Below are 72089 nucleotides of genomic sequence, written 5' to 3' on the forward strand. Positions count from 1 at the left end.
CCAAAATGGGCTTGGTCCTGAAGGGGTTAAAGGGGTACTCCAGCCCTGAGACATCTTATCCCCTATCTAAATGATAGGGGATAAGATGTCTCACCACGGGGGTTCTGCTGCTGGGGACCCCCGCAATCTTGTATTTGCCACCCACCTGTTTGAGGTGCATGCCGCGGTGCCAGCTCACAAACAGCCGGGTGGCAACCACGGGGCCGGAGTAACGTGAGGTCAGACATCACCTCCCCGCTATGCAAGTCTATGGGAGGGGGCGTGACGGCCGTCACGCCCCCTCCCATAGACTTGCATAGCGGGGACGGGGGGTGACGTCACACGGGGGTGGAATCGTGACCTCACGATACTCCGGCTCCGTGGTCGCCACCCCGCTGTTTGTCACGCCCCCTCCCATAGACTTGCATAGTGAGGGTGGGGGGTGACGTCACACAGGGACGAAGTCGTGATCTCACGATACTCCAGCCCCATGGTCGCCACCCGGCTGTTTGTGAGCTGGCACCGCGGCATGCAGCTCAAATAGGTGGGTGGCGAATACAAGATTGCGGGGGTCCCCAGCGGCGGGACCCCCACGGTGAGACATCTTATCCCCTATCCTTTGGATAGGGGATAAGATGTCTCAGGGCCGGTGTACCCCTTTAAGGTCCCCACACACACAATAGAGAAAAGTTTATCTGATCTTGCCGATTTTGGCAACCCATCCAATGTGTATGGTGGGCTCCCTTCTCTCCCCTGACAGATGAAGGATCTGCCTGATCCTTTAATTCATGGGAAGATATGCTACTGCCAGAGAGCCAGCCAGCGGCTTATCCCCCATTCCTCCATTCAAAATACATAAATGGGGGATTGGGATAGATATCTGGTGGCTTAGTGAGCTTTTGGATAGCACCTATCCTTTGGGTATGGCTTTCTTCAAACTTGATATCGGGGTGTTATCAACAACCACTGTCATTTACTTACGATCCCCATGTTATGCTGCATGTTTTTTCCTCCTAAGGAATATGAATTTCTTGAATTTACTGCCCAGTACATAGCTCTATATTAAGACCACTACCCTGAGTGACTCAAACACCTGCAGTCCCTTCTCATATAAGAGATTTGTCATGTACATAGATCACTAGGAGATGCAACTGAAATGACTGCACAGTTTTATTGGCAAAATCTTAAACCATTGCATTGTAGCTGCATGCAGCCAACCACTCATATGGCATCGCCCTCAGCTTCAGAGGGTCATAAGTTATAGTCATAGAAATAAGATGTTGGAGTTTTTAAGTAATATAATTAAAGAGTACCTGTCATGATCTTGTTAAATTTTATAATCCTCCCAGTTCATTGCCCCCATCATGATAAACAACCCCGTGCCTTTATTATTATTATTTTTTAGTTTTCTACCTTGATATTGCTCTGTATTTTCTGCTCAGTCTCAGTCAGATTCACAGATAGGGAAGGGGCGTTCCCCAGCAGGCGTCATATCATCTGAAGCCATACAGGGGAAAACTTCATCATTCTGCTACACACAGCCCAGAGCAGTTCAGTGTGTGAGATGAGCTATGATTGGCTAAGGCTGCACATACCTGACCCCCCCCCCCTCCCCAATCACTCCTGGCTGCATTTCCTGATTTTGGACTTCTTCCAGGCCAGCAGGAGTCCAAAGTCTGTTCAAGAGACAGGGGGAAATGTGCTCTGGACAAGTAGGGAGACACCTAGTGGCAACTTTTTTTAAGCACCAATAAAACATAGAAAACTTTTTTTTTTAAAACAAAGTACAATAGAAAGATGCTTTATTTACCATAAGGAGTGCAATAGCAAAAATTAGTTTTGATGAGAGTGCCCATTTAAATTCCAGAAGTAAAAATCTTCTGTTGCCTGCTCATGTTTCATCAAAGATTTTTAATTTACTACCCTCACAGACATGGTTGTACTTTCCATCTGGCCTACAATACTTTATTGTACATTATGGGGTGCATTTATCAAGCCTCCCCCACAGCACAGGCTCGATGAATTTATGTAGAGACGGATGCCACTAGATAAATCCAGCAAGCCTATGCGCCCAAGCTGAAATCTCTGCTAACTCTGAGCTAGCAGATATTTTATCAGCAGTTTATGCTGGTTTGCCAATGTAAACTGCCATAAATCTGGTGAGCAGGGGCAGGCATGCTCCCTTTGTCTGAAACCATGCCCCTTGCCATGCTACTTTTTGTTACTTAAATGAATCACTGGATTTACAGCAGCAATATTTAAAGAGTACCTATCATGATCTAAACTCTCTCTAATCCCCCCCATCTGTTCCTGACTCTCACTGACACTATCCCTGTGTTTCTTTTCATTCAAAAACCCCTCTTTCTACCCGATTTATTGTCTTCTTGGCTGCTCATTCAGCCATCCTAGTGTAAGGGAGGAAGGGGGTGTGGCCCAGCATAGAGGCTGTGAACACAGCAGCCGGCAGCTCTGAATCTTCTCCTCTCTGTTTACAACTGCATGTGCAGGGAGAAGAAAGATCGGAGCTCAGATAGTAAAATGAATGAGGGCATGCAGTAGAGTCAGGAGTATGCCCTGCTGTGCTATGAGCACAGTGCTGGCTCCTGCCTTTCTGATTGACAGGCAGGGAGCAGTGCTGAGCTTGTCTGTGTCCCGGCAGCAGTCCGAGATTTAGGACTCCAGTATGAGTCTGAAATCTATAAAAAGGGCTTGTGGCCAGGACTGGTAGGGAAACCCCTAGTGGTCATTTTTTCAAAGTGGAAAATGAAATAGAAAGAAGCATATTTTTTAATAACATGCAATTGAAAGTTATTCTGCATACATTAATCTATAATATATTCATAGTCAAAGTTCATAACAGAAAGAATACTCCAATGAGATGAGAGACTATGGCACAGAACTATGAAGACTCCCAGCATTTATACAAGATCATTTATGAAAGGTGATCATTCCCATTTTTCATATACAATAACTTTTTTTCATAAATCTGACAACAAAATATGTTATTGACCACCAATGAAGATATGCAATTGCTTATGTTCTATGTGCTTACAAAATTAAATGTTTATTAAAAAGGGTATATGTAAAAGATAACAATTGTTCTCATATAATCTTTTGGGGTGTATGTGTGCGTAGATACCATTGTCATTCATGTTACATAATAAGTTAAAGGGGTTATCCAGAAAAAACTTTTTTTTATATATATATAAACTGGCTCCAGAAAGATAAACAGATTTGTAAATTACTTCTATTAAAAATCTTAATCCTTTCAGTACTTATGAGCTTCTGAAGTTAAGGTTGTTCTTTTCTGTCTAAGTGCTCTCTGATGGCACGTGTCTCAGGAACCGCCCAGTTTAGAAGAGGTTTGCTATGGGGATTTGCTTCTAAACTGGGCGGTTCCCGAGACACGTGTCATCAGAGAACAACCTTAACTTCAGAAGCTCATAAGTACTGAAAGGATTAAGATTTTTTAATAGAAGTAATTTACAAATCTGTGTAACTTTCTGGAGCCAGTTGATATATATAAAAAAAGTTTTTTCCTGGATAACCCCTTTAAATGTTCCGGTGCTCAGCACATATATTGCACTTGATCCCTTCTTTAAGTTGACAGATTATCTCATGTTTGTTCCCTGTTGATGCCACTGTCGGGCACACATATACCAGCAGACCATACGAGAGGGAAGCCATTTCTTTTCTCATGGCGAGAGTTGACTCAGGACCTAGCTGAAGAGAGTGCAGACATACAGTAGCATGTGCTCCTGGGACCCTCTTCTACACACAAAGACAAATGTATCCTAAATCGATTTGGGAGCCCCGGTAGGGATTTTGCATTGGGGCTCAGGAGTAAGGTTAGGTTCAGACTACGGAATTTCCGCCGGAATTTTCGCTTTGAAATTTCCGGCAGAAATTCCGCTTACTATAATGCATAGTGTAGTGAATGGTTTTCCGTTCACAAATTCACACTTCGGAATTTGTGAAGCGGAAAATACGGATGAAAAATCCTCTAGAAAATTTCCGCCTGAAGAAAGGGGTTGCTCTTTCTTCAGGCGGAAATCCGAGCGGTACACATAGCAGTCTATAGGAGACTGCAGTGTCCGCGCGGTCCTAGCGCCAACTAATTCAGTCGGCGCAGGCGGAACTCGGAATCTCCGGGCGGAAATTTTCTGCCCAGAGATTCCGTAGTCTGAACCTAGCCTAAGGGTCTATTCAAACGGCGGAATTTCCGCATGGGGGATTCTGCTTCAAATGAAAGCCCAATAGACTTCTATGGTATTCCGCACTCTCATTCACACTTCTGAATTTCCGCTTGTGGAAATTCAGAAGTGTGAATGGGAGTGCGGAATCCCATAGAAGTCTATTGGGCTTTCATTTGAAGCGGAATTCCACAAGAGGAAATTCTGCCGTGTGATTAGACCCTAAGACTGGGCTCACACTGCAGAATTTCTGGGCAGAATTTCTGCCGGAGATCGAGCCGGCGGCGCTAGTACCGAGCAGACTGCAGAATTTCTGGGCAGAATTTCTGCCGGAGATTGAGCCGGCAGCGCTAGGACCGAGCAGACTGCAGAATTTCTGGGCAGAATTTCTGCCGGAGATCGAGCCGGCGGCGCTAGGACCGAGCAGACTGCATTGCTGCCCCCACAGACTGCAATGCATTTCTGGGTGGATCTTTTGTGAGATCTGCTCAGAAATGCATTGCCATCTATGGGGACGGAAATGTAGTCCGCACAGTCCTAGGGCCACCGGCTTGATCTCCGGCAGAAATTCTGCCCAGAAATTCCACAGTGTTAACCCAGCCTAAGAATTGGTTTTCAGGGTAACTACTATACTGGTTTGTTTTCAGTGAGGTTTGAGTCTGTACCTCTACCATATTTTATCTGCCAGATGATCATCAAACATCACACATCTGGGTGTTGACATCAAACATGTAATTTTAAGTGCAATTTTTTTCCCGTTCCTAATATGACATTTAGAGGGGTTGTCAAGTTTAGTAAATCAATTGTCATATACCCTCATAGAGAATTCTGGCCTGGGAATGAGAATCTTGAAAAGAAGGCCCCCTTTGGTGGGTACAAGGAGTATTTTCGTATATCCCTTTGATGTGAACCCTTAGAAGTAGGGATTACAACAAACAGAGAACTCCTGGCTGACGTTTGGAGCACAAACAAATACTTTAATATATATCAGTTCCCCTAAAAACCCTGTGTAAAAGTGTTCCTTATTAATAACATCACTTTAGTGATAGAGTCACACCACCTTCAGTGTATATTATTTATGTACCGGGAAAATCAACCCTAAGGTCAAAAATCGACCCTAATTTATATTAAAAAACATAGTTAGTACAAGTGTATAAAAAAGTTGCCTATGGCATGCACCTGTATATGTTTGGCAGGATCATTTCAAATGGTACTGCTGTATGTAAACATGTAAAAAAAAAAAGGGGTCTCAAAAATGTGTAAAGGAGTACTCAACTGGAAAACTTTTTTTTTCTAAATAAACTGGTGCCAGAAAGTTAAACAGATTTATAAATTACTTCTATTAAAAAATCTTAATCCTTCCAATACATTTTATGGGCTGTATACTACAGAGGAAATGCTTTTCTTTTTGTATTTCTCTGATGTCATGACCACAGTGCTGTCTGCTGACCTCTGCTGTCCATTTTAGGAACTGCGCAGAGCAGCATATGTTTGCTATGGGGATTTTCTTCTGCTCTAGACAGTTCCAAAAATGGACAGCAGAGGTCAGCAGAGAGCACTGTGGTCGTGACATCAGAGAAACGCAAAAAGAAAAGCATTTCTTCTGTAGTATATAGCCCCTAAAAAGTACTGGAAGGATTAAGATTTTTTAATAGAAGTAATTTACAAATCTGTTTAACTTTCTGGCACCAGTTGATTTAAAAAATAAATGTGTTCCAGTGGAGTACCCCTTTAATCCTTCCAGTACTTGTCAGCTGCTGTTATGATCCACAGGAAGTTCTTTTCTTTTTGAAATTCCTTTCTGCCTGAACACAGTGCTCTCTGTTGACACCTCTGTCCATTTAAGGAACTGTCCAGAGTAGGAGCAAATCCACATAGCAAAACTATCCTGCTCTGCACAGTTCCTAAAATGGACAGAGGTGTCAGCAGAGAGCACTGTGGTCAGACAGAAAGGAAATTCAAAAAGAAAAGAACTTCCTGTGGATCATAACATCAGCTGATAAGTACTGGAAGGATTAAGATTTTTTTTATTGCAGTAATTTACAAATCTGTTTAACTTTCTGGCACCAGTTGATTTAAAAAATAAATGTGTTCCAGTGGAGTACCCCTTTAAAAATATACATATATTAGGTAAGTAAATCTAAAATCATCTGGAGTTCTGACCCGCAGACTCCAAGCCCTGTTTCAGATGTTTTTGGGTTATAAAAATGTTCTAAAAACAAATAATGACAAATTCTAAAAAATATGATATACAGAATTTGTACCAGCCCCATACTTGTGGCCATTTTCTACTCTACTTGTCCCCCCATTTTTATGTTTGCAATGTTTAGCTGACCATATGCATTTCAGGAGTTACAGACAAAACATAATGGCCAAAAAGAGGGATACTACTATTTAACAATCCCTGAGACTGTATTCCATAGGAGAGATTAATTTTAATATTGGTTTTCCATGTCCAATAAATATAAATATATATACAAAAGTTTGCTGCATTCATCCGTTATGTTCCCCTGCTTCAGGATATCCTGCATTTGTCTTGCTTTGGTTTTTCACTTTTAGTAGAGACAGGACTGATGTTACCTGTTGAGAGGAAGTCAAAAGAATGTTACCTATAAGTATGACTACATGTTCACAGTGTGAGCATAAAATATAATAATGCAATCTAATGTGATGTAATAAAACTAACATGTTAACCTCATTCCGTAGTTCATTGCAATTGCAGAAATACTGTACTAGATTTATATAGTTTTTGTTTTTTGCAGAGGGATCTGTAGTTCTATTGATTCCATTTTAGTATTGATGGTACCGTATATACTCGAGTATAAGCCGACCCGAATATAAGCCGAGGCCCCTAATTTCACCCCAAAAACCCAGGAAATGTTATTGAGTCGACTATAAGCCTAGGGTGGGAAATACATCATCCCCCCCCATGTAATCATCCAGACCCCCGTCATCATCCCCCCCCCCTTCATCATCACCACCTGTCAATCCCTTCATCAGTGGTCTTCAACCTGCGGACCTCCAGATGTTGCAAAACTACAACTCCCAGCATGCCCGGACAGCCATCGGCTGTCCAGGCATGCTGGGAGTTGTAGTTTTGAAACCTCTGGAGGTCGGCAGGTTGAAGACCACTGCGGCCTTAGTCATCATCCAGCGCCCCCCCCTTTTGTTTTGTACTCGCCTCCCCTCGGCGGGAAGTTAGGGTGAGCTGGTCCGGGCCATCTATGCTACAGGGACCATCTGGTGGGGATGGTTAGTCATTGTGGGTTGTCCATTTTCCCCGGGGGGGGGGGGCCCTCTTCTCGGCGCTTCTGGCCTGCCCCGGACTAGTGACGTTGCCTTGACGACGCACAGGGACGTTCATGCACAACATCCCTTTGCATCGTCGTCAAGGCAACGTCACTAGTCTGGGGCCGGGACTGGAGCGGAGAAGAGGGCCCCCCGGTGAAAATGGACGGCCCGCAATGACTAACCATCCCCACCAGACGGCCCCTGCAGCATAGAAGTGAGTACAAAACAAAAGGGGGGGGAGGGGCTGGATGATGACTAAGGCCGCAGTGGTCTTCAACCTGCGGCCCTCCGAGGGGAGGTGAGTACAAAACAAAAGGGGGGGGGGGCTGGATGATGAAGAAGGCCGCAGTGGTCTTCAACCTGCGGATCTCCAGAGGTTTCAAAACTACAACTCCCAGCATGCCTGGACGGCCAATGGCTGTCCGGGCATACTGGGAGTTGTAGTTCTGCAACATCTTGAGGTCTGCAGGTTGAAGACCACTGAGAAGGGATTGACAGGTGGAGAGTTCACTCGAGTATAAGCCGAGGGGGGGCGTTTTCAGCACGAAAAATCATGCTGAAAAACTCGGCTTATACTTAAGTATATACGGTACTTTTTATTGTGACTTATTTATGACTTCTGTGAAGTGCAAGATACATTTTTGTGCAAGACAATTTACATTATAGTTTAATAGTTTTGACATTTCAGCACATGGTGTTACCGATTGTGTTTTTTTTTCATCTGCAAAATAGGGTGACTTTTTAACTACTTATTTAGTCAATGCAATCATTTGTATAGTACATTGCTACACGTATGTATTGCAGTATACTGTCAGATTTCAGATCTTATGACATGGCAGTTTCTGAAGGCCTCTGTGGCTGCCACAGTACCGCTCCTATTACAGCCCGCCATAGGTGCAGAGTCCCATTGTTTCTAAAGGATTTTGCTGCACCTAAACACAGTGGAATTTCCAAGCCAGAAACATCTTGCTTGGAAATTCAAATTCTGACCTCCGCAGAAAGAAATGACATGTCAATACTTTCTGCAGAATCTGCTTGGAAATACATTGCCGCCTATGGAGACTGTGCATTTTCAAGCAGTCATAGCTAGCCTGCTCTCTGCGGAACGTCTGCTGGAAATTTAGCGGCTGGACATTCCACTGAAGATACACCGTGTGAATAGTCTAAAGATAGACAAAGTGGCCATTGAGGACACTGTAAATAAGACCTACATCACTATGCGATTTTACTGCAGATTAAATTCTAGTTAATAATAGCAAATCAAATATATTTTTTGCAGGAAAACTGATATTTACCTACATTAAAAAATGCACCAATTTACAGTAGAACTATGTCAGCAATTTTTTTTACTGCCTTTGCCAATTGGCAACTGCTATTTTTGTGGCTACTTTCAAAACTGGCTGTTTTTGGCTGAAATCTTACACAAATATGGACAACTTTAGACAAACCCAAACTGATGATACCTAAAAGTTGAAAAAAATAACCAAGTACTGGTGTCTTACCTGAGTTTCTCAGATCTTGGTGACTTCTGAAGCTTTGGCTTTGACTCAGATCGAGTTTTGGTTTATTCAGTAATACAAATCCCCCATCAACCTCTTTTTCCTGAGCATTTGCTTGTGGTTTTTTGTTGAAAAACCTAAAGCTTGATCTTTTTGGGGATTTATTTATCCGTAGATCTTCTGGTGTTTTTCCAGTCTGTTTATTTGATGTGACAGCCACCTTTGGAAGATTGTCTAAAGTCACTTTTTCTGGAACCTCCTGCTCTATAGTTATAAGATCTTCAAGAAATTTTGCCATTCTTCTATCGCCTTCACTTTCCTCATTGTCTCCAGATGCTGGTGGATTCTGTGCCCCATATCTCAGTAATTCACCTGGCGCTGGGCTTCTTCCTACTACTAATGCGTATTTGGGATTAATGAGCTTACGAGCGACAGTGGAAGAACGTGGTCTTGCTCCCAACATGGGACTAGGTCGTGTATCAGGGAAGCCCAGCTCTTTGTAGAGGTTTACTTCCTCTGACATTGCGTAGAGTTCACGGAATTCAATGTCAAAAGGTTCAGCATATTGTCCAGATAGTAGTGTCATAATACTGCGGTCTACTCTTAAAGATGACCATGTTAACCTACAATGCATAGGGAAAGATTCGAAGATGAGATATTGGAATAATGTCACAAAGTTTGTACCACAAAGAAATACTCTGGCAGGTCTATGTGAGATGTCATAAAGTTAAAATACATAGGAAAAAAGAGTGACTAGGCTGATAAAGGAGTCTTTATCATGTAGTTTAATATGCCCCCCCCCCCTCTCCAGAACACAAACTAAAGGTTATGTGCACACAGGGTGGATACACAGCAGATTTTCCATGTCAGATTTTTGCATGGAAAATCCCCAGTGTGTTACAGAAAAAGCAAAGGAAGAACTTTATTAAGTCTGCATCAAGAGCAGATTGTCCAAAAGCTGAAAATCTTAGCGCAAAACTTGCCACAGACGGATGTGGCTTCACATTCACCCAATGTGTATGGGATGTGTATAAATCTCGTCCTCAAGCTGCATGTCAATAATACCGCAAAAACCCTGTGGAATTAGTGAAAATTTTTACTGGTGATTTTAACCCCTTCCCGCAGAATGTCATATATAAACGCTGGGTTGTGCAGTGCGTTCGCGCATCCCGACGTTTATAAATGACATTCAGTTAACCCGGCGATGCGCAGCATTGCACGGGTTAACCAGCAGAAGTCCCGCTGTTTCCAGCAGGGGACAACTTCTGCTTCACCCCCCAGGACCATCCATTGATGGTCCTGGTCAGCAATCACTGTGATTGGTCCCTGTGGACCAATCACAGTGACCTGGGGGTGAAAGTTCAGATCCTCGCGGGGACCTGCGGCATAGGTGGGGAAACACGAGGGGACCGGCGGCCCTACCCGAACCAGCGGCGGGACCGAGGAGCAGCGGCAGGACTGGCCACGTGGACGAGCAGCGATGGGACCGGCAGGTAAGTATATGGTCCTCAGAGGCAGCAGTGAAGATCTTCACTGCTGCTTCTAGGAGTCTGAAAACTACAACTCCCAGCATGCCTAGATAGCCTTTGGCTGTCTGGGCATGCTGGGAGTTGTAGTTTTGCAACATCTGGAGGGCCCCAGTTTGGAGACCATTGTATAATGGTCTCCAATCTGTGCTCTTCCAGCTGTTGCAAAACTACAACTCCCAGCATGCACTGACTGTCCAGGCATGCTGGGAGTTTTAGTTCAGCAACATCTGGCCCTTCAGATGTTGCCGAACTAAAACTCCCTGCATGCCCTTCAGCTGTCTGGGCATGCTGGGAGTTGTAGTTTTGCAACAACTGGAGACACACTGGTTGGGAAACATTGTCTGTTTCTAACTCAGTGTTTCCTAAGCTGTGTGCCTCCAGCTGTTGCAAAACTATTACTCCCAGCATGCACTAACAGACCATGCATGCTGGGAGTTGTGGTTTTGCAACAGCTGGTGCACCCCCCCTGTGAATGTACAGGGTACATTCACATGGGCGAGGGTTTTACAGTGGGATTCTCGCTGCAAGTTTGAGATGCGGCAAATTTTGCGCTGGGAAACTCGCTGTAATCCCCCGCCCATGTGACTGTACCCTAAAAACACTACACTACACTACCACAAAATAAAATAAAAAGTTAAAAACACTACATATACACATACCCCTACACAGCCCCCCTCCCCCAATAAGAACGTCCGGTACACCACTGTTTCCAAAGCAGAGCCTCCAGCTGTTGAAAAACAACAACTTCCAGTATTGCCGGACAGCCATTGACTGTCCACGCATGCTGGGAGTTTTGCAACAGCTGGAGGCGTAGAATACCCCTATGTCCACCCCTATGCAAATCCCTAATTTAGGCCTCAAATGCACATGGCGCTCTCACTTTGGAGCCCTGTCGTATTTCAGGGCAACAGTTTAGGGCCACATATGGGGTATCGCCGTACTCGGGAGAAATTGCGTTACAAGGTTTGGGGGGCTTTTTCTTTAACCCTTCATGAAAAGGAAATGTTGGGGTCTACACCAGAATGTTAGTGTAAAAAATTTTTCTTTTTTACACTAACATGCTGATGTTGCCATATACTTTACATTTTCACAAGAGGTAAAAGGGAAAAAAGCCCCCCAAAATTTGTAGCGCAATTTCTCCCGACTACGGAGATACCCCATATGTGGACGTAAAGTGCTCTGGGGGCGCACAACAAGGCCCAGAAGGGAGAGTGCACCATGTACATTTGAGGTGATTTGCACAGGGGTGGCTGATTGTTACAGCGGCTTTGACAAACGCAAAAATACAAAACCCCACATGTGACCCCATTTCGGAAATGACACCCCTCACGGAATGTAATGAGGGGTGCAGTGAGAATTTACCCCCCACGGGTGTCTGACGGATCTTTGGAACAGTGGTCCGTGAAAATGAAAACTTGTACAGCCCACTGTTCCAAAGATCTGTCAGACACCAGTGGGGGGCAAATGCTCACTGTACCCCTTGTTACGTTCCTCAAGGGGTCTAGTTTCCAAAATGGTATGCCATGTGTTTTTTTTTTTTGCTGTTCTGGCACCATAGGGGCTTCCTAAATGCGACATGCCCCCCGAGCAAAATTTGCTCTCAAAAAGCCAAATATGACTCCTTCTCTTCTGAGCATTGTAGTTCGCCCGTAGTGTACTTCAGGTCAACTTATGGGGTACCTCCATACTCAGAAGAGAAGGGGTTACAAATATTGGGGGGTATTTACTGCTATTAACCCTTGGAAAAATGTGAAATTTGGGGGGAAACACACATTTTAGTGACATTTTTTTTTTTTTTTTTTTTACATATGCAAAAGTCGTGAAACACCTGTGGGGTATTAAGGCTCACTTTATCCCTTGTTACGTTCCTCAAGGGGTCTAGTTTCCAAAATGGTATGCCATGTGAGGGTTTTTTGCTGTTCTGGCACCATAGGGGCTTCCTAAATGCAACATGCCCCCCAAAAACCATTTCAGAAAAACGTACTCTCCAAAATCCCCTTGTCGCTCTTTCCCTTCTGAGCCCTCTACTGCGCCCGCCGAACACTTTACATAGACATATGAGGTATGTGCTTACTCGAGAGAAATTGGGCTACAAATATAAGTATACATTTTCTCCTTTTACCCCTTGTAAAAATTCAAAAATTGGGTCTACAAGAAGATGCGAGTGTAAAAAATGAAGATTGTGAATTTTCTCCTTCACTTTGCTTCTATTCCTGTGAAACACCTAAAGGGTTAAAATACTGACTGAATGTCATTTTGAATACTTTGGGGGGTGCAGTTTTTATAATGGGGTCTTTTGTGGGGTATTTCTAATATGAAGACCCTTCAAATCCACTTCAAACCTGAACTGGTCCCTGAAAAATAGTGAGTTTGAAAATTTTGTTAAAAATTGGAAAATTGCTGCTGAACTTTGAAGCCCTCTGGTGTCTTCCAAAAGTAAAAACTCGTCAATTTTATGATGCAAACATAAAGTGGACATATTGTATATGTGAATAAAAAAATTTTTTATTTGTAATATACATTTTCCTTACAAGCAGAGAGCTTCAAAGTTAGAAAAATGCAAAATTTTAAAATTTGTCATCACATTTTAGGATTTTTCACAAGGAAAGGATGCAAGTTACCACAAAAATTTACCACCATGTTAAAGTAGAATATGTCACGAAAAAACAATCTCGGAATCAGAATGATAACTAAAAGCATTCCAGAGTTATTAATGTTTAAAGTGACAGTGGTCAGATGTGCAAAAAACGCTCTGGTCCTTAAGGCCAAAATGGGCTTGGTCCTGAAGGGGTTAAAGGGGTATTTTACAGGGCCTGTAAAGTTGTAAAGTGCATGCAGTAATTTTTCCGCCACGATGTCCCGTCACTGTATAGCGCCCGTAATGAATTCCGGGCATATACGGGTGCAAACGGGCAGTTACAAAACCCCATAGGCTGCAATGCAATTTATTCACGGCCATCGGGGGGTTTTGTAACGGCCGGGTTTCGCAGCTGTAGTTCCAATAAAGGAGCACGGTCTTGGCAGGGAAGGACTGTGGCTTAAATGTCCTAGAATTCTGGCACATTTAAAGGGGTTATCCAACACAAAGTGACTTTAGTAGTTACCTGCCAGACGGTAATGGACATTCTTAGGAAGCATTCATGCTTGTCTTGAGTCCACCATAATGCTGCTGCTTTTTTTTGTGAAATGGCTATTTCCTGGTAGAGTTCCCTCCCTCTAACTACAAGCCCCCGGATCCCTTGTTTGTAAGTGTGAGGTCACTTTTCTTCCTCCCACACATCAATCACCCCACCCATTGCAGCACAGCTAGGCTCCATTCAATGTGTGCTGTGCTGGAAACTACAATTTCCTGCAGCCCTATGAAGAATGATCACCCTCCCACCCAGCGGTCGCTCCACCCATTGAAGCAGACAAGTTCCCTTTTACCTGACTAGTAATGTAATGTCTCGGGCCGCACGGCAACCTGGGAAAAGACAATACTAATTTTGCTTATAAGGAGAGACATGTCCCTGAAGGCTGGTGGGGTGGAGAGCAGCTGCAGGAACCACCTCCTGCGACTACTTGCCCCATCCCTGGTGGCTTTTTACAACTGGGATTTCATTTGGAATAAAGCATAGTGTCTGAGTTTCTTGGTGACGCCGTTGCCAGACAGGTTCCCTCTAAATCAACCAATAGATGGTCTAAACTTAGACTAGACAGTCTAAGGGTATGTTCACACAGTGTTTTTTTGTTAGGGGTAAATGTCATTAGTAAAAATGCGATTTTGTCTAAGTCTATGTAAAGGTGTTTGTCTGTGCACACAGTGGGGGGAGATTCATCAAAACCTGTGCTGAAAAAAAGTTGACCAGTGGGATTGTTTCTTTCATTTTTCAGAGGCCCTTTCAAAAATGAAAGAAGCAATCTGATTGGTTGCTATGGGCAATTGGACAATGTTTCCTCTGCACAGGTTTTGATTAATCTTGCCCAATACAGTGGTCCCTCAACATACGATGGTAATCCGTTCCAAATGGACCATCCTTTGTTGACACCATCGTATGTTGAGGGATCCGTGCAATGTAAAGTACAGGACAGTGGTCTACAACCTGCGGACCTCCAGATGTTGCAAAACTACAACACCCAGCATGCCCAGACAGCCAACGGCTGTCCGGGCATGCTGGGAGTTGTAGTTTTGCAACATCTGGAGGTCCGCAGGTTGAAGACCACTGGTATTGGAGGTTATACTCACGTGTCCCCGCCGCTACTCTGGATGTCGCCCTCCATCGTTGTCGCCGTGTCCCCGGGGTGTCCCCAAGGCCTCTGCTTCCCCGGCATCCTCGCTCTCCGTCGCCGCCATCACGTCATTATGCACACCGCTCCTATTGGATGACGGGACGGCGTGCGCAGCGATGTGATGACGACGATGGAGAGCGCCAACAATGCAGGGGATGCCGAAGAGGACGCGCCTGAGCCCCGAGGACAGGTAAGTGATCATCAGCGGACCACACATGGCACCGTAAACGGCTATCCGGCGACAGCTGAAGCAGTCGGATAGCCGGATAGCCGTTTATGCGAGGCCCCGACATACAAAAGCATTGTATGTTGATGCTGCCTTCAACATGCGATTGCCTCTGAGAGGCCATCGCATGTTGAAATTATCGTATGTCGGGGCCATCGTAGGTCGGGGGGTAACTGTATGTATAAAATGCGTCCGTATGTATACATACTGAGGTAAAGTTGACCAGTTGCCTATAGCAACCAATGAGATCGCTTCTTTTATTTTTCAGACGCCTTTTCAGAAATGAAAGAAGCGATCCGATTGGTTGCTATGGGAAACTCAGGAACTTTTCCTTTGCGCAGATTTTGATAAATCTCTCTCACTGTGTGCACAGACAACCACTTTCCTATAGACTTCTATAGAGCACATGAAAGGAGTACTTTGGTGCTGGAAAGGGGATTAGTGTCTTATCCCAGGCGGTCTGACCGTTGGGACCCCCTGCGATCTCCTGCATGGCACCCCATCTCATCCCAGGAATGGAGCGTGTCGACCCCTGCACAAAGAGGTTGTTGACACACACCCTCCATCTATCTCTGTGGGAGAGCCAAAGATACAAGAACGGTATATCTCCATCTCTCTTATAGAAATGCATGGAGGGGGCGAGTCAGCCGTGGAGGGGGTGTAATGTTAAAAATGCGGACACAATTTTTTGGACACGATTTAAAAAAAAGAAATACTCCTGAAAAAACACTGTGTGAACATGGCCTAAGAATGCAACATATTTACCAAACAGTCTTTGATAAAACTTTGATAAGACTGGTGTATTCTCTAGTTCAAGTTTACACTAAGAGTTAGACCATTTTTGACCCTAAATTAAAATAATTTGCACGAAAATCTAAAGAGGCAAATCTGCACCAAAATCCACACGATTTGGTGCAAATGTTCTGCTGCAGATTCTGGTGCAGAAACAAACACTGCAGATTTTCTGCTGCAGAAAATCCTCTGGTAATATCTGCCCTGTACTAACATACTCTATAAAAAATGTAGCAAGGACTAGATTGGGAATATTTGTCAAAACCCGTCCAGAGGAAAAGTTGCCCAGTTGCCCACAGTAATTAATCAGATCACTTCTTTCATTTTGTAGAGGCCTTGTTAAAAATGAAAGAAGCGAGCTGATTGGTTGCTATGGGAAACTTTTCCTCTGGACAGGTTTTGATAAATCTCCCCAATATCTAGACATAAGACTGCAGTAGCCACACTGGGGTCAGAGTCATAAGGGGGGATTTATCAATACCTGTGCAGAGGAAAAGTTTCCCATAGCAACCAATCAGCTCGCTTCTTTCATTTTTAACAAGGCCTCTGCAAAATATAAGAAGTGATCTGATTGGTTGCTATGGGCATCTGGGCAACTTTTCCTCTGCACAGGTTTTGATAAATCTCCCCCATAATGTCACCACTGCAGCAAGTATTGAGGCGACTTTAGTAATTTGATTGTCCTATAATCTGCCATCATTGTCCTCAGAAATAACAAATAGCTACAGTGAGTATACAACATAAGAACATATGATAAAATTACCTGAAAGAACCAAACGCTACTTTGTCGCCGTCCACCATTATGTATTTATGTGAGATGGAGCCTCTGACCTTCCCTGGGGTCAGGTAGAATCCTACTCCTGTAACATATCTCACTCGTATATTCTACACAGAGAAGGAAAATAGAATTATGGTTAATTATTCTTATTCTGTCATTTCATTATAATTTTATGTATTCTCTGTATGATACCAGCGTGCAGATGTGTCTATATAGCAGTTTTATACGGACACTGTATTGCGGTGTCATTTAGGCCAGTGTTTTGCGGAGATTTATCTAAACCTGTCCAGAGGAAAAGTTGACCAGTTGCCCATAGCAACCAATCAGATCGCTTCTTTCATTTTTCAGAGGCCTTTTTGAAAATGAAAGAAGCGATCTGATTGGTTGCTATGGGCCACTGGTCTACTTTTCCTCTGGACACGTTTAGATAAATCTCCCCAAGTCTCTAGCTGTTGCCAAACTACAACTCCCAGCAGGAATTTTCCAGGGAGGACATTCCATAAAAATTATTTTTTCATTTTCGTCATCCCATTTTCAGCCACAAGGGGCTATAAAAAAAATGGACCAAAAGCAATAAACAGCAGTTTTTTTCATAGAAAATAGTGTTTTACTACCACTTCTACCTATATTTTTAGGGTTTTCTATCCCAGTATTACCCGGAGCATAAATCCAGACAGTTGCATGAATTCACACATCTCCAAGAAATGCTTGACTCCCCCCTCTCCTAGAATGATATAGACGGGGACTCTCCGCTTGTCTGATGCATCCAGCACATCTCTGAACACTTCTCTGTCGGTAAAATAATCCATTACGATAGCGATTACCTGTGAAAGAGAGAAGATAGACTTGAATGAGGTAAATGTTCATTTATTGAGAATAAGATATATTTTCACTTAGCCGCACAACCACCTCCAAGGAAACCTCGGGATCAATCAAGGGGCGTGGATCTCGTTCAGGGATAAGATAGTTTATTACCCACAATGCAACGCGTTTCGCGGAAGACCGCTTCATCAGGCATGCCTGATGAAGCGGTCTTCCACGAAACACGTTGCATTGTGGGTAATAAACTATCTTATCCCTGAACAAGATCCACGTGACTTGCTTGATCCTGAGATTTCCTTGGAGGAGTTTGTGTGGTTGCTGAATTTGCCTTAGGAGCGGCTGCGGGATCCTGGGTAATACTGCCCTAGAAGCTTTTACCATTGTTGTACGTGGCTCAGTACAACCACCGCTGGTGAGAACTTGAACTTCTGTTCATTTACATATTCTTCCTGACGCTATCACACTATGGAGCGCTTTTCTTTGTCTTAGTTGATATTTTCACTTAGGCTGCATTCACATCTCGTTTTGTACATACGGGCGCTGGATCCGGCTGGGGGAGGGGCAAACCGGGCGCTCCCGTACCCCAGCCGGATCAGCTCGTGACTCCATTTACTTCAATGAGCCGACCGGAGTCAAACGGTGACTCCGGTCAGCTCAGTTTTGACCCGTATGCGGTTTCCTGACCGGACCTAAAACGGTTTTAGGTCCGGTCCAAAACCGCATACGGGTAAAACTGAGCTGACTGGAGTCACTGTTTGACTCCGGTCGGCTCATTAAAGTAAATGGAGTCACGGGCTGATCCGGCTGGGGTACGGGAGCGCCCAGTTTGCCCCTCCCCCAGCCGGATCCGGCGCCCGTATGTACAAAACGAGATGTGAATGCAGCCTTAGAGCCCATACACCTCTACACCTTCTTCTTCTTACAGTACTTCTTACCTGAATTTTTGAATGTCTATTGCAGTTTTACTGGCATAGATTGTGGCACACAAATTGACAAAAGTGCACCAAATGTATTAAAGCAGAATTAGTGTGTACAAAATTTTATCCCCCATCCAAAGGAGATTGTGGTAGGTGCCAGCAATATCCTGCACAGGATCCCGGAGAGAGCCGGCATCCCGCGCAGGAGAACGCGGGGGGTCCCAGCGCTCAGACGCCCTATGATATAAAATTTATCCCCTATCCTTTGGAAAGGGGATACATTTTTGTGCACTAGTCTACTTTAAGAGGCACATTTTTGGAAAATTTGGCTCATCTTACTCCAAAGCATTTTAAGTTAAAGGGGTTGTCCAGGAAAAAACTTTTTTTTTTATATATCAACTGGCTCCAGAAAGTTAAACAGATTTGTAAATTACTTCTATTAAAAAATCTTAATCCTTTCAGTACTTATGAGCTTCTGAAGTTAAGGTTGTTCTTTTCTGTCTAAGTGCTCTCTGATGACACATGTCTCGGGAACCGCCCAGTTTAGAAGCAAATCCCCATAGCAAACCTCTTCTAAACTGGGCAGTTCCCAAGACACGTGTCATCAGAGATCACTTAGACAGAAAAGAACAACCTTAACTTCAGAAGCTCATAAGTACTGAAAGGATTAAGATTTTTTAATAGAAGTCATTTACAAATCTGTTTAACTTTCTGGAGCCAGTTGTTATATAAAAAAACGTTTTTTCCTGGATAACCCCTTTAAGACCAACATACAGGTCTGTAAATTACTTCCCCCAAAGTGCCTCCCTGGTACAGTAATAAGTGTTGAATTTTCTTGCAGCGCCACTACAGGTGAAAATATACATTACACAGTGCCATTCAGTTTATTTGGTTATCTGATATGATGCAGGACAGGTCCTCCTGAATGAGAGCAGATCTTTTTAACCACTTATCAATCTGGCCAAGAAATAGGTATTCTAAACCGAGGAAACCACTCTAACTTGGAAAGTACAAGAGATCCTGCAATTCCTCAGACACCACAACTCAAATGTGAACAGAGCTTTAGACATATTTTACTGGTGCTTAGCATACATTCCTAATTGCAGCAGGTTCAATTCATTATTTAAAAATGTTAATAGTTGACCTAGTGTGGTATGGGGTGTGAGATGCAAGGCAGATGGAATTACCCTAGGGGCAGATGGCATAAATCCCTTGTATTCGTGACGCCAGGGCGTGGTTTTCCTCAATACCACCCGAAGGTATACCGCTGGATCCTGGGCTAGGCCCGGGGGCAATAATGACTCCGATGCAAAATTATGGACAACGGTAGGTTCCCTGAGTGACAGATGGTACAGTCTAAACAGTGTAATCAGGACCACGGAGGTGCCCAGTGACTTCAGAGACTTTAAGGGCTTGCTGAGACTTGTAGTAGAACGGGACAATTTAGTGCAGGCCACGCTGACTTGACTAGATTGACTTATGACTGACAATGCTGTGACTGTGGCTTACTTGTAGCTTGTGGTTGCACGACTTGACTTGAGGCTCCTATGACTCCAGACACACTCCTAGACTCGACTGCACTGGACCTCAGCTTAGCAGAAAGAGAGAAGAGACTTCTCCCAGGGCTTTTATGGGGGATACTCTGGTGGGATTCCATTGGTCACCCTTAAGTCACCTGGTCACTGATACCTCCTGGGTAACAATCACACGATAACTCCCATGACAACTGAAGATCACATGGGAACATTTCTTAGTTATAACACTTCTTTACACACTTTACAGCATAATAAATGGCAAAACATATGTACATGAGGGGAGGGGTGTAAGGGGGCCCAGGGGACACTGCAGAGAGGCTGCCTGACAGGGCAGCAAGGGTACGGGGTACCAACTCCCATACTGGGCCACCACACTAGTAACCTAATTCTTGCCTTTCACAACTAGTATTCATGTTATATATACCTCATTTGCATTATTATATTAGCACTCCAGATCTCTTGATTAAATTCTCTGTCATACTGGTAATTCATCACAGGTGGAAAATTCCCCTAACCGTAGTTGACTTCATAGTTAAAACCTTTCTTACGAAATACGAACCAGATAATCACCAAAATGAATACATTATCCTGCTCAAGTTTATGATCTGTCAAAATACAGGGAAACCTAAAGCTCTTGGGTTGACCCGAATAGGTAATGTAGCTCCAGCCTACCATATGTAGTGCATGATACTAGTGTCTTCCTATGTCCAGAGAGAGTTTGGCTTCCCTCAGGCATCAGGACCTTAATGCTAGTACCTACACATCCCTTGTCTGTAAAAGTAGGTTTATAGAAAACGCACCTTTCAGCTGTGATATCAGGACATTTAAAGAGGTATTTTGGTTTAAAAAAACTGTATTTAAAGAAGTCCCCCCCCCCAGATGTATAACATACTAATATAGTTATTAGTTAATTGTTCTGGCTTCAGCAAGTTTTTGTGTGATTCACTCTGACAGGAAGTTGCATAGTTCTTTAATTTTCGAGGTGGTGTTGTCTTAGGCTCCCCATCCCCTCCATGTCTACAGAGACAATGTATTATCCTCTGCTGTCTCAGGAGGCTCAGCAGGATCTACTATGAGCACAAGTCCCCACCTCTGAATGATGCCACCACCTCTGACTAGCCCCTACAGCCACATCACCATCTCCCTGCCATGTACACACATACAGACACATATCTTTTATGAGATGTTTAGCGAGAATGAGGTGTGCTTATACCATGCTGCCTTGTGATGAATGATGCCATAGGCAGAGGAGCAGACAGAGAATGGGTAGCAGTTGCTGCAACCCCACTGATTGTGTGATAGCCTGCTGTGAAATGAGATTTTATGCAACAGCTCTGGGCAGGGCCGGACTGGCCTACAGGGATACAGGGAAAATTCCCGGTAGGCTGCCCGCCCCGTGCTTTGCTGCCCAATGCGACCGCAGCGCGGGCTGGCCGCCGCTTCACACTAGTATCAGGACTTGCGGCCACAGAGTGGCAGAGCAGCGAGCTATAAGCTTCCAACCTCGCCACTCACTCCACCTACCGACGGGAGGCCATGCAGGACATCCGTGTTATGGCATGGGTGGCACAATGATATGACGTCATCACGCCGCCTCTGGAGTTTGTTATGTTTTTAGTTTTTTTGTTTTTTTTAATCCTGCTTACAACCTATCTACCTGCCTAAAGGGGGGGATATCTAATAGAAAGAGAGTCCCATCCTCACCTTTCTTCCTCTGCACCCCTCTTATCCTCACCTCTCTTCCTCTGCACCCTTCCTATCCTCACCTTTCTTCCTCTGCACCCCTCCTATCCTCACCTTTCTTCCTCTGCCCCCCTCCTATCCTCACCTTTTTTTCTCTGCGCCCCTCCTATCCTCACCTCTCTTCCTCTGCACCCCTCCTTTCTTCACATCTTTCTCTATGCCCCTCCTATCCTCACATTTCTTCCTCTGCCCCCTACTATCCTCACCTCTCTTCCTCTGCACCCCTCCTATCCTCACCTCTCTTCCTCTGCACCCCTCCAATCCTCACCTTTCTTCCTCTGCACCCCTCCTATCCTCACCTCTCTTCCTCTGCACCCCTCCTATCCTCACCTCTCTTCCTCTGCACCCCTCCTATCCTCACCTCTCTTCCCCTGGCCCTTTCCTATCCTCACCTTTCTTCCTCTGCCCCTTTCCTATCCTCACCTCTCTTCCTCTGCCCCCCTCCTATCCTCACCTCTCTTCCTCTGCCTCCCTCCTATCCTCACCTCTCTTCCTCTGCCCCTCCTATCCTCACCTCTCTTCCTCTGCCTCCCTCCTATCCTCACCTCTCTTCCTCTGCCTCCTTCCTATCCTCACCTCTCTTCCTCTGCACCCCTCTTATCCTCACCTCTCTCCCTCTGCCTCCCTCCTATCCTCTCCTCTCTTCCTCTGCCCCCCTCCTATCCTCACCTCTCTTCATCTGCCCCCCTCCTATCCTCACCTCTCTTCATCTGCCCCCTCCTCCTATCCTCACCTCTCTTCCTCTTCCTCCCTCCTCCTATCCTCACCTCTCTTCCTCTGCCCCTCCTCCTATCCTCCCCTCTCTTCCTCTGCCCCTCCTCCTATCCTCCCCTCTCTTCCTCTGCCCCTCCTCCTATCCTCACCTCTCTTCATCTGCCCCCCTCCTCCTATCCTCACCTCTCTTCCTCTGCCTCCCTCCTCTTATCCTCACCTCTCTTCCTCTGCCCCTCCTCCTATCCTCCCCTCTCTTCCTCTGCCCCTCCTCCTATCCTCCCCTCTCTTCCTCTGCCCCTCCTCCTATCTCCACCTCTCTTACTCTGTGCCCTACGTAAAGTGATACATCTGCGCTCAGTGGCCGTTTGCTGGCACAATGACACAGTGCTGTGGGGCTGGTATGCAATAATTTCCAGGGCTGGTTTTCATCCCCAGTCCGGCCCTGGCTCTGGGTGGGGAACTGGCAGTAGTGCTGTGGAAGTGGAGTAGGCAGTGTGTGAGGACTGAGGGAAAGCAATGCATTCTGGGAATTGTAATACTGAGCATCTGCTCAACCAGGGAGTACAGGACTTGTGGTTTTAGAACTTTGCCCCGATTGCTAATGCATAAATACATTTCAACTCATATCTCCTGAATGGCTGGACAGATTTGGCTGAGATAAACACTGTTAGAAAGAAGGTCATTTGCAATATACTCATGGTTAGTATGGGTGATCCTCCTGTCAGTTTCCCTTTAATTAATGGGCTTTGATGAGTGTTCAGTGTCTTGCACATATTTGCAACAGTTGTTCTTGCCGCTTTCCTTTTAAAAGTCTTTTAAAGGTGTATTCACCTGTACTGTATTTGCTGCAGAGTTCAATGGAAACGAAATGACTAAACACAGAATCAAACCTGCAGCTTCAAATCCTTCACAGGATACTGTACTTGTGACTACACCCTAAGGGTAAGTTCACACGTACAGGATCCTGGGCAGATTTGATGCGCAGGATTTGTAACTGCCGATTAGAAGCTGCGCTCAGTCATTTAGTTAACATTGAAATCTGCAGCAGAAATCCTGTGCATCAAATCTGCGTACGTGTGGACGTACCCTAAAGGAGAAATAGAATTCTCAGTCCTCTAAATGCAATGACTGCCCATTGTATTGTCAGGGATAAAACCTACTTCAGTCACGCCAAACTGGTTTTTCAGATGGTGTTTACCTATGTCAGACCAAACCTAAGGTTCAGAGTTTCCTTCTTGCAAGAAAATGGGTTCCAAGGGGATTTCTGAGCTCTGTTCAATCTCTAATGCAAATGATTTATTTGACCTACTATGGATCATTGTGACAGATCACTGTATTCTACTTTAGTTTGCCATTGATAATTATTTTTCAATGAATATATTATTAGATCTGTGATCGCCTGGTTGGTGAGATAGTTTTCATTCTCTGACCCCCGAATACTGCAAAGTTGTTGGTGGATTCTGACCATTTTCTATGTAGAAATCTCTTTACCAATATTGACTTCTTCTGCTTGTTCAAGGTGTTTTCACATTCGATAATCCATTTTGTTAGAATGACTTACTCCTAAACATAAGCTAAGAGCTTACCATGGATAGAATCCCCAGTGATCATCTGTAATCTATGGGAGAATTTAGGGTTTCATTTACCTGCACTGTTACCATAGGGAAAAAGAAGCTTTACACACGATTGGTCCTCTAACAAGAGAGATGCTCCTGGCAGTGTCCCTATGCGTTGTCTAATTGATATCACTAATAAAAATTAGAGACCCATCTTTTCATTCAAAAAACACTTGCATTGCAACTGGAAAGGCATTTTCTTAATCAAACATCCCATTTAATAAATGTGTGTTGAGGGCGTGAAAGGGCAGATGTTATTACCCTAGAGGCAGATGGCATTAACCCGTTGTGTTCGTGATGCCAGGGCGTAGTTATCCTCTACACCACCTGAGGTATGGCCGCTGGTTCCTGGGCCAGTAGTGGGGCAAATAATCACTCCAATGCAAGGTTACAGAACAATGGCAGCTTTACTGAGGCAGGCAGGTGTTATAATCTTTACAGCTCAGTAGGCCCAAGGAGATGACCAGTGACTTTAGGAGACTTGCGGGCTCTCTGGGACTTGCAGTGGACTTGGACTGAATAATACAATCCAACGCTGACTTTAGACTTGACTATGATTAACTAGACTTCTTCCCTATGGTTATTTGCCAGGTTTTGAGTGTCATCTGAAGGGTTGCGTGACTAGGTCTTGGTCTCCCTTAGGACACCAGACACTCTCAGGTCTTGACTGTACTGTAGCTCAGCAAGGTCTAAAACTGAAACGAAACTAGCTCCTCCCAAGTATATAAGGGAGCAATTTGGAGGACTCCCATAGGTCACCCACAAGTCACCTGGTCACTGACACCTTTCCTGGATACATAGGACTTAGTAACCACATTTAAAGGCACATTAACATCAAAAAGATAAATTAATAAATAACATAAGGCACTGTTAAACATTTAGGGTCTGTAGAATGGAGGTGAACCCAGGGGCACTGATATAGAGTCCCCTACACAGAACAGAAAAGGGTACAGGAGGGTAACTCCTGTACTGGGCCACCACAAATGTCTTTAACCCTTCAATAGGCACTGTCATTTCAACAAACTTTACATAAATCAATAGTAGAAGCAAATGTAAGAAAATACATAATCTATCTTATTAGAGAAAAATCCCTTTGTATCCTCCTATGTCCCTATCCTAACCTGCGAATAGGGGATACATTTCTTACCACTGGACTGTTTCTTTAATCTAAATCTATATTTGAATGAAGATCATAAGTATAGATTAAGATAAAAAATATGATGTTGTATCACCTCAGATGACGTCAGTAATTTACCAATATATAGATTATTAAAAATAAAAAATGTATACATGTGCTAGGACTCCCACCACTACCTCTCTTACAATTTTGAAAAGGTAATTATATATATACTGTATAATCTAGAAAATCTAGCAATTGTTCTTTCATACATTTACAAAACCACCATATTGTGCATAAAGGAACTATCAGGCCTATAGTGAAAAATGGTGTATACTTGGGCTGTTTTAAACTCACAGGCATCAAATCTTCCTTATAGCTATTTTTACACAATACGGTGGTTTTGTAAAATGTATTTAACAATGAAGAAAATATTTTGCAACAATTATGTGGCTTTGTCTAAAATATTCTACCGTCAAAAGATGCACATCACACAATGCATCTAAATCTCTGTACATTCCAATTTAGCAATTATCACTATTTTATATTGAATTATGGGCATAGAAACAAAATCTAAACATTCTTTGCATTTTGCTATTTGCACCTTTATTTTTGTGAGAAGAATAGTGATATTATAGCTGCTTTCAATCCAATAGTCTTAATAATAAAATTTACCTACAAATGAGAACCCTACAGTGTTACATAACCGGGCATGTCAGGGCATTGCCAGCAACCAACAGATCTTGACAGGATACCTGGCCCCAGGCTCCATAATCTCTTTTCCATTGCTGCACCCTCCATTGCAAGCTTCCTAAGCAATCATTTTTATGTGTCTGGCATCATTTTCATAGTAGACAATGTAAAAGATGAGCGTGCTTCTTCATGTTTTTACATCTTAATCCTTAGATTACCATAAATAAAATAAAAAATAGAGTTTTCCTTGTAAAGGGTGTGTCTACACAAGAATACTAGAGCTACACACAATAAAGGAGGTGGGTGCCTCAAGAACACAACCTGGGGTCTGGCCAAGTGATTGACTTCATACAATTCGAGCTAGTTGAGGGTAAACCCCGTGTGCTCTCCTATTCCTTAGAAATAGCTGCATAGGAGAGAGATTTTATTTGAGATTAATCACCATTAAAGGGGTACTCCGGCACTTAGACATCTTATCCCCTACCCAAAGGATAGGGGATAAGATGCCTGATTGCGGGGGTCCCACCGCTGGGGACCCTCGTGATCTTGCACGCAGCACCCCAGTTAAAATCAGTCCCCGGAGCATGTTCGCTCCGGGTCTGATTCCCGGCAACCACAGGGCCGGCGGTGTGTGACTTCACGCCTCCGCCCCGTGTAACGTCACGCTCCGCCCCTCAATGCAAACCTATGGGAGGGGGCGTCACAGCTGTCACGCCCCCTCCCATAGGCTTGCATTGAGGGGCGGAGCGTGACGTCACACACCGCCGGCCCTGTGTTCGCCAGTAATCAGACCCAGAGCGAACATGCTCCGGGGACTGACTTTAACTGACGTGCTGCGTGCAAGATCACGGGGGTCCCAAGCGGTGGGACCCCCGCGATCAGGCATCTTATCCCCTATCCTTTGGATAGGGGATAAGATGTCTAAGCGCCGGAGTACCCCATTGAAGGGTTCTACGAAATAAGAAAAACATGGCTACTTTTTGCAAGTAACTTCACCACTCTTGTATGTGGGTTATGTGTGATATGACATCTCCCCAACTCACATGACTTTATTGTGAAGCTTTCCGCTCCATCCCAGACCCTGGCGGTATTATGCGATCGTCACTGAGACTTGATGACTCTTACAGTGTCTCGTGTTGATTTCTTTAACCCTTCCTATAAGACGCACATCGAGCCTTTTATAGGAATAACTATAGACCCTGAATTTTTGTGCACACATAGCTCATAATAACATTACCTGTAACAAAATGAGCTGTATTTCTGTTTATATCATGTAGTTTGGTAATGGGCCGGAGGATAAAACTTTTTGTGGGAGTGTTTCTTTAAAATGATTGTTTGGTGGGAAATTGTAACATTGCTAAGTCAGAAGAAGAATACACCTGGTTACAGCTTTTATTATGAGCTGTTCACTCTGACCGGCAGGGAATGGTCCGGAGTGTATAGTAATTGCTGTATCTGCAGCCCGGGGTGCTCTATGTATACATGTTAAACTGATAAATAGGAGAAGAATGAACAGAACACTCAAGACAGGATGTCCTGTCTGTCCTAATTTTCTCCCTATGGTTCTTGTAACTCTTGCTCAGACTATGATTTAATAAAGAAGCCTTGATTTTGTAGTGATCCGGTGTTCCGTTCATTCTTCTCCTATTTATCAATGTTATCATTACCATTTCGATGCTCATTGGGTCTCAGATGATCTTCAGGTATGTATTGAGGAATTTTATTTTTCTGCTACAAGGACTAGATGTTAGTACATAACACTAGTGTCCTGGCACTGACTTGTTTAGTAATACTGTATTTACCAATCATTATTATAACTAGAGATGAGCGAATCTTTAAAAGATTCGATTCGGCCGGTTTGCCAAATTTTCCGAAAAAATTAGGTTCAGTCCGAATTTATTCATGGCGAATCTGTATTAAAAAAGGCTATTCAATAGGGACGCAGAACACTTTGTCTTGCTGTAAGATGCATAGGGTGTGTGCTGGGTTAGTGAAATAATACTGTTATTCAGTATGACATGCAGATTAGAGGTGTTGCTATTAGAATCATTGTCGCAGAGTGGCACAATGACAGAGCCTTATGGTGGTATGGAGTATGAGGAGACCATATAGTGGCTGAATGACACAGCGTGGAGGTGGCGGCAGCATAAGGAGACCATATAGTGGCTGAATGACACATCGTGGAGGTGGCGGCAGCATGAGGAGACCATACAGTGGCTGAATGACCCAGCCTGGAGGTGGCAACAGTCTGACAAGACCATAGGGCCTCACAATTGAAAAGATTAAAGATATTTTTTAACATTTAAATTGAAGATTTCAAATAGATAAACCTAAAAAGTTTTATTTTATGTGCCAGCAGCATGAGGAGACCACATGGCCATACAGTGACACAGCCTGAAGGTGGCGGAAGCATGAGGAGACCATATAGTGGTTGAATGATACAGCCTGGAGGTGGCATCTGCAGCATCAGGAGTCCATAAAGTGACCTGGTAACATAGTGTGGTGGTGGGTGGCAATACCAGTACCTGGTGATGAAGGCTGGTGAAAAAAGGAGAACTTGGCATCAGATGTGTGGCATCAAGCGAGTGGCAGGGTCAAAATAGTAGCTGAGGCAGGTAGGCAGAAGAAAACGGTCTCTATTGTAAAAGTGTTAGTGTTCACAAGTCAGTATTGAGGATATGCATTACGTAAAATTTTTCTTTTAATAATATTCTTAGGATAAAATATATGTACCCCAATTTTTTTTTTAAATCAAACAAAAGGAAAGGTGTGCAAAAAACACCATGTGCCACCTATACCACCAAGTATTGATGTGATGCAAAGGGAACAACGTATGGTCCATTGTAACCGGTGTCTGTAAAAACTTTCCCTGTAAGGCCCTACTCTCGATTTATTAATTCTCTTCTTGGCAAGTGTTACTCGCCCTAAAAAGGGAGCCCACACAGGAACCTCTCCCTATTTCTTAGGTATGGGGTGGGTGAACTCACTTAATCTAAATATAACCGACGGTTACTGAGATGAACTCCCACACCCCAGGAGTGTATAGACAAAGTGAGAAAACAAAAGATCTCAGTCCTCTAGGTTATATGAGTGAAATTATTAGAGAAAAATAAGTGTACAAATAAAAATATAAATATGTGATATTGGGAACCAGGTATATAGTAAGTAAATTGGACGTTATTCGTATGCAAATAAGTAACATAAATGGATACAATATATTGTAAATACATTTATTAAGATATTGGTGAACTAGGCGGTGTAGTCAAAGGGCACTTGTGACTCACAACCAATACATATAATAATTTGTATAAAATACAATCATAAAACAATAAGAACATATAAAATGCTGCTAGTATATATCTGCACTGCTCAAAAAAAATAAAGGGAACACTTAAACAACACAATGTAACTCCAAGTCAATCACACTTCTGTGAAATCACACTGTCCACTCAGGAAGCAACACTGATTGACAATCAATTTCACATGCTGTTTTGCAAATGCAACAGACAACAGGTGGACATTATAGGTAATTAGCAAGATACCCCCACTAAAGGCATGGTTCTGCAGGTGGTGACCACAGACTTCTTCTCAGTTCCTATGCTTCCTGGCTGATGTTTTGGTTACTTTTGAATGCTGGTGGTGCTTTCACTCTAGTGCAGTGGTTCTTAACCTCGATTCGATCGAACCCCAGGGGTTCGGTGAGTCAGTCTTGCGGGTCCGGCGGAGGTCAAGACACACATGCGACTCCAGGCCAGTCGCAACAGGACAGGCAAACCAAGCAATTGCTGGGGGCCCCGAGCAGAGCCGGTGTTTGCCCGTCCTGTAGCGACGGGGCAATTCCCCCCATCACTATTAACTCCCTGCGGCCCTGCATTAAAGTTTAAAAACGCAGGGGCCGCCAGGAGATAGTGCACGCCGGGACGTCACTGACGTCCCGTGTGTGCGCCCATAGAAAATAAGGCTTCGAGGACCGGAGGATCGAGAAGGAGGAAGACGCGCGCTGGCCAGCTTGGTAAGTGACCAGCTGCACGTCATCTTCGGTGCTCCGACCACCGGTCCCGGGACCTACTGCTATAGCCGGAGCGGAGGTCGGAGCACTGAAGTGGGCAGTACACAGGCATACAGCCTCCAGCCATACACTGTATATGACTGGAGGCTGTATATCTGTGGGGGAACACTGCCTACATAATGTGGGGGAACACTGCCTGCCTAATGTGGGGGAACACTGCCTGCACCTAATGTGTGGGGGGAACACTGCCTGCGCCTAATGTGTGGGGGAACACTGCCTGCGCCTAATGTGTCTTAAAGGAGTAGTCCAGTGGTGATTCAGTGGTGAGCAACTTATTCCCTATCCTAAGGATAGGGGATAAGTTGCAGATCGCGGGGGGTCCGACCGCTGGGGCCCCCTGCGATCTCCTGTACGGAGCCCCGACAGCCCGCTGGAAGGGGGCGTGTCGACCTCCGCACGAGGCGGCGGCCGACACGCCCCCTCAATACAACTCTATGGCAGAGCCGAAGCGCTGCCTTCGGCAATCTCCGGCTCTGCCATAGAGATGTATTGAGGGGGCGTGTCGGCCGCCGCCTCGTGCGGGGGTCGACACCCGCTATCTCGGCGGAGAGCCGGGGCCCCGTACAGAGAGATCGCAGGGGGCCCCAGCGGTCGGACCCCCCGCGATCTCAAACTTATCCCCTATCCTTAGGATAGGGGATAAGTTTTTCACCACTGGACTACCCCTTTAATGGTTTTGTTCTTTAAAGGTTTTGTTCCTTTTGTGCACCTATGTATAATTATATACTTAAATATATACCTCCTATGTTTTGAATTTGAAAAAAATCATATTTTATTTTTCCAATTAAGAAGGGTTCGGTGAATGCGCATATGAAACTGGTGGAGTTCAGTACCTCCAACAAGGTTAAGAACCACTGCTCTAGTAGTAGGATGAGATGGAGTCTCCAACTCCCACAAATGACTCAGGTAGTGCAGCTCATTCAGGATGGCACATCAATGCTAGCTGTGGCAAGAAGGTTTTATGTGTCTGTCAGTGTAGTGTCCAGAGCATGGAGGCACTACCAGGAGACAGGCCAGTACATCAGGAGACGTTGAGGAGGCCTTAGGAGGGCAGCAACCCAGCAGCAGGACCGCTACCTCCACCTTTGTGCAAGGAGGAGCAGGAGAAGCACCGCCAGAGCCCTGCAAAATGACCTCCAGCAGGACATCAATGTGCATATGTCCACTCAAAAGGTCAGAAACAGATTCCATGAGGGTGTTATGAGGGCCCGACGTCCACAGATGGGGGTTGTGCTTACAGCCCAACACCATGCAGGATGTTTGGCATTTGCCAGGGAACACCAAGATTGGCAAATTCCCCACTGTTGCCCAGTGCTCTTCAAAGATGAAAGCAGGTTCATACTGAGCACATGGAAGGGAATGGTGGCGGTAGGACAAGCATACAGAGAATAGCCCTCACCCTGGCATCACAAATAGAAAGGGTTAAACAAGCATCCTTTAGTAACCGCACAGCTACACCCCCATATACCCTACTCCCCCAAGCTACCACTCTATGGACTGGCCCCCCCATTCCCCAGACCTTAATATGATTGAGCACATCTGGGACATCATGTCTCGCTCCATCCACCAATGGAGCCACAGACTGTCCAGGAGTTGGCGGATGCTTTAGTCCAGATCTGGGAGGACATCCTTCAGGAGACCATCTGCCACCTCATCAGGAGCATGCCCAGGCGTTGTAGGGAGGTCATACTTCTTCAGGTAGCTTCTTCAGGCATTTAGCCCTGCTTCGAGCAAGCAGCGATAAATGCTGTAAGGCTTCACTTACCCCGCGTCTCCGTTTGGCCGGCCCGAGTCTTGCAAGTGACGTCCTTCCACAGACCCGCACATGAGGACATCAGTGACGTCACTCGTCGGGCCGCCGGAGAGGAGCAGCGCAGGACAGGTAAGTGTGTCTATGTGTGTGCGAGAGTCGGGGGGGGGGGGGGGGGGGGGGCGGGGGGCGACAATGCTACCTAATGTGGGGAACCTGCTACTACCTAATGTGGGAAACCTGCTACTACCTAATGTGGGGAACCTGCTTCTACCTAATGTGGGGAACCTGCTTCTACCTAATTTGGGGAACCTGCTTCTACCTAAGGTGGGGAACCTGCTTCTACCTAAGGTGGGGAACCTGCTTCTACCCAATGTGGGGAACCTGCTACTACCTAATGTGGGGAACCTGCTGCCTTCCTAATGTGGGGAACCCCCAGAAGTAGCACCTGCATCATCCATCAGCTCATGCTATTACCACACGGGGTAGGGGGAATGGGGGGTTGCTGGTGGATGATGGGGGTGCTACTGCATGTGGGGGGTGTTGCTGGTGGATGATAAGGGGCGCATTATGGGGGCCTTATATGTAAGGGGTGCATGTGGCCCAGCCTCACCCAGCTGCTACCTCCAGTGGCCGCCGGATAATTTGAGTTTGAGAACCCTGCCCTATACCATTACCTATATACCTGGTTCCTAATATCAAATTTATATTTTAATATTTTTATTTTTATTTTTACACTTGTTTTTCTCCACTAATTTCACTCATATAACCTAGAGGACTGATATATCTTTTGTTTTCTCTCCCTATTTCCACCTGCAAACACTGCCATTTCCCAGGGTTTTTAGGTGGAAATAGGGATTGGTTCCTGTGTGGGGCCGCCCAATGGACCATACGTTGTTCCCTTCCACCTTTTAGAGGTCTTTGCATCACATCAATACTTGGTGGTGTAGGTGGCATATGGTGTTTTTTGCACACCTTTCCTTTTGTTTGATTTAAAAACATTTTTGGATACATATATTTTATCCTAAGAAAAGTTACGTTTTAGCTAATGGATATCCTCAATACTTACTTGTGGTCTGATGCGGAGGAATGTTTGCAACTGGGGAGCAGCACCTTAAATATGTTTTGCACTATCCATATTTGTGAAGTCTTGGTGTGGCACCATGGTCAATCTACTCTCTACATTTTTCGTGGACAGATGAGTTCTCCTTGGGGTTACCATGGCCCCCGCCAGACTAAACACCCGCTCTGATGGCACACTACTGGCTGGGCAGGACAGCTTTTTCAGGGCAAACTCTGCTATTTGCGGCCACAAATCAAGTTTGGCTGCCCAGAAGTCCAGCGGATCTTCAAGGTGTGTTGGCATGGCCATGTCAAAGTATGCCACCACCTGCTGGTTCAGGTCCTGCTCCAGGTCTACCTGCTGATGATGAGTTGCTTCACTATGCGGATGAAGAAAGCTACTCATCAGCGACTGTAGACTCAGGCTGCTGCTAATGGAGCTGGTACTGCTCCTGCCACCCCTCCCCAGCAGCCATGGCAGTGGAAGGTGAGCACAGAGGGCCCCCCCTCCCCGAGTGAGACCTGCAAGAGGATGAACAATGGCGCAGATATGCATCAACCAACTGACTAGGATATCTCTGTAGTAGGTCAGTTTGTCCTCCCTCTCAGTGGGTGTAAAAAAGGCCCCCCATTTTGTGCCGGTAGCAAAGGTCCAATAAGGTGGAGACCCAGAAGTCATCCCGCTGCCGAGTGGTGACAATTCCGCTGTCACTACGCAAGCAAGTGCGCACGCATGCATCGTGCCATTTGTATAGCAAAAGTGGAAAATCACCAATAAGGTTTAGATATCAAATCTTAATTTATTTCACTGATAAAATCGTTATCAAAAAGTGTTAACTAATAATGGGAGGGGGGTGAGGGTACAGGTGAGTGCCTACACTCAGAGCCCTGCCTAATCTAGGGGGGGTACCTAAACTAAGTGTGGATAGGAATGGGAAACATAGAGACAATATATACAGATAAGTTAGCCTCTTCTACCAACGCGTTTCGCCTAATGTGGAGACATAGGCTCATCAGGGGACAAGAGGGCAACAAATATATACAGCGATGACAAAGTATTAGTACATTGAAACATAGATGAGTTAACACTTAAGTACTAAACAATTGACATAGAACAGATACAATCTGATAAGTAGAAGAAGATGGAAATTGGTCACAGTGGTCAGGGACAGTCAAACTAGGGTATATGTTGTCAGTGTCTAATTGTCAAGATAGAGATGCATAGAGACATTTAGAAATGGGATATCAAATACAGTACAGTATTAGACCTAAATGATGTATGATGGTGTCCTATACAAGTTAAGGTATTAGTAAAGAAGTAATCTTCAGAGTATTTATATTCACTCCATGTACAATTCCATACTGCAAAAAAACAAATTAGAGGACATGAGACATCCAATCTCAAGGAATATTTATAGAGATTCCAAATCGTATATCAATTTATCTTACCACAGGTGTGAATAAGTGGTAGATGCCATAATCAATAAAAAATGATGATAGATCAAGAAGGTAACGTTAGATCTAGACCAAAAAGAAAAATACAAGAAATTGTAGTGTCCAAATATAGTACAGCACCAAATAAATAGAAGACAAAGGGCCTATCACATACCCTGATACGACAGCCTGTACATGTATGATATCCCATATAAGCCAGATTCAATTGGTTCCAAATCAAAATTGATAACTGTGAACCCAAAGAAACATCAATTGGAATTATCCATGTGCTTATAGTATGAAAGTATACTGATGAAGTAATAAGATACAAAGTAAGCCAGTTGTACTGACCTGTCCACAGCCACTAAATAGAGTCAGCGTGTGCATAAACAAGATGAGGCCATTTTAGCCTGAGATAGATCCCAGGTAGCTAAGGAAAGAAGATATGACGCCAGGTCAAAAAGAAAGCAAACTGAGTGAACAATCTGTAAACAAGATGAGTGAATAGTCTATGAGCAAAATGCATAAACTAACTGCTAAATACCTTATCAGATGAAGATATGATGTCTACCACCGGAGATGGTGAGCGCCAGCACGCCGCTAGATATCAAGGCTCACCCGGCGTTTAAATAGAGCTCCCGGGCGTGTTAGATAATGCTGCTTCCGGTGTATGGAACGCAGCAAAGACGTCACATCCGGCGAGTTGACCCGCACAGAAGGCGGAAGTAATCGCGGCGCCACACAGATCGTGTGGAGCGCAACCGGAAGTATGCTGTGGTTTGATGGACCGCAGACCCTGGCAACCACCGGTGCCTGGAACGCAAAGCGATATCTCTTCCGGTCCCCATGAACCGCAAGAAAGGAGCAATAGAAGTTAAAGAGAAACCGCAATTGGTCAAGATGCTAACCTAGATTGACACCAAAAAATGACACCAAAGCATGTCACATCACATCGGGTTATAATCTATTGACCTGGCATATCAGTTCAAATATATGGAAAGAAAATAAAGATAAATATAAATCAAGTACAGTAGGGATAAGGGAGCCTACCTGAAAAAACACACATGAAACATTATAGATAGTCTGTCTGTTCGAATACCACTGAGACCCAATGATATAGATGGCAAACAAATGATGAAAATAGGGATAGGAGGAGGAGGGGGGGGGGGGGGGGGGGGAGGGGACCAAAATAAAAAGTCCTATAACCTCTAAGGGTATCCACCAAGATTTTAAATGTATGATGCAAACGAAATTGCGTCATTAAGTCCAAAAGGGACAAAAGTCCGCAACTGGTAAATCCATTTTGTCTCCATTTGAAGAAGTTTTTTGTCTAGATCTCCACCCCTACTATCAAGTTGGACCGTAGTAACACTCTGGAAAGTTAGATTACAAGGAGAGTCTGAGTGAAAGAGATGCATGTGATTAGATAGGGTTTTATCCCTTTTATTTCTTATATCCCCTATATGCTCTAGAATACGTCGTCTAAATTGTCTACTAGTTTTTCCGACGTATCCCTTGGGACAGGTGCAGGAGGCTAAATAAATGACACCCATTGTTTTGCAATTCGCATAATTGCGATTAGTGTAGACATGATCGTCAGTATAACGTTTAAAGATTTTTGATACTTTTATGTAGTCACAGGCTTTACATCCCCCACATCTAAATGTGCCCTTGATTTTTGGGTTAAGCCACGTAGATTGTTTTGGAGTGGAGAGGTGACTATGTACTAGGAGGTCCTGTAGATTTTGAGACCTTCTATAGGTCACTATTGCTCTATCTTCAATAAGTTGTCCTACCAGGGGGTCACTTTTTAAGATTGGCCAATGACAATTGATAATTGATCTGATGTCTGATGCTGCTGCATCAAAGGTGGCAATTATGCGTGGGGCAGTCGTCTCATCAGGAATCCTGTCTTTGGATTTAAGAAGACTATTTCTGTCCTTAGTACAAGCATTTTGGTATGCCTGTTTAAGAACTCTGTCGGGATATCCTTCCGCCTTCTGTGCGGGTCAACTCGCCGGATGTGACGTCTTTGCTGCGTTCCATACACCGGAAGCAGCATTATCTAACACGCCCGGGAGCTCTATTTAAACGCCGGGTGAGCCTTGATATCTAGCGGCGTGCTGGCGCTCACCATCTCCGGTGGTAGACATCATATCTTCATCTGATAAGGTATTTAGCAGTTAGTTTATGCATTTTGCTCATAGACTATTCACTCATCTTGTTTACAGATTGTTCACTCAGTTTGCTTTCTTTTTGACCTGGCTTCTTTCCTTAGCTACCTGGGATCTATCTCAGGCTAAAATGGCCTCATCTTGTTTATGCACACGCTGACTCTATTTAGTGGCTGTGGACAGGTCAGTACAACTGGCTTACTTTGTATCTTATTACTTCATCAGTATACTTTCATACTATAAGCACATGGATAATTCCAATTGATGTTTCTTTGGGTTCACAGTTATCAATTTTGATTTGGAACCAATTGAATCTGGCTTATATGGGATATCATACATGTACAGGCTGTCGTATCAGGGTATGTGATAGGCCCTTTGTCTTCTATTTATTTGGTGCTGTACTATATTTGGACACTACAATTTCTTGTATTTTTCTTTTTGGTCTAGATCTAACGTTACCTTCTTGATCTATCATCATTTTTTATTGATTATGGCATCTACCACTTATTCACACCTGTGGTAAGATAAATTGATATACGATTTGGAATCTCTATAAATATTCCTTGAGATTGGATGTCTCATGTCCTCTAATTTGTTTTTTTGCAGTATGGAATTGTACATGGAGTGAATATAAATACTCTGAAGATTACTTCTTTACTAATACCTTAACTTGTATAGGACACCATCATACATCATTTAGGTCTAATACTGTACTGTATTTGATATCCCATTTCTAAATGTCTCTATGCATCTCTATCTTGACAATTAGACACTGACAACATATACCCTAGTTTGACTGTCCCTGACCACTGTGACCAATTTCCATCTTCTTCTACTTATCAGATTGTATCTGTTCTATGTCAATTGTTTAGTACTTAAGTGTTAACTCATCTATGTTTCAATGTACTAATACTTTGTCATCGCTGTATATATTTGTTGCCCTCTTGTCCCCTGATGAGCCTATGTCTCCACATTAGGCGAAACGCGTTGGTAGAAGAGGCTAACTTATCTGTATATATTGTCTCTATGTTTCCCATTCCTATCCACACTTAGTTTAGGTACCCCCCCTAGATTAGGCAGGGCTCTGAGTGTAGGCACTCACCTGTACCCTCACCCCCCTCCCATTATTAGTTAACACTTTTTGATAACGATTTTATCAGTGAAATAAATTAAGATTTGATATCTAAACCTTATTGGTGATTTTCCACTTTTGCTATATAATATTTACCTTCACCAAGGGATACCTTTATCATTCTTTGGATTGAGAAAACCAATTATCTTCATTTTCTCCTGAATTTCTTGATAATATTTTCTAGCCCTTTTAGAGGCTATTGTTCTGAGTAATCTTACTTGAGATGGCTAGCAATTTTCTACAGTCCCTGAATACGGAGGGGTGGAATGAGGAGGCTAGAGAGGTTTTTTCAGAGAAAGAACTCATTCAAATCAACAAATCCATCCCAACACTCACTACTATTTTTAAAGAACTACATATAACATATAAAGACCAACTAAAATCTTGGTGGGAGGTTAAGTCATTGGAGAACTATATTCTTCATAATATTGTCCCAAAGGGTTTGAGAATCTCCATAATTCCAGCAGTTCGATCCAGGACTCCACAATTAATGACTAAATGGGAAAAGGAAGCGACTTCTGCGTCTATTAGATTTATGCAGCTCCTTCTAGACGAAGAAAAGATTAATTTAGATACAGTTACAACAAAATTACAAGACCTGATAAAGACTGCTAATACATTGAGAAGTGACCCAGACTTTACCAAAAAAGAGGGTGAGCTACAAAACAACATAGAGAAATACAAATTTGTGCTGAAAGAACGTAAACACAAACAATTTAAAAGAGATCTCACAGAATTTAGGGACAACCGGGCATATACCTTCATTGGACAGGAGCCCAACAGAATTACCGATACCGATTTTTCCTCTTCGGAAGCAGAACTATCGGATTCTGACAAATCCAGAAATCCCAATTACCGTTCACCATACAAAACGAGATACGGTGGACAGAGATGGAATCACAATCCACGAGGCAGGGGCAGGAACCCAAGAGGAAGAGGAAGAGGGTCATTTACACCTTCTGGACAAAATCCCTCTATCCCAGCCGCATCTCTTCATCCATCAATGGTTGGACAATCACAATCATATACATCATCTTCTCCCTCTTTTTTGGAGCAAGGGCCACAAGGACAGGTACCCAGGAGCTAGTAGAACTAACGGACAATCAGATCATCAATCTCTCTGCACATGTTCTTACAGAACATGAACGAGCAGTTCTAAACAAAGGTCTATCATTTGTACCGACAGCTATCCCTAAAACGTTTGAATGGATAAAAGATATCCATCTCTTTGGACGAAAATTAAAGTGGAAAAAATTTTTTAAAATGCAGGACACACGTACTTGTACCACCCTTGGTATCACTCCGTCGGACCTAGAAGGTATAGTCACACTTAACTCACTGCTATCAGAAAGTGACAGGGTTCCAGGAGAAGGCCCTTTTACCAAATTAAAACCTAAAAGTACCCGATTTCCACCAGTAGGAGATCATGACTGTATCGACAGTTTTGTCGATATAGTCTGTCGAAATATTGAACTTACTCTCTCTAACTTCCAAATACCCAGCTATAATCTATCAAGATCGGAGTCGGCCGCGCTCGAGTCACTCAAAAGCAATACCGATATAATTATCAAACCTTCTGATAAAGGAGGGAATTTGGTGATTATGAATCAGGACCAATATGTTCAAATGTGTTTACAGGTATTGAACGATAACACTACCTATCGAATTCTAGATTACAATCCCACTATAAAATATCACAAGGAACTTAAAAACATCCTTCTGGAGGCAAAATCCGCTAAATTAATTGATGAGAATGAGTTTTCCTTTTTACTTCCTCTCCACCCACGGACATCTACTTTTTATGGATTACCTAAGGTACATAAAGGGTTATCACCTCTTAAATGTCGCCCAATTGTCTCGGGTGTGGACAATTTGACCCAAAATATAAGCATCTACTTGGACAAAATACTTAGACCATTTGTCCTGAGTCTACCGTCATACACCAGAGACACAACTGATCTATTATTAAAATTGGAGGGTATCACCCTGGAACAAAATCACTGGCTGTGTACGATCGACGTGGAAGCCCTCTATAGTTCCATTCCTCACAAGTCAGGCTTGGAGGCAGTCGAGTTCTATCTGAAAAGCAGAAGTGTACTTCTGACACCCCATAACAATCTAATTATGACATTACTATCATTCATCTTGACACATAACTTCTTTCTGTTCAACCGTAAAATATACCACCAACTCAGGGGCACGGCAATGGGGTCCCCAGTGGCCCCCACATATGCCAACATGCTCCTGGGTTGGTGGGAGGAAACGGTTATCTTCAATGACCACTACTCAATGTACCATAATTCCATCATACTCTGGGCACGCTATATTGACGATATAGCGATCATTTGGTCTGGAACATCTGAATCCTTTCATGACTTTATAAAAGATATCAATGTGAATAATATTGGCCTAAGGTTCACATATGAGATTAATAAAAATTCCCTAAATTTTTTAGATGTTACATTGGAACGGAGTGAAGACGGCACTATTCATACTAAAGTATACAGAAAACCTACTGCAGGCAACAATCTACTTAGGTGGGAAAGTCATCATCCAGTCCCCTTAAAAAAAGGGTATACCTAAGGGGCAATACCATCGCATTCGACGAAATTGCTCTTCAGATAATGCCTTTAAATTAGAGGCCAGTGACCTTAGGTCACGTTTCAGACAACGAGGATATCCCGACAGAGTTCTTAAACAGGCATACCAAAATGCTTGTACTAAGGACAGAAATAGTCTTCTTAAATCCAAAGACAGGATTCCTGATGAGACGACTGCCCCACGCATAATTGCCACCTTTGATGCAGCAGCATCAGACATCAGATCAATTATCAATTGTCATTGGCCAATCTTAAAAAGTGACCCCCTGGTAGGACAACTTATTGAAGATAGAGCAATAGTGACCTATAGAAGGTCTCAAAATCTACAGGACCTCCTAGTACATAGTCACCTCTCCACTCCAAAACAATCTACGTGGCTTAACCCAAAAATCAAGGGCACATTTAGATGTGGGGGATGTAAAGCCTGTGACTACATAAAAGTATCAAAAATCTTTAAACGTTATACTGACGATCATGTCTACACTAATCGCAATTATGCGAATTGCAAAACAATGGGTGTCATTTATTTAGCCTCCTGCACCTGTCCCAAGGGATACGTCGGAAAAACTAGTAGACAATTTAGACGACGTATTCTAGAGCATATAGGGGATATAAGAAATAAAAGGGATAAAACCCTATCTAATCACATGCATCTCTTTCACTCAGACTCTCCTTGTAATCTAACTTTCCAGAGTGTTACTACGGTCCAACTTGATAATAGGGGTGGAGATCTAGACAAAAAACTTCTTCAAATGGAGACAAAATGGATTTACCAGTTGCGGACTTTTGTCCCTTTTGGACTTAATGACGCAATTTCGTTTGCATCATACATTTAAAATCTTGGTGGATACCCTTAGAGGTTATAGGACTTTTTATTTTGGTCCCCTCCCCCCCCCCCCCCCCTCCTCCTCCTATCCCTATTTTCATCATTTGTTTGCCATCTATATCATTGGGTCTCAGTGGTATTCGAACAGACAGACTATCTATAATGTTTCATGTGTGTTTTTTCAGGTAGGCTCCCTTATCCCTACTGTACTTGATTTATATTTATCTTTATTTTCTTTCCATATATTTGAACTGATATGCCAGGTCAATAGATTATAACCCGATGTGATGTGACATGCTTTGGTGTCATTTTTTGGTGTCAATCTAGGTTAGCATCTTGACCAATTGCGGTTTCTCTTTAACTTCTATTGCTCCTTTCTTGCGGTTCATGGGGACCGGAAGAGATATCGCTTTGCGTTCCAGGCACCGGTGGTTGCCAGGGTCTGCGGTCCATCAAACCACAGCATACTTCCGGTTGCGCTCCACACGATCTGTGTGGCGCCGCGATTACTTCCGCCTTCTGTGCGGGTCAACTCGCCGGATGTGACGTCTTTGCTGCGTTCCATACACCGGAAGCAGCATTATCTAACACGCCCGGGAGCTCTATTTAAACGCCGGGTGAGCCTTGATATCTAGCGGCGTGCTGGCGCTCACCATCTCCGGTGGTAGACATCATATCTTCATCTGATAAGGTATTTAGCAGTTAGTTTATGCATTTTGCTCATAGACTATTCACTCATCTTGTTTACAGATTGTTCACTCAGTTTGCTTTCTTTTTGACCTGGCGTCATATCTTCTTTCCTTAGCTACCTGGGATCTATCTCAGGCTAAAATGGTCTCATCTTGTTTATGCACACGCTGACTCTATTTAGTGGCTGTGGACAGGTCAGTACAACTGGCTTACTTTGTATCTTATTACTTCATCAGTATACTTTCATACTATAAGCACATGGATAATTCCAATTGATGTTTCTTTGGGTTCACAGTTATCAATTTTGATTTGGAACCAATTGAATCTGGCTTATATGGGATATCATACATGTACAGGCTGTCGTATCAGGGTATGTGATAGGCCCTTTGTCTTCTATTTATTTGGTGCTGTACTATATTTGGACACTACAATTTCTTGTATTTTTCTTTTTGGTCTAGATCTAACGTTACCTTCTTGATCTATCATCATTTTTTATTGATTATGGCATCTACCACTTATTCACACCTGTGGTAAGATAAATTGATATACGATTTGGAATCTCTATAAATATTCCTTGAGATTGGATGTCTCATGTCCTCTAATTTGTTTTTTTGCAGTATGGAATTGTACATGGAGTGAATATAAATACTCTGAAGATTACTTCTTTACTAATACCTTAACTTGTATAGGACACCATCATACATCATTTAGGTCTAATACTGTACTGTATTTGATATCCCATTTCTAAATGTCTCTATGCATCTCTATCTTGACAATTAGACACTGACAACATATACCCTAGTTTGACTGTCCCTGACCACTGTGACCAATTTCCATCTTCTTCTACTTATCAGATTGTATCTGTTCTATGTCAATTGTTTAGTACTTAAGTGTTAACTCATCTATGTTTCAATGTACTAATACTTTGTCATCGCTGTATATATTTGTTGCCCTCTTGTCCCCTGAGGAGCCTATGTCTCCACATTAGGCGAAACGCGTTGGTAGAAGAGGCTAACTTATCTGTATATATTGTCTCTATGTTTCCCATTCCTATCCACACTTAGTTTAGGTACCCCCCCTAGATTAGGCAGGGCTCTGAGTGTAGGCACTCACCTGTACCCTCACCCCCCTCCCATTATTAGTTAACACTTTTTGATAACGATTTTATCAGTGAAATAAATTAAGATTTGATATCTAAACCTTATTGGTGATTTTCCACTTTTGCTATATAATATTTACCTTCACCAAGGGATACCTTTATCATTCTTTGGATTGAGAAAACCAATTATCTTCATTTTCTCCTGAATATCGTGCCATTTGTGCAAGTGACACGGAGGGACTCCCTGCCTCCACCTCCACTGCATACTGGCACGGTGTGTCTGGGTCCTCTGTCTCACCTCATAACCCTCTAGCTCCTCTAGCTGCTCCTGCTCCTCCTCTCCTGTCAGATGACTAGAAAACTGCCCATCTTGCGAAACCTAAACTGTGCTCCACTGTGCCCCTCCTCCTACTTGCACCAATTTATTAAATGGTTGCATAGCATTTAATAAGCACTAGTACATTTATTTAAAGTACACATCAGTATGGTTTCTCTGCGACTTTTTATCCTGTTGTGCCAAATTTTTAAGTCAAGCTTAGGCTGGTTTAGATTTGCAACAAATTAAGGGCTTTGTGACAAATTGGGCGAAAAAAATCGAACATGATAAATTCATGGCTGCTGCAAAAAGTTAACCAAACTATGGCATAGCTATACAATTTTAGAAAGAAAATCTATAGCAAAAGCACAATGAAAAGTCTCTAAACAGCAAATGCGACAAATCATGCAACAAATGAACACAAGAAAAACCGGATAAAACCAATGATAAATTACCCCCAATATCTGCAACTGACTACGTGCACTGGGTTTCCTGAATGCGATGTTATGCCCTCCCCTAAAATAAATATTTTTAAATGAATAGAAATGACTTTCACTTGTAAGTCTTCGTCATTGTTCTCAGGCTGACACGTGTAAGTGGAAATCTGCCAAGGTGTCCTGGAGACTGCGCCAGCCTAATAAATGTGGGCATCTCTAGGTAAGCAATGACTTACAGAACAAACACTGGATGAACCCAACTGCTCAGATAAACAAAGAGACAAGAAAGTAGGAGATAATAGTTACGTGTGATTCTGTTGTATGTATCATTTGTCAATTTTGTCTTACAGTTCCAGAAATTACACCATACAAATCTGTATTTTAAATTTTTTTTAAACACGCCCAGACTGGCAAAACAAGCAAACAAAAAAAAACTATACTTACCTCCTACTCGGTCCCCGTAGCCTCTGGTATAGTTTCTCTGGTGTCAGACATGCTCCACTTCCGGCAGAAATTTGAGCAACTATATCGGAGGCTACGGGCACTGAGTGAGAGATAACTGTAGTTTGTTAGGTTTTTTGGCCAGCACATGTTTTTTATACTGCTGTATAATAGAGCTATATAATAGTTGGTGATACAAGCATTTACTAGTACATGTCAATAGAGTCTAAAGGGATTGACCTACCAAAAGCATTTGTTGCTGCGGGGGTCTGTCATTCAGGCCCCCTAAAAATCAAGAGAACAGTCGATGAGTGCCCTTTATGGATGGAGCAGTAGTGCCAGCAAGTGAAAATTATCCTCTCGATCTTCAGATAAAAGAAATTCTTTATTTGATATAAATTAAAATACAATTCCAATCCACATAATCTCCTCCGCTTACACCAAGTGCCCCATCTCGTATGCCCCAACGCGTTTCATGCACGTGCGCACTTTGTCAAGGATCTGTGGAGCAGCAGCGCACTTGTGTGACTGCCACTCTATTGACTCCTATAGGTCTTACTAAGATTGTAGTCTGCTATCACTGTCAGTCCCATAGACAATGAATGGAGCTTTGGTCACACAAGTGTACTACCACTCCATTCACAATGGCTACTTGAAGACTGCTACTCTCTTGTTCAGCGAGAGCCCTGAAAACCTTCGTTGGTCACTGCGTTGCATTGCACTGTAAGCTCAATGTGCAGGACCCTCGATCCTTGGTTTATACATAAAGGGGGAGATTTATCAAAACCTGTGTAGAGGAAGAGTGGTGAAGTTGCCCATGGCAACCAATCAGATCACTTCTTTCATTTTTCACATATCTCTTTAAAAATGAAAGAAGCAAGCTGATTGGTTGCCATGGGTGCACCACTTTTCCTCTGCACAGAAATTGATAAATCTCCCCCAAAGGCCCTATTACACAGGGGGTGATTATCTGCCAAATAGACTGATATTGCCCTATGTTACAGGCCCAGCAATCAGCCAGCAAATTATGCAAATACGTCTCCATTGGTTGATCGCATCATATAAGTGGGTTAAAAAAATTATTGTTCGCTGATCGCACATCTTCCCTTATAATGGGAAAAGTGCGGCAGAAGAATGATGGTAGTAAAGATCCACGCAAACAATCGATTCTGTGATAGTTCATGAGGTCATGCCTGCATGATTGTTGAGCCATGGGAAATCTATTTAAAGGAGCACCAATCTACAAGATCAGCACCCACTTAAGGGGGTCAGTGTTTGGAACAAAATGTTCCGAATGCTTAGAGCTGTCAGCTCGTGATGTCATAGCCCCGCCCCCTCATGACATCACGCCCTGCCCCCTCAATGCAAGTCTATGGGAGGGGGCGTGATGGCTGTCACGCCCCCTCCCATAGACTTGCATTGAGGGGGCGGGACGTGATGTCATGAGGGGGCGGGGCTATTACGTCACGAGCTCCCGGCGCCGTCTCTAAGCATTCGGAACATTTTGTTCCAAACGCTGAGCAGCGGAGTACCCCTTTAAGGGAATGAGTCACCCCATCTAAAAGAGCCCTAAGACCAGATTTTTTTGATGTTTGCAGTCTGTGCTACCATACACATTCAATAGTTGTTGGCCAAACATGAACAAACAGAGGGAAAAAAACTGCTGCCATGGCAGGTACTTATCTACAGTGGGAAAAAAGAAACATAAGTACCACATTTTCTATTTCCCAGCAGTCGGGATACTACATGGGAATTAAAAGAAAAAAAGAAAGATAATCGCTTAGGGCAACACCTTAAAAAGGAAGATATATGGTATATCAGGTTTTACAGGTAAGTAATACCCTCAGCTATGGGTGTTGTACCGACTGTAATCACTTTTCTCAAGATGTTCAGGAGGAATCGCCAGATATTCCCCCTTCTGATCTTAGGAACTTCCCTTCTCATTATATTGGGACTAAAGTGTGAACTAAACATCACACTTTATAAAGTTTTCCATTCTAAGTAGGCGCACATTGGTATAATGCATTTTGAAGTTGAACCAACTTTGCTGTACTTTACAGGTATATGTCGGCATCCTGCCAAAAAAGGGATACCAATATATACCTCCGCCCACAGCAGTGGGTCCATTTACTTTAAAGGGGTACTCCACTGAAAACATTTTTTTTTTTAATCCACTGATGCCAGCCAGAAAGTTAACCACATTTGTAAATTACTTCTATTAAAAAATCTTACTCCTTCCAGTACTTATCAGCTGCTGTTATGATCCACAGGAAGTTCTTTTCTTTTTGAATTTCTTTTCTGCCTGACCACAGTGCTCTCTGCTGACATCTCTGTCCGTTTTAGGAACTGTCCAGAGCAGGATAGGTTTTCTATGGGGATTTGCTCCTACTCTGGACAGTTCCTGACACGGACAGAGGTGTCAGCAGAGAACACTGTCGTCAGGCAGAAAGGAAATTCAAAAAGAAAGGAACTTCCTGTGGAGCATACAGCAGCTGATAAGTAGTGGAAAGATTAAGATTTTTTTAATAGAAGTAATTTACAAATCTGGTTACATTTCTGGCACCAGTTGATAAAAAAAAAAAAAGTTTTCAGCGGAGTACCCCTTTAATGGCCTGAATGTCGTTAGCTAGAGACTATGGGGGAGATTTATCAAAACCAGTGTAAAAGAGTAGTGCAGTTACCCATAGCAACCAATCAAATCGCTTCTTTCATTTCCCAGAAGCCTTTTTAAAAATGAAAGAAGCGATCTGATTGGTTGCTATGGGAAACTGCACCACCTGCACAGGTTTTGATATATCTCCCCCTATGTTCCGACCACTTCCTGCTGGACTCAAACCATTCTATTGAGTCCATCTGTTTATTATAGATTTATCATAGCTCTACTACAGCGGGTCTATCTGCCTATATGAGCCCTTTTTAACAGATTGAGTATCTTGTTAACAATTTAACTATTCTGTAACAATGATATTAATTCATGTATTTTATTTATTTATTTCATTATGTATTGTATCACTATTTCATGTATTGGAAATTCCTATATAATTAAATCCCTAAAATAGATTCTGACTTTGTTTGTACCATAAATGCATTCTATCGATGAACTGTTTGATCACATCCTGGTTACTGGGCATCTATTTAACTGCTCTATTACTATTATTATTATAATACAGGGAAGAAAAGAGACTGACGCACTCACCACTCTGGTCAGTTCTTCTTTAATTCAGTACTGTGAAGCAGGTACAGTCATCAATGATGCAGGGGCGCAGCGGGACGGTGAGCGTTGGCTAGACGAAGCGTGTACATCACGCGAAACGGATACCGTCCCGCTGCGCCCCTGCATCATTGATGACTGTACCTGCTTCACAGTACTGAATTAAAGAAGAACTGACCAGAGTGGTGAGTGCGTCAGTCTCTTTTCTTTGCAGTATTGTATACATTTGGAACTCATTTTTCCTCGACTGCTCAGCACCATTAGCTGTCAACTTTCAAATCCTACACTCTAATCTATTCAGCTTTTCCTGATTTCTGCAAACCCTACACTCTAATTTACTCAGCTTTTCCAGGTTTCTGCAAATACTACACTCATGCACTCAGCTTTTCCTGATTTCTGCAAACCCTACACTTTAATCTACTCCGCTTTTCCAGATTTCTGCAAATTTTACACTCTCATGTACTCAGCTTTTCCTGATTTCTGCAAACCCTACACTCTAATCTACTCCGCTTTTCCAGATTTCTGCAAATCCTACACTAGGATCTAAGTCTGATTAAGGGGGACTGGTGAAGGGGGGAGGGTCTGATTAAGGGGTAAAGTGGGGAGATGGTGTGATTATGAGTGACAGGGGACTGAGTAATAAGAACATGGGACTGGTATAGGGGGGTCTGAGTCTGCTTAAGGGGGACTGGTGAAGGGGGAGGGCCTGATTAAGGGGGTCTGCATCTGATTAAGGGGGGGCAGGGGACTGGTGAAGGGGGACATGGGACTGATTAAGGGGGCAGGGGACTGATTAAGGGGGACAGGGGACTGATTAAGGGGCCACAAGGTTAGCTCGCACAGGGCGCCTGAACACCTAAGGCCGGCCCTGGTGATTACTATATTATTATGTGGTGCCATACCTTCGAAAGAAGTTTATTCAACATTAAAACATATTTCCACCAGCACCTAGTAATGAACTAATATTGTGAAGCTCCCGATCATTGAGCTTTACCTCGCTGCCCAAACATGAGTAATCAGTCACGGATGGCTCCAGACATTCAAAGTGCTCCTGGTCCTGTACTAGACAGCAAGAATAATACATACAGCAGTAGTTGACAAACTTCTGACACAGTCTGAGTTTAACTACCGTATGTTACATTATAAGGCCAAATGCCATATCTATAAAGCCCCAAACACTACAATGTGAGCGGGCTCAGCTATATCAATTATAGAAGGGGTGCTGCTATACGTATCAACGTAATACAATGTCCAAAAAGAAAAAGAAACACGCAAAACAGCGCACACCCATAGATATCAAAAGAGTACTTTTATTAATACATAAATCAAAGAGACAGACAAGATTGTTTAAAAACATTTAAAACAGGCCTAAAGCAGCCAAAGCACAAAAACGGGGTGAGCTCCCTCAACAAAGGGATCCCCACCCAGGGCACATGCCTAATACAGTACATCAATATCGTCCCTATGTCATACAAATAAACTACCGCATAACACTAAATTATCACAACAGCCCATATACAACCTGTATTCTCATGTAGCAAGTAGTAGTGAAGTGACACAGGACGGTTAGTGGAGGTGTTACCAGGCAAGTGCCCCCCTAAAGACCCCACGCGTTCCGTTGCCCGTCGGCAACTTCCTCAGGGGTGTCAACACCCCTGAGGAAGTTGCCGACGGGCAACGGAACGCGTGGGGTCTTTAGGGGGGCACTTGCCTGGTAACACCTCCACTAACCGTCCTGTGTCACTTCACTACTACTTGCTACATGAGAATACAGGTTGTATATGGGCTGTTGTGATAATTTAGTGTTATGCGGTAGTTTATTTGTATGACATAGGGACGATATTGATGTACTGTATTAGGCATGTGCCCTGGGTGGCGATCCCTTTGTTGAGGGAGCTCACCCCGTTTTTGTGCTTTGGCTGCTTTAGGCCTGTTTTAAATGTTTTTAAACAATCTTGTCTGTCTCTTTGATTTATGTATTAATAAAAGTACTCTTTTGATATCTATGGGTGTGCGCTGTTTTGCGTGTTTCTTTTTCTTTTTGGACATTATATCTATAAAGCCCCCGCACTTCATTAATGCAACTCGGAAGCTTTCAACGACCAAAACCAGGGAGCTAAAACCACATAAGGATGGCTTAAAAACTATTTATCTAGTTAACAATTGTGACTTATTTAACATAGCTGATCATTCTTATTCTCCATACAACTTAGCTAAGTTTGATACATTTTGCAAGGAAGAATGAGAAACACTTTAGGTGCCACATGTGCAAAAGTGATAGAGATCTGTCCACACAGTCCATAGGGAGTGATTACTGCCAAATGTGCCATTGTGCAATGGGTTTCTAAGTATTTATAAGGTACTTTCACAATATGCTGTTTAGAGCCATTTTGGGCCACCCCAGGAGCCACATACAGTTGACACCACCGTGACAAAGACCAAAAAGGCATTATTTTTGCCTCCTCAAAGTAACTGTAGGTCTATGAATGTCAAGGAATATATAAAAAAAATATGGGATTATAGCTCTATGAATGTACTTAACATAAGAAGCTAAGAGCTTTTCCTGGCATATAATCTGTACTAAAGGCTTAGACACAATGGGGGAGATTTATCAAAACCTGTCCAGAAGAAAAGTTGCTGAGTTGCCCATAGCAACCAATCTGATCGCTTCTTTCAGTTTTCAGAGGCCTTTTCAAAAATGAAAGAAGCGATCTGATTGGTTGCTATGGGCAACTCAGCAACTTTTCCTCTGCACAGCTTTTGATAAATCTTTCCCAATGGGTACTGCTGTATTACTGTATTGCTTTGCATTGAAACTTAAAGAGTACCTGTCATGATCTTGTTAGATTTTATACTCCTCCCAGTTCCCTCCCCCCATCATGATAAACCACCCCCTGCTTTTATTTTTATTATTTTTTTAATATTTTTCTACCTTGACATTGCCTGTATTTTATGACAAGCTCAGTCAGATTCACAGCCTAGGAAGGGGCGTTCCCCAGCAGGTGTGACATCATCTGAAGGACAACTTCCTCCCTCACTCTGCTACACCACACAGCCCAGAGCAGTTCGGTGTGTGACGAGCTATGATTGGCTATGGCTGCACCCCCCCCCCCCCCTCAGCACTTCAGACTGTATTTCCTGATTTTGGACTTCTGCCAGGCCAGCAGGAGTCCAATGTCTGTGCAAGAGATAGGGGGAAATGTGCTTTTGGACAAGTAGGGAGACACCTAATGGCAGCTTTTTTAAACACAAAACATAGAAAACGCCATTCTTTTTAAACAAATTAAATTAAATGTGCTCTCTGATCTATCTACAGCTTGTTTGAGGTGTCCTCCAAGGATATCCAACCCCCCCCCCCCCTGCTGGTATGTTAATCCCTCCTCACTCTGATCTCTAACACTAAGGGGGAGATTTATCAAAGCCTGTGCAGAGGTAAAGTTGTCCAGTTGCCCATGGCAACCAATAAGATTGCGTCTTTCATTTTTCCCAGGCCTTCCTAAAAAATGAAAGAAGTGATCTGATTGGTTGCTATGGGCAACTGGGCAAGTTTTACTCTTCACAGGTTTTGATAAATCTCCCCCTAAGAGAACAGAAAGTTCATCTGACAGATTTATCTTATCTTTCTCTTAGTAGCAGCTAAATGGTAGGAAATTATTTAATAAAGACTATATAGAAACTTGCTTCTTATTGCATTCAGGAAACAAATCAACCATAAAAAAATTATTGTGGTTACTTTATGGGAAAGTAAGTAGTAAAACAGAGGTGTCAGGAGAGCTGACTGGTTCTATTACATTTTCATTTTTAGAATGGAGCTGTAAATAAAAAGGAAAATAGATAAATTCCTATTTGTTCTCAAAAATTGATAAAATTAAAGAAAGAATTGTAATGAATTTGACACAAGAGCTTTAGTGAATCAATGAGGAAATAACTGGAGGAAATGATCTCCGGGAAATTCAAAGCAAAACTTACATGTCAATCCTAGCATTTACTTTTACATTCAGGCTGGGGCACACCTATAGATAGATATCAGTGTACACTTGTTTAGTTCTTGTGCTTTCATTTTGATAGTATCTGGTGCTGATGCATCAATTTGATAACATTTAAAGGAGAACTAAGCTCAAAATGTTAAATTTTCCATAGTGAGTGTTATTCTGTATAGTAAAACATCTACATTTCCTTGTTAAATATCCTATGTCTGTTAGGCTTTAAGCCTCCCATCAGAGGTACATGCTCCCAAAATATGTCAGTGTTTCCCAACCAGTGTGGCTCCAGCTGTTGCAAAACTACAACTCCCAGCATGCCCGGACAGCCAACGGCTGTCCGGGCATGCTGGGAGTTGTAGTTTTGCAAAAAAAAAAAAAAAAAAATTTATATATATATATATATATATATATATATATATATATATTCAGCTATACATGCTGGCCCTCTGCCACTGCAGATGCGCGCTGCCAGATCTCTCACCTTCTTATTGTACTCCGGACTAGGGGCATGACCTCAGCATGACTATGGCGGAGGCTGACGGTTCTGGACTATGCTATGTCTCACTCCATTACCAGGAGTTGATCTCTGTTGCATTTGGGTTATCTGTCCTCATATAAAAGGACCATCGACCTGCTGAATACCATTACCTAGCAACAACCTTACATCTTTTTGTGATAGTACTTATGCGGATACACCCCCCTTTACATCCATCTCACCTGATGACATCACCATTCCTGGTGATAGAAATGCGTAGGGAGTTCAGATTTCACATACAGTGGGAGTATCCATTGAAGCATGTCTACCAAAGTGTCGTTCATGCTCAGGGAGTCATCCATGCTTTTATGCATTTTCTAGGGGCCCATACCTGGAGGATTATACTGAGTGGTTGGCCCTCTAGGTCCAGCTTACATCACATTGTTGATCACTATAGAAACATAGATTAGCCCAGATTCATCAATCTGCCTTGAAACAAAACTGTCTGGTTTCGCTCAGTCACCAATCACAGCTCAGCCTTCATTATACCAGCAACTGGTGTAATTGGTTGGTTATTCTGGGCAAAAACAGGCAGTTTTGGTTTCAGGCCATTGTGTAATATACATTTTTTGTATAGGAAAGCGCAATCTGATGCTCTTTAAGAATGCAGTAAATAATTTAGCTTGTGCTGTATTCATCACAAGTAAATTCCCACCACCCCTGGGGGTGGGGGTGGGGGGGGTGATTGATAGATTGCTATGTTGTAGGTGCCATGTATGCATATACACACAGCAGCCTAATACTTACCACCCCAAAAGGCTGGGGGGGGGGGGATATAAATGTTTCCTTTAATTTACAGGTCATCTGGACATGGGTTGCAAAACTGGCCAGCACTGTCATAATGGACTGACTAGTTAACGGGCCCTTGGAATGACAGTCCTCTTGCCTGTCAGCATTGAGGGAAAGTACAGACACTGGTGTGTACCCAGGAAGAGCCTAGTGCTGGGTGGAGGATATACAAGGTGAGTCCAATGCAGTGGGCCACAGCCCAGAAGTTGAACCCCAATAGGAGTCAGCATAGGTGGTCCATGTGAGGGACTAGATGGGGTTGCTGTAGGCCTATACGCTGTCTAATGTGTATGGAGGCCTCTCCACACTTTTCTAAAAGATAATGTTGGGGGTAGAAAGTATAACTGGCCATGGTAATAGACAGTCCTTGACTGTCAGCATCAAGGGGAAGTACAGGCACTGGTGTGTGTCCAAGAAGAGCCTAGTGCTGGGTGGAGGATATTAAAGGTGACACCAATGCAATGGGCCACAGAACTGAGTGGGAGGAGCAGTTAAAAAGTAGTAAGAGAGAGAAGATTGCGCCAATTGGAGAGAGCATGGATGGTCTGTGTGAGGGACTAGATGGGGTTACTGTTGGCCTATACACTGTCATATGTGTATAGTGGCCTCTTCACTCTTTTCTGAAAGATAATGTTGGGGGAGGAAGAACCACGCACATTAACTGCCCAGCCACTTTGTTCTTGATGAGAAAACCCATCGCAAGGGGTGTCTGACAGCAGCTTACCTCTCCTCTTTTCATTCAAAACACATGAAAGCTCATGCGAGCAAAATGTTCATTGTGTGGGGAGGATTAGGAGGGATAGCAATTTGCCAAACAGCAACTATTGCATGTGTATTGTCAGCTTAAGAGAGAAAGTAGCCCTGCAGCCTGTTCATCTGAAAAAAGCTTGTACACTGCAGGAGAGACAACAAGCGGAAAGCTGTAGAAACATTGGTGGACTAGAGGCTGACAATGCTGGGAAAGTGACATGGAGCCTGAGGAGAGCCGCCAAGTAGATGGCTTGTTGTGTGTGAGCGAGACCCAGAGAGGGGATCAGTGGGGCCGATCACATCCTGGACTTTATACTTAACATAAATCCCGTAAAACCTTTGTATGTCACCAAAATAACTTTACATAGTCCGGCCTTAGTGCTAAAAGTGAGTCCTTATGTACTTTTTGAAACTCCGGTACTTTTAATCGTTCTTGCTATTGTTTAAAAGTATTATTATCACAGTAGTTTGTCCTATTATATCTGGGTCTTCCGTAACCTTGCTTATTCTGCTTGGAGCATAGATAATAGGACTATAAATCAGCACTATTAATACAGTAACACTGGACTGTAGGGGCTCATGTGCCTCCATGCAGGCTCTTTGCACTTTGCTTATACCATTATGCAAAATCCTGCTAAAACACAGTAACTAGGAATACTCTATAATGCATTTGTCTTTCCTGATGTGAACCTAGACACAGTCCAGATCTACCTTTAGGATGATTGCTTGTATACTCATGTCTAAAAAGTTTGTCTATAACTACTGTGTATGGGATTTCCATATTATATTCAAAGTGTTTTTATTGGATTTTCCAAGTTTTAAAAACAATTACAGTAACTACAAGTAATAAAGAAAAATAACAATAAACAAGAATTTAGAAACAATGTATTAAAGGGGTACTACCGTGGAAAATTATTATTATTATTATTTTTTTTTTAATCAACTGGTGCCAGAACGTTAAGCAGATTTGTAAATCACTTCCATTAAAAAATCTTAATCCTTCCTGTACTTTTTAGGGGTTGTATACTAAAAAGAAATCCAAAACAGAAATGCATTTCCTGTGATGTCCTGACCACAGTGCTCTCTGCTGACCTCTGCTGTCCATTTTAGGGACTGTCCAGAGAAGCATATGTTTGCTATGGGGATTTTCTCCAGTTCCTAAAATGGACAGCAGAGGTCAGCAGAGAGCACTGTGGTCAGGACATCACAGGAAATGCATTTCTGTTTTGGAATTATTTTTAGTATACAGCCCCTAAAAAGTACTGGAAGGATTAAGATTTTTTAATAGAAGGGATTTACAAATCTGTTAAATTTCTGGCACCAGTTGATTTAAAAAAAAAAAGTTTTCCACAGTAGTACCCCTTTAACACAACAGGTGCACTGTTTTGGCTTTACAATGCATAAAAGGAGCGTGAGGTCATCTAGTATCAGTCACACTCGTGATCTAAAGAACTTCATGACACGGCGTCTGGAAAATCCATAGCTTAGAATAACAACTGAAGAATCTGGGTATGCAAAGTGCAGTAAATAGAGTAGAGGTGGTCAAAGCAGGCGTATTGGCACCACATGGCACATTAGGCAATGCCAATCCCCAGGTACGTCCCTGGGATAGAACACTAATACCAGCTGTTCCATGTGGACTATGGAGTTCTGCCAATCTTACATTAAATGTATCAAGCTGGTGCTCGAACAGAAAACAACCCTATAGTGTTTTATTGTATGTAATTTACATATACAGTGATCCCTCAACTTACAATGGCCTCAACATACAATGGTCTTTTCTGGACCATTGTAACTTGAAACCAGACTCAACATACAATGCTATGGAATCTGCAAAACGTGCCAATGGCTGGAAGAACCGACCAATCAGAATGGGCATTCACTGGTAAAACCCCTGTATTCCTAAAGTGCATGCACTGACTGGTGTCTGGTAGCGTCCCCTACAGTACAGGGAGGTATTACATGTTCTGTACTACTTTTAACCTGTGCCAGGGTTAGCTGCTTGGACACCAGGTGAGGGCGGCTCCATTTTACTTTTGTAGGACATTGCGTGTACTGTACAGGACCCTGAAGAAGCTCCTGTCCTCTACATAGACCAGTGTTTCCCAACGAGAGTGCCTCCAGCTGTTGCAAAACTACAACTCCCAGCATGCCCGGACAGCCAAAGGCTGTCCGGGCATGCTGGGAGTTGTAGTTTTGCAACAGCTGAAGGCACCCTGGTTGGGAAACACTGAAATAGACAGTGATTACAGCTTCCAGCAGATCTTTCTTACTTTTATATGTACGATCTTGCTTTATCTATATCAGTTATCTACTTATTTATCTTTAATCCTCACTTTTTCCTATTTTGGGTGACATTTTGGGGCTTCAGAACCAATAACCAGGTTTTCATAGAGTTATGATCTCAACATACAATGGTTTCAACATACAATGGTCGTCCTGGAACCAATTAATATTGTAACTTGAGGGAGCACTGTAGTTAGAGAAAAAAATGCCAAACCAGAGTCCCATTAGAGGAAGTTGAAGATAAAATAATGGGAACATAATATACTGGATAGAACCCTGTGATAAATCCCTTTCCATGTACTGTACAACACCATAGATCATTCCGGTCAGAAAATCTTTCAGGAAGTAACATGTTTTATATGGGGATGGATTCCAAAGAACACTGACTGCACTTAACACTTTCATGGTCACAGATCGGAAGGTTATGAATGGTCTATTGTAATCTCTGGAGAAGTACACCAACAAAAAACAGTGAAAAGCCTAGTATGGGAGGGGAACTATAATACGTCCCTATGGTGCTCCTAAGGCTATGTGTATATGGACATATCTATACTGCCAATACAGGAAACACCAATACACAAACCTATATAGCAAGAAAACTGTGGCAGACAACAACGTGAATGCAAATAATGTTTATTGTTTAAAATTACAATAAAAACAGGATTGGCGTCTGACAAATATGGAACATCTCTCATATGGAAGCTACTAATAATATGTAAAATGCCAGCATAGCATCTCAAGGTAATAGAATTCTATATAGCAGCATAACAACAATACAGTGCTGTATCCAGATTCAGTGCATGAAAATATATACATAAAGTGCTAAAGTACAGTACAAGCGCAGGATCACAGCAGCAAAATACCTACATGTGCAAGCAGAAAGTGCAACAGAGAGACGTCCACCCCTACGTCCGTTTTGGACTTGCGTCCTTCTTCCGGGAGCATATATTTCCATGCACTGAATCTGGATACAGCAGTGTATTGTTGTTATGCTGCTATATAGAATTCTATTACCTTGAGATACTATGCTGGCATTTTACATATTATTAGTAGCTTCCATATGAGAGATGTTCCATATTTGTCAGACGCCAATCCTGTTTTTATTGTAATTTTAAACAATAAACATTATTTGCATTCACGTTGTTGTCTGCCACAGTTTTCTTGCTATATAGGTTTGTGTAATCTCTGGAGAAGGATATAGGGATGTAGGAAGTACAATAGATATAGAACGTATACAGTATAGTATTGGGGCACCCCTTCGAACAAATGGGAACATAAGCATTTGGAACACTTACGGAAAATGGCATATTTCTTAGGTTTCTAAAAACACACTTCTGCTCCATAGTTGTGCACTAAAGAACGGTGGCATATATGTGATCTAAAGTCATAAAATCCATGACATATGTTTTTTTTTTTGCTTTGTTTTAAGTATTGGAAGACTAAAAGGATTTAAGAACAAATGTTGATATCAGTAGACATCCATTGTTATCAGTGTCGTTCAGATAAGGAGACCTTGTCAAATCATTCTCCATACCCTAATAAGACCTAAATAATAAAAGTATAGTTGTTACGTCATAGGTGTTGTACATTTCTGTATGTAGGTGAAATCTGTAGGTGATTACAGTGGTCCCTCAAGTTACAATATTAATTGATTGCTTCCAGGACGACCATTGTATGTTGAAACCATTGTATGTTGAGACCAGAACTCTATGGAAAATGTCCTTCACAAATAGGAAAAAGTGAGAATAAAAAAAAAATAAGTAGATAACTAATATAGATAAAGCAAATCCTTACATATAAAAGTAAGAAAGATCTGCTGGGAGCTGTAAATCACTGTCTATGTCTGTGTTTCCCAAGCAGGGAGCCTCCAGCTTTTGCAAAACTACAACTCCCAGCATGCCCGGACAGCCAAAGGCTGTCCGGGCATGCTGGGAGTTTTAGTTTTGCAACAGCTGGGGGCACCCTGCTTGGGAAACACTGGTCTATGTAGAGGACAGGAGCTTCTTCGGGGTCCTATACAGAACACGCAATGTCCTAAAAAAGGAACATGGAGTCGCCCTATCCTGGTGTCCAAAGGAGCAGGTAACCCTGGCACAGGTAAAGAGTACAGAACATGTAGTATCTCTCTGTACTGTAGGGAGGCGCTATCAGACATCAGTCAGTGCATACACTTCAGTAATACAGGTGTTTTATCAGTAAAATGCCCATTCTGATTGGTCAGATCTTCCGGCCATTGACACATTTCACAGATCTGGACTGTCCGTACATTGTATGTTGAGTCTGGTTTCAACTTACAATGGTTCAGAAAAGACCATTGTATGTTGAAACTATTGTATGTCGAGGCCACTGTAAGGTGAGGGATCACTGTTTTTGGATACTTCATGCAGACTGCTCATAAATGTCTAGACATGTCTGAACTCTTCCACTATACATCACGCTGCCTAATGTAGATTCATCTCTGTTATTCTCACGAGGGCCAACGATAGTTTGGGTGCAAGACTTCACGTGAAGGTACGAAATATATACTTAGCATGATAGAACGACTTTGCCTGCAATGGTAAACAGCTGGGCTTTTCAAAGTAACAGTCAACGTTTCCGTAGCTATCCAAAGAACAAATACTCTAGATAAAACTGCTAACACAGACAGAAAAGAAACTGTGATACATTTTCCCAATGAATAAAGTCATTTCCATTAATCTAGTTTAATCCAAGATTTCTATATTGGTTCTATCGCATGCTAAAATCCTTCCGTCTATGGCCAGTGTAAGACGAAGTCAGCCAAACTTACCTTTTTTGCTTTTTGGATTATATCTCGTACAACGGCCTTTATGGTGGGAGCATTTTCCTTAGGAGGATGGGTATAAACCAGCATCTGGCTGACGCCTCTGTAAAACCCTTTTTCGGGCCAGCCGAGGTCCAGAGGGGGGATCTCTGTATCTGAGAGTGCGGGCCAGTATTGTAGGGAGGACTCTTTCTCCTCCTGCTTACTCGCCTGTTGTTTTCTTTGTTTCTTTGGACTCTCAATTTCATATTTGCTAAAGTCACTTTTCAGTTCTGTTAGTTCTTTGGTAGAAAGAAAATCCTTTAGCTGGTTCTCCTTAATGTGCTGTCTGTAAGCCTGGATCCCATTGTTGACTAGAATTTCTAGGCACCTTCTCTGATCCTCACTGTAGTAGAAGTAGACCAAGTTCTCGGTGATCTTCTCATTCACATGGTCATCTCTCAAGCACTGAAGCTGGGACTCAGCCATGGCGTTCTTCCTGTGACTGCCTGCTCACAGTCATGCCTAACCTTATGTACTGGAGGGAGGGGTAAGCCAAAGCTCACCTGAGGCCAATCCCTCTCCTAACCCAACCTTCAATTATTCTCTCAGCTGCCAAACGGAACAAGCCGTTCAACCTGAATCCTGAAAGAAAACCACAGGCAGTAAAACGATTGGACCAAGGAAGAGTTTGTTGTCATATGTAAATACAGGATCTAGTGGAAGTTACATTGAAGCATTAAGAGAAATGATATCTAATTAACTGGTTATTGGTTAGAAGGATGTGGCCGCACTTTCGTAGCACCACTGCCAATTTGTCCTAATGATCAGCTGGCTGCTGGGGACCCATGTGATCTCGGCTGCGGCACCCCTGACATTCGGTGCACAAGCAAACTTCACTCTGTGCCGGATGACTGCCCATGCGGGGTGGAGGCTTGTGACGTCACAGTCACACCCCACTCATGATGTCATGGTAACGCCCCCTCAATGCAAGTGTATGTGAGGGGGCGTGATGGCCATCACGCCCCCTCCCATAGACTTGCAATGAGCGGGCATGGCTGTGATATCACGAGCGTGGCCGTGACTTCACGAGCCTCCGGCACTGCACCCGATGCTCTAAACGAATGCCGAGCGCACCTGAGAGATCGCGGGAGTCCACAGCGGCGGGACCCCCGCGATCAGACATCTTATCCCCTATCCTTTGGGGAACACACCTTTAAGAATCTGCCACCAGCTTTATGATGCCTTAACTGAGAACAGCATAAACCTGGTGAGATGGACCCAAATTCTGGACTGACTCAGGCTAGGTTTACACTGCGTTAATGCTCTCATTACTTGTATCCATAATTCAAAAGCACAGACTGCTATGTTTTGAAGTTCTGTTAAAATAGCTCACAAGTTCCAAATCGAGTACCTAGGTGACTCCTTTCTGGCCATTGAAATCAATGGGATCTGCTGCTCCCGTTTACAGTACATGTTGGCATCCTGTTTTCAGCGGGATACCAATGGATACAACTAATGAGAGTACTAACACAGTGTAAACCTACCCTCGTCTTAACTCTAATCCCATTTATTAGCTGGGACTACAAAGCGAGTGTGCACTACAATCTGCTATATTCATGAGCATCCATTTTGGTTTGCCTATACGCTGTTGATTGACAGCTATGTGTTTGTGCTCAATATTGACAGCTGTCTATCAGAAACAGGTGGTTGGTCTGGTGTGGCAGCATGCTTGCTCTGTAGTCCCAAGGCTGGGTTCACATATATCAGGTGTCCAGCATAGTTTCCCTCTGGTGTGCACCGGAGGGAAACTGATGCTAGAACTGATCCCATTCATTTGAAAGGGACAGTTCACAATCATCCAGTGTCTCAATTTTGACACCGGATGGTTGGACACGCCAGAGAGCACCGAACAGGAGAACGCAGCTTGCTGCGTTCCCCTATCAGGCATCCAGAAACAATGGTTGCCGGATGCCATACAACTGATGACAACTTGCCATCAGTTGTGGCATCAGTTGCGTCCAGACCTAAGCTGAGTTCACCTATGCCGGAATGCCAGACATATGCAAACCCAGCCTAATAAATGGACTTTTACAAAAACCCTGAATTAGGGTCCCTGTCAGCTGTTATTTGCTTCCCCACATAGGGCATTATAAACCATTCATTATTCATTTGAATAAACATTTGATATGTTGTCCAGACATGTCCAGTTTTAGATCACACCAGGTCTAACTCCTGAGACCCACTGCGATTGCAAGTTATAACCCTTTGAAGTGCATGACAGCGCTCTTCACTCCCCAGCTGGCAGCCCCTTCTGACCTTTTCACTCTATAGAATTAGGCAATCAAAGGGTCAGGTTTGAGTGACAGCCGGGAGGTGAGGCACACTCTGCTGTGCACTTCATATGGCTGTAACATGTGAGCACAGTGGGTCTCAGGAGTGAGACTGGTGCAATCTAAACTATTGACATGTCTGGGCAGCATGTGAAAAGTTTATTCAAATGGCTGTACGCTTTAAGGATAGGGTCATATACAGTGATCCCTCAACTTACAATGGCCTCAACATACAATAGTTTCAACATACAATGGTCTTTTCTGGACCATTGTAACTTGAAACCAGACTCAACATACAATGCTATGGAATCTGCAAAACATGCCAATGGCTGGAAGAACTGACCAATCAGAATGGGCATTCACTGGTAAAACCCCTGTATTACTGAAGTGTATGCACTGACTGGTGTCTGGTAGCGCCCCCTACATTACAGGGAGGTATTACATGTTCTGTACTACTTTTAACCTGTGCCAGGGTTAGCTGCTTGGACACCAAGTAAGGGCGGCTCCATTTTACTTTTGTAGGACATTGCGTGTACTGTACAGGACCCTGAAGAAGCTCCTGTCCTCTACATAGACCAGTGTTTCCCAACGAGAGTGCCTCCAGCTGTTGCAAAACTACAACTCCCAGCATGCCCGGACAGCCAAAGGCTGTCCGGGCATGCTGGGAGTTGTAGTTTTGCAACAGTTGAAGGCACCCTGGTTGGAAAACACTGAAATAGACAGTGATTACACCTTCCAGCAGATCTTTCTTACTTTTATATGTAAGGATTTGCTTTATCTATATTAGTTATCTACTTATTTATCTTTAATCCTCACTTTTTCCTATTTTTGGATGACATTTTGGGGGCTTCAGAACCAATTACCAGGTTTCCATAGAGTTATGATCTCAACATACAATGGTTTCAACATACAATGGTCGTCCTGGAACCGATTAATATTGTAACTTGAGGGAGCACTGTAATTGCTGCAGAATTTTTGTGTCAGTTTAAAAAATCTGCAACAATTTACAAGAACTGAATTTGGATGGGTCTGAAAAATCAGCCCCACATTGAGGCCCCGCTGGGAGTTTTCTCATTCTCCCCATGTCAGTCCTACTATGAACTGTCATGAATTTACGCAGCCAATTTCTATTTGCAATGCTTATAGTGAAATTTACAGAAAATCTACTTGTAATCATTTCAGTGTATAAACAGCCTAAGGCCGGTTTCACACGAGTGTAATAGGAAGACATTTCCACATCTGTCTTATGGCTGCAGATCTAGGCCAAACCACTGGTCTGATGACCTGAGCTGACAGCTATCTGGATCTTATCAGGTCATCTGCCGCAGGGTCAGGCCTTGTCATGCAGCCATAAAACGGATGGAAACACGTGTCCATATTATGCTTGTGGGAAAGTAGACCAGAAGAATGTTGTTTGTTAAATCCAAATTGACTTCCATTGTATTGTACGCTGCTTTAAATTGTAGTTGCAAAATCTGTAACCGAAATTCTGCTATGCGATGTGTGAAGTCCTCCAGAGTATAGTGTTATTAGGATCTCCCCCAGTGCAATGATGGGCGATAGGAAGATTTGTGGGACATCCCACTCCTCAAAGCTGACCACCATAGGGCCAGCTGAGTTGTATTTCTCCGTGTAAGACCAAAGCCCCATCTTTCCCATCTAACATGAGTTACCTATCTAAGTGGTTGTGAGATTTTTTTTAAATACATTATGGTAGTGGAAAAGTTTAATACATTCATTGAAAAACTCCACAATTTTGTGAATTGCTAAATGCAAAACTACAATATAATACAATACACAAGCTTTGGACAGATGTGGAATTGTCTTCTATATTTTTTTTTCTTCATCTTCAAATAAAGTAGATTTAACGATACAATTCCTTTAAAGGGGTACTCCGCTGCAGAGATCGTGGGGGTCCCAATTGTGGGACCCCCGCAATCAGACATCTTGTCCCCTGTCCTTTTGGATAGGGGATGAGATGTCTAGGGGGCGGATGCTTTTTCACACCATCTTGAGACAGATTCTGAAGCCATTGTCCAAAAGTTTAGATGGGAAGTTTATAGATAGGAGTCTGCTTCTCTCTGAATCCACTACTAGTTTTTCCTCTAAAGCCTGAAGCAAAACTGCACATGTGAAAGAATCCTTGACATTTCTGCTGTTATCGGAATCCATCCCATCTGTAAGAAGAGTCCAGAAAGAATTACAGTGGTCCCTCAAGTTACAATATGAATTGGTTCCAGGATGACCATTGTATGTTGAAACCATTGTATGTTGAGATCATAACTCTATGGAAACCTGGTAATTGGTTCTGAAGCCCCAAAATGTCATCCAAAAATAGGAAAAAGTGAGGATTAAAGATAAATAAGTAGATAACTAATATAGATAAAGCAAATCCTTACATAGAAAAGTAATAAAGATCTGCTGGGAGCTGTAATCACTGTCTATTTCAGTGTTTTCCAACCAGGGTGCCTTCAGCTGTTGCAAAACTACAACTCCCAGCATGCCCGGACAGCCTTTGGGCTTGACCCTTTGACAGCCTCCGGGCATGCTGGGAGTTGTAGTTTTGCAACAGCTGGAGGCACTCTCATTGGGAAACACTGGTCTATGTAGAGGACAGGAGCTTCTTCAGGGTCCTGTACAGTACACGCAATGTCCTAAAAAAGTAAAATGGAGCCGCCCTTACTTGGTGTCCAGGCAGCTAATCATAGCACAGGTTAAAAGTAGTACAGAACATGTAATACCTCCCTGTAATGTAGGGGGCGCTACCAGACAGGAATTCAGTGCATGCACTTTAGGAATACAGGGGTTTTACCAGTGAATGCCCATTCTGATTGGTCAGTTCTTCCAGCCATTGGCATGTTTTGCAAATTCCATAGCATTGTATGTTGAGTCTGGTTTCAAGTTACAATGGTCCAGAAAAGACCATTGTATGTTGAAACTATTGTATGTTGAGGCCATTGTAAGTTGAGGGATCACTGTAATATTATATTAAAGGGGTACTCTGGAGAAAAAAAAATTCTAATCAACTGGTGCCAGAAAGTTATACATATTTGTAAATTACTTCTATTTAAAAATCTTAAAGGGGTACTCCGGTGGAAAACTTTTATTTATTTATTTATTTTTTAAATCAACTGGTACCAGAAAATTAAACAGATTTGTAAATGACTTCTATTTAAAAATCTTAATCCTTCCAGGACTTATTAGCTGCTGAATACTACAGAGGAAATTCTTTTCTTTTTGGAACACAGAGCTCTCTACTGACATCACGAGCACAGTGCTCTCTGCTGACATCTCTGTCCATTTTAGGAACTGTCCAGAGCAGCATATGTTTGCTATGGGGATTTTCTCCTACTCTGGACAGTTTTTAACCCCTTAAGGACTCAGGGTTTTTCCGTTTTTGCACTTTCGTTTTTTCCTCCTTACCTTTTAAAAATCATAACCCTTTCAATTTTCCACCTAAAAATCCATATTATGGCTTATTTTTTGCGTCGCCAATTCTACTTTGCAGTGACATTAGTCATTTTACCCAAAAATGCACGGCCAAACGGAAAAAAAAATCATTGTGCGACAAAATAAAAAAAAAAACGCCATTTTGTAACTTTTGGGGGCTTTCGTTTCTACGCAGTGCATATTTCGGTAAAAATGACACCTTATCATTATTCTGTAGGTCCATATGGTTAATATGATACCCTACTTATATAGGTTTGATTTTGTCGCACTTCTGGAAAAAATCATAACTACATGCAGGAAAATGTATACGTTTAAAAATGTCATCTTCTGACCCCTATAACTTTTTTTTTCCACGTATGGGGTGGTATGAGGACTCATTTTTTGCCCCGTGATCTGAAGTTTTTATCGGTATGATTTTTGTTTTGATCGGACTTTTTGATCACTTTTTATCCATTTTTTAATGGTATAAAAAGTGACCAAAATACGCTTTTTTGGACTTTGGAATTTTTTTGCGCGTACGCCATTGACCGTACGGCTTAATTAATGATATATTTTTATAGTTCAGACATTTACGCACGCGGCGATACCACATATGTTTATTTTTTATTTTTTTTACACTGTTATTTTTTTTATGGGAAAAGGGGGGTGATTCAAACTTTTATTAGGGAAGGGGTTAAATGACCTTTATTAACACTTTTTTTTTACATTTTTTTTGCAGTGTTATAGGTCCCATAGGGACCTATAACACTGCACACACTGATCTCCTATGCTGATCACTGGCGTGTATTAACACGCCTGTGATCAGCATTATCGGCGCTTGACTGCTCCTGCCTGGATCTCAGGCACGGAGCAGTCATTCGTCGATCGGACACCGGGGAGGCAGGTAAGAGCCCTCCCGGTGGCCGATCAGCTGTTCGGGACGCCGCGATTTCACCGCGGTGGTCCCGAACAGCCCGACTGAGCAGCCGGGCCACTTTCACTTTCACTTTAGAAGCGGCGGTCAGCTTTGACCGCCGCTTCTAAAGGGTTAATACCGCACATCGCCGCGATCGGCGATGTGTGGTATTAGCTGCGGGTCCCGGCCGTTGATTAGCGCCGGGACCGACGCAATATGATGCGGGATCGCGGCGCGATCCCGCTTCATATCGCGGGAGCCGGCGCAGGACGTAAATATACGTCCTGCGTCGTTAAGGGGTTAAAAGGGACAGAGACAAAATAATTTCTTCTGTAGTATTCATCAACTAATAAGTACTGGAAGGATTAAGATTTTTTTAATAGAAGTAATTTACAAATCTGTTTAACCCCTTAAGGACAAGGCCCAATTTTATTTTTGCATTTTCGTTTTTTCCTCCTCGCCTTCTAAAAATCATAACTCTCTTATATTTCCATCCACAGACCCATATGAGGGCTTGTTTTTTGCACCACCAATTGTACTTTGTAATTACATCACTTATTTTACCATAAAATGTACAGCGCAACCAAACAAATATTATTTATGTGGGAAAATTTAAAAGAAAACCACAATTTAGCAAATTTTGGAAGGTTTTGTTTTCACGCTGTACACTTTCCGGTAAAAATGACATGTTTTCTTTATTCTGTGGGTCAATATGATTAAAATGATACCCATGTTATATTCTTTTCTATAATTATACCGCTTAAAAAAAATCTCACACCATTTTAACAAAATTAGTATGTTTGAAATTGCCCTATTTTGACTACCTATAACTTTCAAATTTTTCCGTATCTGGGGCGACATGAGGGCTCATTTTTTGCGCCATGATCTGTAGTTTTTATCAGTATCACTTTTGCTTAGGTTTTACTTTTTATTAATTTTTTATTAATTTATTTTGGAATAAAATGTGACAAAATTCACATTTAATAAATGTTTTACATTTTTTTACGTTTACGCTGTTCACCGTACGGGATGATTAACTATATATTTTAATAATTCAGACTTTTACACACGTGGCGATACCAAATATGTGTATTAATAATTTTTTTACGCTTTTTTGGGGGTAAAATAGGAAAAACGGACGTTTTACTTTTTTTATTGGGGGAGGGGATTTTTCTAATTTTTTAACTTTTTTACTTAACATTTTGTTACTCTTTTTTCTTTACATTTTATATGTCCCCATAGGGGGACTATTCATTGCAATCAGTTGATTGCTAATACTGTGCAGTGCTATGTATAGTGTATGTATGTATGCTATGAAAGTCACAACTTAGATTAGAAAAAGCTGTCCGGCACTGCCAAGCTTCCCGTGACTCCTATGCGAACCAGGTCAGTCCCATAACAGTTAGTGGTGCTCAATTCCTTATGAAAATGAAGAGTATCCAAAATCCCAATATGCAAAGAAAGGAGGAATGGCACTCACCGCTTACTGTAATTTCTTTCTTTTATTCTCCATAAAGTGCAGGTGCTTTAAAAAGGCATTTCACCCAGCCGGGTGTGGACGCCAGTGCGCGTGCTACAGGTAACAATTGTTTCGCTCTGGCTTGAGCTTCAACAGACCTTCGGTCTGTTGAAGCTCAAGCCAGAGCGAAACAATTGTTACCTGTAGCACGCGCACTGGCGTCCACACCCGGCTGGGTGAAATGCCTTTTTAAAGCACCTGCACTTTATGGAGAATAAAAGAAAGAAATTACAGTAAGCGGTGAGTGCCATTCCTCCTTTCTTTGCATATTGGGATTATGCTATGAAAGTACCGCACTGCCACAGATGCCGTGATCTGTATTGATCAAGGCATCGGAGGGGTTAATGGCAGCCGGGACCTGCCAGGCATGACGTGAGAACCGCTCCGGTGTTCGCGATCATGTCGGCGCGTAAATGTACATCATGGTGCGTTAAGTACCACGTCACCATGACGTACATTTACGTCCATTGTTGTTAAGGGGTTAACTTTCTGGCACCAGTTGATTTAAAAAATAAAAGTTTTCCACCGGAGTACCCCTTTAATCCTTCCAGTACTGTATGCTACAGAGGAAGTTGTGTAGTACTTTCCAGTCTGACCACAGTGCTCTCTGCCGCCACCTCTATCTGTGTCAGAAACTATCCAGAGCAGGAAAGGTTTGCTATGGGGATTTGCTCGGGCTCTGGACAGTTCCTGACACGGACAGAGGAAAAACAACACAACTTTCTCTGTAGTATAAAGTATACAGCAGCTGATAAGTACTGGAAGGATTAGGATTTTTAAATTGAAGTAATTTACAAATTTGTTTCCAGCACTACTTGATTTGAAAAAATTAATTTTCCTCCGGAGTACCCCTTTAATATATTATTTCTTGTAGTCTTTTACTGGAAATTTGCTCTGTTGGAGGTTAGTCACAAAGCTACTTATCTATCTTCTTTCAAGTATGTTATGGGAAGTCGCTCCCAGTAATTGGTTTGAACTATATAGCAAGGAGATAAATGAGTGTGTAATATACCAGGCAGGATAATATACTGGATGTTTATAATACTATAAGGTTGTTGGCCGTACAGAAGAGCAGTTTTTATATCCCTGTAACCTGACAGCAACTTAACTTTCTGGTCCATAATAGAAAACCTATATGACTGTACAGGTGTCTTATGGGCCTTTCAGGGCCAACAGTTTTAGTTAGAATATGGGCGGAATTTATGAACACTATGTCCGGCTTCAGTCTCTAAAAAGTGACAATTTTTGGCGTAAACCCCGAATTTGTGCAAAAACTTGAGGTCGCAGTTTTATAAAAACAAATTGCTGTGTGTGACACCAGCTGTAATTCTGCGGCCTAGGAGAGGCCAGGAGTGTCACAGGATGTTTTCACTGCGCTCATGAGGGAAACTACATAAAGGGGCAACATTGGTGGGGACCAACATAATGGGGAAACTAATCACCCAATAGGGACACCTAGCTAATGACTTGGGGGGGGTCTACCTCTGTATGGGCACTTGATGAAGGGAATATAGGTCTGTGTATAGTATGTGTTTTATAAATAGTAGTATAGTAGTATAGTATTATCCAGTCACTATGTGATGATAAAATGTGGTCTTGTTGTGTATTAGTATTATTTTTAATGTATTCTTTCATATGCTCCTCGGCCAGGGTGTAGCTAGTCAGAGACCTGGCAGAGCATGTAAGGGCAGAGGGCGCCATATAGCCCCTATGTCTTGGCCAGTTTATAAGTATGAGGCAAGGGCATCAAACCATTATCCTAGGTCAGGGGTACTATTTTTAGTGAGGGTCCGCTTGTCCAGGTCGGCCACTGGTAAAGGTCCAAACAAAGTGCTGAGGCCGGGTTCACACCTAGTGGCTGCATGAAGGAATTAGGCAAAACGACTGGAGTCTGGAGGATATAAACCTACAGTTTCCTGTATTTTCTGAATACTGCCAGAGACTGTACCCCTGAAAATATTACTGCCACATACTGTACACCTGAATAAAATACTGCTGCATCATGTATCCATTAATATAATACTACCACATGCTGCACCCTTGAATATAATACTGCCACATTCTGTAGCCCTGGATATCATACTGCCACATGCTGTACCCATTAATATAATACTGCCACATGCTGTACCCCTTAATATAATATTGCCACAAACTGTGCCCCTGAACATATTACTGCCACATGCTATGCCCCTGATTATATTACTGCTGCATGCTGTGCCCCTGAATATATTACTGCCACACGCTATGCCCCTGGTATAGTGCTACTACATGCTATGCCCCTAATATATTACAGCCACATGCTGTGCTCCAGGTATGTCTGCCACAGGCTGTTCCCCCTGGTATATTACAGCCACACGCTGTGCCCCTGGTATATTTCTGCCACATGGTACAGTATGCCCCTGGTATATTACTGCCACATGCAATTTCCCTGGTATATTAATGCCACACACTTTGCCCCCAAATATAATTTTGACAAACAATGTGCCATGTACCGACTAATTGTACCATAAAACAATAAGTGATGCCTCTGTGCCCCCACGATGAATGATGCCACTGTGCCCCCAGAACAAATGATGCCACTGTGCCCCCAGAATACATAATGTCCCTGTGCCCCCAGAATTAATGATGCCACTGTGCCCCCATATAAACTTTGCCACTGTGACTCTTCAGCTGCTGCAAACTACAACTCCCATCATGCACAGACAGACGGTCATGATGGGAGTTGTAGTTCTGTAACAACTGGAAAGTCACAGGTGGCGGAATGACCTCACCTGGGAAAATAGGCTCACCATCCCAGGTCCCGCGCTGCTACGCTGTTCTGGCCTCTTCTTGTCAGGCCTGGCCAGAGCAGAAGATGCAAGCAGTGCCAATCGCGCTGCCTGCATCAAAGGAGAAGCGTCTGGCGGCCGGGCAGGGAACACAGCGCTCCCTTGCCCTGGGCTGTGGCTGTTCATTTGTATCGGTGTCTTAAAGACACCGATACAAATGAATGAGGGGAGAGCAGCAGGCGGTACACATGACTGGTGGCCGTGGTCTGGATCTGGACTGTGGTCCGCCAATTGAGTACCCCTGTCCTAGGTGAAGGAAAGACCAGATTTAGCGGAAATGGCCTACATCTCTTATTTTAGTAGGTGCCAAGAACCTGTATTGGTGTCCACTTTCTAAAATCTATACAAAGTGAGAAAACCAAGTGTGTGGGTAAGTTACTCGAGGATAGTGAAAAGTGGATGGGGGTTGAACAAGCACCAGGTCCTCCTGCCACAGGTGGTTAGGATAATACCGGCTATGGGCGGTATTTTTCCGATTGCCGGGATGCATTTAAAGAGTACCTGTCATTAAAAAAAACTTTTTATATCTTGCTAAGAAAGGTATTTTTAATAAGTTTCTAAATATAAGTTTATTTCTATGTTTATTTTAACTTGGGAAAACCCACCACTAGGGGTCTCCCTACATGTCCCAGCCTCTAGATTTCAGACTCATGCTGGCCTGGCATGAGTCCGAAATCTGACGGCTGCCGGGACATGTGACCATCACAGCGCTGCTCCCTTTCTGTCAATCAGCCGGCTGCAGCTTCTCTGCTGCTCCAGACTCTGTGAACCAGCTTCAGCGGCGTAGCGTCGGCAGCTCACTCTGTATTCTAGAACAAAAGGTATAAAACAGAGGTTTTTAGGGGGGGTTTAGATGTAGTTAGGGAATATAGTCTGAGTTTGTTTAGGAAAGTTTATTTAGTGACAGGTATTAAGTGATAGTGACAGCTATTAACTATAAGCGTTTTTTTTTAAAAGACACGCCTAGTTAAATTCAGCGCTGTGCTGATTACCGGTGCAAAGAGCCATGGGCTCCTCACTCTGTCAATCACTCTTGTGGCCGCCCGTGATATGCAGGCAGCCACAAGTCACAGAGCGTCCTTTCTCTGCGCTCCGGTCTGTGCTTCTGGGTATGAATTATGTTATCATTGTGCGCTGGAGCACAGACCGGAGGAGAGAAGAGTAATATGCTGGAGCCTGGTGAGTATTTTCAATTTCTTTTTTGGCAGTAGGGGCCTCCACTACAGATACCTAAAGGGGGTCACTAAAGGGAAATTCTATTACTACCTAAAGGGTGTCATTAGGGGAACTGCTATTACTACCTAAAGGGTGTCACTAAAGGGGAACTGCTATTACTACCTGCACTGCTATTACTACCTAAAAAGTGTCACTAAAGGAGAACTGCAAGTACTACCTAAAGGGGCATTCCTTGACACAGCCTATGGCTCTGCAGCTGACCCAAAACTACAACTCCCAGCATGTTGCATCATAACCTATACTACAATATATTGCAACATGCTGGAAGTTGAAGTTTTGGCTTGGGGCAGCAGCAGACCCAAGAGGCTGTATCAGGGCATGCTGGGAGTTTTAGTACGTAACTAACTGCAACTCCCAATTTTAATAAAAAACGATCAAAAAGTCAAAACCGTACCGTTAAAAAAACGTTAAAGGTACCGTTAAAAACTACACATCACGGTGCAGAAAATGACCCTTGTACAGTATACAGAAAAAAAAGAGTTATTGGGGTCAGAAGAGGGCAAAATTTTATCCACATATGTATTGTATCTCTGTATCACTGCCTATGATGGCCATGCATGCATAATTAATTATGCAAATGAGCGTGGCCCATAATTTTTTGCAAGAAAGGTGGCAACCCTATTCGTAAACTGATGATTGAAATAATCCAATGCTATGGCATTCTAATAGAGTCCCTTCCTTTAGAGCAGGGTTTTTGGGTATTTCCTTCATTTGGCTACTGAATATTTAGTATGACCTACCTGTGAGGATGAGTAGTCACTTTTTTGCATGTCTGGATATTCCTGTTTTTGATATCAGCTTGAAGTTTACTCTTAGTGAATCTATATTTCACTTTGTAGTGCAGAAATAGTCCTATAAAACCGCAGGCGCTGTATTGTGACCTGTTATCAGGGTGTCACATGTGGTGTGGTTTTTCTTTCAAATCCTAATGATACTTGGACTTAGAACTAGAACCTCCCAGCCCAACCATTGTCCTTAAAGGGAATGTGTCAACAGAGAACACAATGGCTCCAACATCAGGCCCAGCCAATGTCTAATGTGTATGGGGGTGTCCTGACTCTTCTGATGTTTTGTATGGAGGTGGTAATGGTTCTCATTTTAGAGACCCCCAGCTAGTCTAGGTAGTTTTATAGGCAAGGAAATCCTCTCTGGGGGAAAAAAAGGAAGACACTTTGCTTTCTAGTGGCACCTATTGGAGGTATCTACAGTGTAAGTCAATGTCTAGCCCATAAAAGAGATCTAAAACATAACTAGGAATTCTTGTCCAAACCAACATCCCCAAAATAAGAAGAACCCATCTGTAGTCGGCCATTTTTCAGAAGATAGTGAGATGTCTGTCAGAGACTCCCCTTTTCCTATTGAGAATAAATGCACAACTGAGCTGAGTGTTCATATGGGTTCAAGCATTTTTCATGTCCTGAAACAGTAGCTCTCCATTAAGACCCCCCTTTTTCTCTTTGTATACGCCTGTTCCATATTCCGTACCTCCGGGTATATCAATAGGGGTCAATGAGCAGCAGACTGGTACCACATTCATAAACCCTAAACCTACCATAGTGTTGTGCCTATCCAATGGCACAACCTCATAAGGTCAGTATGACACCATAGGCTTCGGGAACTTCAAGATGGCCACCTATGAGCCACTGACTGACATGATGATACAATTTATTGCGTCTGTCCAGGGAATCTGTTCTAGCTGCTCATAGGCTGCAGGCCTAAGGAGAGCACATGGCTTAGTGGGAGCCGGCTAGGTGAGTATACTTTTTTTTT

General features: G+C 43.0%; 1 protein-coding gene across 1 annotated transcript; it reads right to left on the minus strand.

Annotated features, from left to right (window-relative positions):
- Window positions 1–6199: 6199 nt before the first annotated feature.
- FAM83F (family with sequence similarity 83 member F) lies at window positions 6200–58907 on the minus strand. The gene is made up of 6 exons (XM_056524024.1): window positions 58789–58907; window positions 58086–58703; window positions 17213–17380; window positions 16542–16663; window positions 8966–9585; window positions 6200–6752 (listed from the first exon to the last, which is right to left on the minus strand). The coding sequence occupies exons 2-6, from the start codon at window positions 58545–58547 to the stop codon at window positions 6688–6690; spliced, it is 1437 nt and encodes a 478-aa protein (XP_056379999.1). The 5' UTR covers window positions 58548–58703; window positions 58789–58907; the 3' UTR covers window positions 6200–6687.
- Window positions 58908–72089: the final 13182 nt, after the last annotated feature.

This window comes from Hyla sarda, chromosome 6 (genome assembly GCF_029499605.1).
Source record: "Hyla sarda isolate aHylSar1 chromosome 6, aHylSar1.hap1, whole genome shotgun sequence".
NCBI lineage: Eukaryota > Metazoa > Chordata > Amphibia > Anura > Hylidae > Hyla > Hyla sarda.

Coding starts and splice junctions, on each gene's coding strand:
- FAM83F (XM_056524024.1), bottom strand. CDS start 58,547: ATGGCTGAGTCCCAGCTTCAGTGCTTGAGAGATGACCATGTGAATGAG. Junction 16,664..17,212: donor TGTCTGGATTTATGCTCCGG/GTAATACTGGGA, acceptor TTCTCTGTGTAG/AATATACGAGTGAGATATGT. Junction 6,753..8,965: donor CCAAGATCTGAGAAACTCAG/GTAAGACACCAG, acceptor TCCTCTCAACAG/GTAACATCAGTCCTGTCTCT.